The sequence below is a fragment of the Pelodiscus sinensis genome, chromosome 6 (assembly GCF_049634645.1).
Source record: "Pelodiscus sinensis isolate JC-2024 chromosome 6, ASM4963464v1, whole genome shotgun sequence".
Taxonomy (NCBI): Eukaryota; Metazoa; Chordata; order Testudines; family Trionychidae; genus Pelodiscus; species Pelodiscus sinensis.
The window spans coordinates 72,937,483-73,009,571 of record NC_134716.1 but is presented as its reverse complement, the minus strand read 5'-3'; the positions used below and the strand labels follow the sequence as shown (position 1 = coordinate 73,009,571).

At 39.8% G+C, this 72,089-nt stretch overlaps 1 long non-coding RNA gene across 1 annotated transcript; it reads right to left on the bottom strand.

The window, feature by feature from the left end:
- Window positions 1–36,697: 36,697 nt before the first annotated feature.
- LOC142829905 (uncharacterized) lies at window positions 36,698–57,112 on the bottom strand. Its single transcript, XR_012904813.1, has 3 exons — window positions 56,997–57,112; window positions 39,436–39,543; window positions 36,698–37,151 (listed from the first exon to the last, which is right to left on the bottom strand). It is a non-coding gene; the product is annotated as an uncharacterized LOC142829905 (long non-coding RNA).
- Between the last annotated feature and the right edge of the window lie 14,977 nt (window positions 57,113–72,089).

Below are 72,089 nucleotides of genomic sequence, written 5' to 3'. Positions count from 1 at the left end.
ATTTTAGTAGCCTTTTTTTTTTTTTTTTAAAGAGTCCACAATGCCCTAATGGAAGAAAACACCCCACTTAAAATTCTTCCAGCAAATGTTAATTTAAAGGTATGAATCAGCCATGAGTGTGAAGACAAATAAATATAAACCTTCTGTGGGATAGTGACTTCATTTAAAAGGCACTTGTATGCCAATCTCTGTGTGAATTTTTAAAATATCTAAAAATTAAATGTTGAGCATACCCTGAATTGGGCACGTTGTTGATTTGTATGTAGTGCTCGCTGCACTATATATGAAGTACAGGATTTTTTACTATTATTTCTAAATTGATAAGGTTTTGGTTAATAGGCAATATAAATATACAAAAATGTCAGATGTAGATGTCGGTATTCAAACAATTGTTTTTGGAGACTTCTTAAATGTAACTACTATTAGATCAATGAACTAGATAGCAAACAATAATGCTGCTGAACCTTGAAAATCTTTTATTTTATCACTTTTAATCCATCCTTTAATATTTAACATTAATCTTATTATAGATTGAAATTGTGAGATGAATGTGCTGTTTCCACATGGTTTTAAAGTTCAATGCACAGTCACAATTCTGAAAGGAGATTTCACACATTTATGGAAAATAAGGCATTTTTGCAGTAAAGTTGCAAAGTGTGAAAGAATTCTTGTTTTATCTGCCTTACTTATCATGTTTATGAGTTATTTTGCCTGGAAGTAAATTGACAAGTTGTCAATGAACAATAGACAGTGCTTCAGCTAGGCTTTTCACAGGTTTGGATGCCTTTGGGCAAAAGGGCTAAATCTGTAGTTTGCAATCTAGCATATGGAGTACTGAAAAAAGTGGCAATGGGGTGAGAGACATTTTACTGAGAAATTCATGTGTCTGCTGATCTCTAACCAATCCATTTGGTGTGGAGTTTATGAATTCATGTATAAGTGCTCTACACTAACAGTCAGGAACAAGTTTTCAGTTTACACATAATGACCCAGTTCCATTTATTCCTGAAACACTGCTGGCCTACTGTGTCATATTAAATAACTTTTATTTTTCACCACAAGCAATGTCACATACATCTTTAATAATGAAGTACTATTTTAAAAACAGTATACAGCCACTGTACATTTTTGCTCCAATAACTATACTGCAATCACCCTAATTAACACACCTCTTTATATCTCTATTCTTGCCCTCATTACTAGTACACCCTCCTGAGATATAGCATGGTGTATGTTTTACAATGAGATAAAGGTGATTTCACATTCACAGGCTGTAATAAGAGAGACCATTCTTTACTACTTTGCGTGATATCTTATTTGTCAAGAGACCCTAATGCAGAAGGGTGAAAAGTGTGATACCAAAAGCTTTCTCAGTTTCTGAATACTCTTAAAAATGTTTCTTACAATAAAATGTAAGCACAAATTTAGAAAGATACAAAAAGTGAAAAGGCCAAGAAAACTATTCAAGTTGAGAGAGAATTCAGGGGTAGTTCAGTTTTTTTCTTTCAGCAAAAAATAATCTCATCTTAACTGTCTACATACTTTACTCTTTCCATTCACTCAGAGCTGTTAAAGCCCAGAAACCATATTAAAATCTGCATTATGTTTTCATGGCCAAGGACAAATTCACCCTACATTAGATTATTCTTCTTATCCAAGTGCTGCACAGAGTGTGTTTTGCTGTGGAACACTTGTAATGAGCTACTGAAAATTCTGAACTTCTTACCCAGGAAATATTTGTACAGTTATGTAGCTTAGGAGCAGTAGAGTGAGCAATTAGCATAAGAACGAATATAAGGAGCAGTAAGAGCAATGATAAATGACTGATGAAAGGGCACTAAATTAGACTAGTTACTGCACTTAATTATGAGACAACTGTGCTATTTGCTTGATGTTAGTATCTTACATCTGACAGGAAGGGTAAGTAACCTATTTTAGTTATTATTGTCATGGAGAATGGAAATATAAGTAAAGTAAGAGAGGCCACAGATTATAAATATATCCGGTTATGTAATGCTGTAGTCAACCTGAGGAAAAAATGAACACATTATATTTTAATGTCTTACAAGCTCTTCAATTATTAATGATCAGGCAGACTAATTTGATTACCTTACTGGAATTTTTTTTAGACTTTAATTATGTGTATGCAGCAAAGAAGCATTTTTCTGTACTTTGCATGTCAGGTTGGCAGGTAGACTGACAAAAGGCCAGTGATCTACTCTCACTTTTAACTGAATTGCAAAGAGCATCACTTAAATGATACAAAAAGCGCCCAACTTTTTAAACTCACTGCGTTCCTGCCAGCTACCAAATCTGGATCCCTTAAAGTAAAACAAAAATTATAAGACAATCTGAATTGCGATACAATTCTGCATATTCACTATGCTTTTGAGACGCTTATATGGTTCATAAAGCTGAGTTTAGCCTGATCATAAACCTGATAAATCTATTTCTTTCAAAGATCACTCTCAGTAAAAAGAGTGGAGTGGAAATTTTTAAGGGACCCATCAACTTAAAATCACGTAATTTTTCACTAGGGAATTTAAAGTAGTTTTCGGTGCTATACTTGCCCATAAATATAGCTTCCAACTTTTATGGTTTTTACAATTAAATTTTCCTATTTCAAAAAATATTTCTTTCTCCTACAGTAGGCAAGATGTTCTCAAAATAGGGGAAATGAATGGTTTGATTATACAAAGAAAACTTTGGAATTTACTCTTTACAAGGGTGAAATTTATGCTTAATGCAGAGGGCCAGTGCATGGTCCTCCACACTTAGAACCCAGACTGATGGTGTGTCAGCAATCTCAGCAACCCATAAAAGGCAGATGGGTCGGTGATTGGGTGCAAGCCAGGAGTAAAGTATGTATGAGGATCCATTGCCTTAGCCATCCAGTGCAGTGGGGCTACAGGTGTCATTTCAGTCTGATGGCAGTTGTACGGTAGCTCTGCATGCTGTCATTGGGAAACAAATTTCATTTACTCAGTGTGCCCATATTCTGCCAACAAAGAGCTTTTGGCTGGAATTAATTTCCCTCAAAGTGCTGTCAATTACACCAAATAAATAAACTAGGAAAGAGGGAAGGAGAAAAACAGACAATGATATTTTGCCTCTAATTACTCTTGTTCATTTATGGTAATCTTACATGTAATCTGGTACAAATGGTAAACTGAAAAAATGTCCTGGTAAAGTTGTAGTTCCTTTTAGTGTGTTTCCAGACAGTACTTTAAAAAGCTATTGCACCTGTTTCAGCTTTATAAATCAAAATAGACATCTATAGACTCCCTATATTCTCCCTGCAATAGTATAGCTTGTAAAAAATGCTGAAATAATTACTTCCCTTACCTAGACAGTGTGTGTGGACCTACAGTAAGGAAAAAATAAGATTAGAAAAGCAATAATAATATCTTTACAATGGATTCCTGCAGATAAAACTGGAAATAGACATAATTATGCTATATTGTGTTATGGCATTGCAGTGGATTTTTTTCCCCCTGTGCATCTGTTGACAACTTCTCAAATCTAACAGAAAGGCCCGCCTTGTTACAGTTGTTTTTTTATGCCTTGGCTAAGTTTTCCTTAATTATTTCTCCAATTCTGTCAGCAGTGTTATTGCCCCACTAGTTTAAAGGTTAAACAAAGCACCAAATCTGTCAAAGTGAGTGAAACCAACTGGTGAAGAGCTATCAGAAAGTAATCAGTGCTAATAGGTACATAATGGCTAACAGTGGGCTGTTTGCACTCAGATACATCATAGCAGACAGAACACAGGCTTCACTGAAGTCACAGTTAAAGAAAACCTGGAGTACTTCAGCCAGTTTGTGGTTCAAAACAAACTGAGAAACATATTTTTGCAGAGGAGAAAGAAACTACACACACTTCTCAAATAATAGCTACTGCTCAGGGACACCATTTCAGATTCTGGTGGGGGTAGGGACAGCTTAAATGAAGATTCCTTTCCAGCTACAGCACCCCACCTCAGCCCCAGCTCTGACCCCAGCTCCTGCTGCCACCATGCAGCCTCAGCCCCTTCCACTGTCATGTGGACCCAGATCCGGCCACCCCCACACAGCTCTTGCTCCGGTCCTAGCTCCTGACACTGCCACGTGGCCCCAGCTCCAGCCCCAGCCACAAGGCCTTAATTCTGTCCACTGCCACAACTCCTGCCTCTGCTCTGGCTGCCAGAGTCAGGAGATAGTATCCTTCTACAGAAGGAAATTGAGCGGGCGAGTTTCAGCTCCACCACCCTCTGCCCCAACTCTCCCAAATGGCACCCATGCTACTGCTATGGCTTCCAAAGCTAAACCTAACTTTTGAATTCATCAAAGTGATCTTTTCTGTTGTATTAACTCTCATGAAGGGGGTATATTGGTAAGAATTTTATGGGGGAAAATGGTAAATGGAACTTGGGGCATATAAAGGCTAAAACTTCTGACTCTTTCTAAAATAGTCTAAGGAAAGCTTCCAAAAATATTTCATAAAGCATTTAATTTCTTCAAGATCAGTTGTGTGGCTCATTAGCAGTTCCCTAGATGCTTATGCAAAATATATCTGCTGGCTGTGATTTTATTTGACTCGATAATGTTGTGGTTAATACCTGCAAAGCTTAGTTTTAAGCATTTAGGGACTAATCCTGCCAGATGCTTTTATGACTCCTGCTGGATGTTGTTGAGTGGCTCAAATTCCTACTGTAGTCAGTCGGAACTCAGGCAGCTCTGCCTCTTGCACAAAAGAATCTGTATTAATTTCTCTTTGAATTCTTCCAGGACCGTGTAGGACAAGAGGTAAATATTAGAATGTACTGGCATGAGGAATGGTTTGCTCACCATTTAATCTGTTAGGCTTAAATAGAGCATAAGCTTTGAGCTGGCCTTCTCTGCAGGGTGATTTTCACACTTGTTGACAGGAAGTCAGGAACGGAGTTTCAAGAGGCTTTATTCTGCCATTACAAGACTGCTTGTATTATGAATTTTCGTATTATTTGTAGAAAGGTGTGTCACTACCTAGAGCTCTAATTTAATAAATGTCTCCTACTTAGTTCTTGATTTATTTTTCATTTCAGGAAACTTGTCTAGCATCTTAGATGAGAGGTAGGTGAACACTTCCAATAAGAAGCAAAGAAATAGAAAGTAGGAAAGAACATCTTTCCCAAGATTAGTAAATTTCGCAAGTTCCCCTCTGAATTTTTTTTAATTAAGCATTTCTTAGGCAGCTTCAACCTGCACTACCAAGTACTCAGCACCATAACCAAGTTTTGGCTAACTTCTGGGGCTTATATTTTCATATGGATTAACTGTTCTTGAATAAACTCTCCAATATGTTTTCTTTTCACATAAGAGATGTATTCTTTCCCTCGGCAGTGTGCCTTTGAAGTTGAGATTTGATTTTTAAAAATGTGGGTGATTATCAATGTTCTCTCTAATCTTTTCCATCCATGTGCAGATTTTCTCCCTCCATGTGCGGAATAATTTTATGTGCACTGAGATGTGTGAATGTGCATCATCAGAACAAACAAAAAACCTGTGGTGTGGGTGCTCTGAAATCATCTGTGTAGCATTTGAATCTCTCCTGAGTAGCCACATAAGCACACAGTTTACAGGGAACACTAATGATTATCCCTATTTTGAGTCTACAAAAGTAAGCTGGAAATGTCATGAAACCTGATTTCTTCAATGAAATATCCAACACTTCTGCTTCTGGGCATGGCTAGGAATATTCCAAAGAATCTGGTCCTGCAGGACATTTTTAACACTTCCTAAAATGTGTTTTCCTCTTTACTAGAACAATTATATTAAGCAACCCATGTGTGGATTTTCCCTCCAAAATGATGATTAAAACATATTCTCTGTAAAAATTGTGATGGTTTATTGTGTTCCCCTGTTCAGTCTTCAGTTGTTTTGTCTTCACTGTAGTCTACCCCATGTGAGGAAACCAAATTGAATAATATGAACAAACTGTACATTTGTTTAAAAAACATTGTTTAAAACTAGTGGAAACAATGTCTCAAGACATAAGAATCACCATATTGGATCAGACCAGAGGTCCATTTAGTTCAGTATCTCTGACAGTAAAAGCCTGTATCTGAGACTTAAGGAAGGTTTAAAAACCTTGCAGAAGTCCTATATGGGCTATTGTCACCCTTACATTAGGTCTCAACCTGCTTTGATAGTTAAACATTAACTATCATTATTTAAGTCCTGAAGCATGAGGACTTCATATCCCTTCCATGTGTTATTGCTAAAGTCTGATAAATATATATTATTATTAATTCTAATAACTTTGGATAATCTTGAAATTCATGTAGATATACAATCCCTTTTTGAATTTTGAGTTCTTTGCCACAGAAAGTCATCAAGGCCATGAATTCCACAGTATAATCCCATATTATATGGTGGGGAAAAGGTCTTATATGTGTCTGAATTTTCCGACCTTTTAATTTAATTAAATGTCTCCTTTTATTGTGTTATGAGACAGGGAATGCTCCTAATTTACTTTCTTTTGACAATTCATTATTATATGTACTTATATCACATCACCTTAAATTTGTCTTCTTTCTAAGGTTAATAATCCCTGTTTTCAATCTCCCTGTTTATCAGAGTTTCCCAAGCCTTTGATCACTCTCATTGCTCTTCTCTGAATACCTTCTATTTCTGCAGTATCTTTTTAGAGATGAGCAGTACTGCACACAGTATTCCACATAAGGCCCCATCCCTGATATTTGCATTATAATATTCTTTGTGGTGTTTTTCCCATCCTTCATGCATTTTATCCCAAATTATATCTTGGTTATATATACATACATGTATAGTGTATGAGAGAGAAAGTGTGAGTGAGCTCCCTGACTGGGTCTTTTGAAGCCAAATATAAGCCCGAAGCACATTCTAATGACTGAGTTATAAACCCTTGTAAATGGAAAGTGTTTAAAATGGAAATACCAAGACTCTAAATTGTAGTGGCACTGGCACACAAAGTAATGTCACCACTCATCCACAAAGGATATGCAAGCAGCCAAATATTCAAGGCTCAAGGGTTGACTGTAATATAGGTTTAAGAGGTCTAGTTTAGCAGATGCTCTCTACAAACATTGTGAGTCTGTCTGTGAAACCAGAAATTTGCAAGATTTGTAGCAAACACTGAAATATACCAGTTCAGGGTGATGTTGCAGAATGAGCTGTGGATCCACTGTTACCAAAGCAAGGTTGATTTCACAGGATACGTTGTAACAAATCAAATTAAAAACATCATTAAGGCCCAGATTTTTAAAGGTATTTAGGCATTAACAGTCAGTGAAATATAGACTCATTCAGTGCCTATATAACTTTTGAAATTTAGCTGTAGTCTCTTAAATCAGCTAGCTGTGATATTGAATGCAGCAATGCCTAACTGCCTTTAAAAATCTGGAGTTCAGTCTTTAAGCAGTATAAAGAAAATAGTTTGCTCCACTATTTTAAGCATTTTAAGTCTCACTTCAGCTCCATCAAATAATTAACTAAATATTAAGGTAACTGAAACAGAGAGATTAAATGCTTTGCTAATGCCACAAGGGAAATCAGTATTAGAGGATAAGAATTTAGCAATTTCTCATTCCTTGTCCTGTTCTCAGACCACTAGATCCCACTTTGTTAACGTGTTCTTATCCATTGTTTCAAGAAAAAAACAGAACTTTTTATCTCAAATCTTGGCAGACAAAAACGTCTTCGGTGTATCTTCAACATGTATGTATTTATACATTTTAGGGTCAGTTTCAGATGGATTGTGCTTCTTTTTTTAAGTATGTACAAATCAGGTAATGGGTCAATTTGCCCATTTTTGATTTTGCAAAAATCAAAATCCCAGATGAAAATGTAGCTATGAAGATGTGTATACATTGGATGGTATAGAATCTCAAATTGTATATATCTTTTTACATTGAATGCCTTTTATTTCACCTTTAACTTAATATTGTTTGGGGTTGTTCAGAACAAAAATGTTAAAACAAAAAAATTTTTAGGGGGGTTATTAAACCCTTTGAACCTCCTTCCTCATCTTGATGTTTCAGTGGGTTTGTGCCTCTAACACTGAATGTTTCTGCAGGAATTTTTTCTTAATCATGGAATGTGTCATTTGCCCTAGAGCACATTCCATGGTATCTAAAAATAGTACAAAGCATGTTCCATAGGTCATGTAGGATGGTCACCTTGTGACTGGTTATTATAAATAAGGGCTCTGGGGTCAAACCTGTCTTTTCTTTGAAGAGGTTGGAAGGTTTCACCCCGAAAGCAACACCAGCCTTGAGTCTAGAAAGCCAGTTCCCAAAAGGATTCTATGGGCAAGAGTCTTTAAATAGCTAAGAGTGAGAGAAATGGCACTGCAAATGTCAGCTTACATAAACCCATATGAGAAAACAGTGTCCTTTTTACAAGGGCAGCAATTTAACTTTTCTAGTGCTTTAAAAGAAAATAACTTTAACAAAATAAAACAAAGATACAACAAACATACCAAAAAACTGTCACACACACACACATACTACTTAGTGAAGTCTTTCAACTTGTCTTTTCAAATTAGGCTTGTTGAACACATTGGAAAGAACCAACCCATCTGTATTTTAAGTGCTTTACTGTAAATTCAACTTCTCTTTTTAATTTTCTCTGAATTGATGTTAAAGAATTGATTTGAGAGGCTTCTACTTTCATTTTCTCTGGTGCTATTCTGTTCTTTTCTGTCATTCAGCAACTGCAGCAGTGAGATGTCCAAGTCATTAATAACAAGAAAAAATGCAGAAATCTCTTGAGAAACTCATTTAAGGTGGCTTTGGATTAAATTTGACCTTTAAAGCCTATGGCTGAACCCAATGCCAAACAATTAAGGGCTTGCTCATTCCTGGTCAGAAGTCTCGGAACACCATTTTTTAAGAGCAGGTACTTAGAGTTCTGCAGATTGATGGGCTACTTGTCATTTGATGAAGCCAGAGGGAAGAAAAGTGTTTACTGTTTAATGTAAAAGGGCAGGGTGGCAGTTCAAATTTTACAGAAACTGAATTGGTGTACTAGCTGCTCAATTAATGATCAATCTGTTGTGAAAAGTGAGTATTTTTCCCAACCTGCATAACACTGCATAAATCCTATAATGACACTTCAAAAGGCACTTAAGCATAGTTGAGTTAATATAAATATTTTAATCTTTTTATATGCATTGTTGAGGCTCAGTCACACTTCAATCTACAGCACATCATTAGTTTGCCTTTTTGAAACATTGTTAAACACTGGTACTGTAGTTTGTTGGGGTTAAAGGTTACTATTTTCAAGATGAAAATTCAAAGCCTCTTGATATCTTTTTGATATTCATTTAGCCAACCTATATGGGTAAAAAAGCAATATAGAAATCCATCATATGGATTTTCATTATAACATTTTATAAATTACTAGGTTCTCTATTTTGGTATTTATTTACTTGTTTATTATACAATTTCTCCTGTATATATTAATGTGCAAGTTTCTGCTAGAGCTGCATCTGATGGTGGAGGACACATCCAGATCTAATGAACTGTAAAATGAAAACACAAAGATCTATATGTGATCTGTTGAGAGAGAGAGAGATAATTTTAAAAATGCAAGAGAGCTGAACTAGGCATAACTGAGGGCAGATGTATCTTCTAAAAGCTTCTGGACCAGACAGCTTAGCTTATTTTAAGGATTGTTTTCATGCCTAGCTTTTGGATATCTTGTATGGCAAAGATATCATATCATTTGGAAAGAAAAGCTATCCAAAGTCAGAATAACTCTGAGAGAGGCAGAAAACAGAATTCTTCAAGCTGGGTGAGGTCACAAGTCTCTTTGCAAACACCCTCTTCGTTTGGATTCAGATCAACACAATTCTAGTACCACTTCAGTCAGGACTGGCACTTTGGATCTCATGGGAGTCCTTATGGGAAAAAAAGAAACACCTAAATGTAAAATTAATTCTCTTTCCTTGAAGAAAGATTCAACTATGTCTTGAAGAAAATGAATAACACAAAATGCAATTCCACAAAGAATCTGCAAACAGCACAGTAAACTCACAGCACGTGTAATTAGTAAATTGTAGAAAGACAAAAATGCACACAACTCTCTACATCTCTCTTCCTTTGCCTATATATGTAAAATATTGGTGCTAACTCCCCAAAGCTTGGAGGGTATGCAAACATCCCTGTAAGAACAACCATAACAACATTCTCAGCAGGAATTTGATGGAAAAAATGAGATTACTAAAAGCATAGAGCAAAATTTTGTGTCTTAATTTTTTGGGTATCCAGTTTAACATTCCTGTTTTTCAGAAGTAGTGTGTGTTGAAACTAGTAAGAGCTACGGGTGTTCTGTGCCTCTGAAAATTAAGAATCTCATGTCAGTCTCTGTGCGGCAATGCACTTGGGCAGTGCAATAGTACCCCTTCTGCCCAAGTATGGTGTAGCATCTGGGCTCAAAGTGCTACCAGACCATTTGTTGTTATGTATAGACTAACTTATCTACCCCCTGGAGCTAGCAAAGCTGTTAGTCTATTCCTAGCACCCAGCAGTCTGAAACCCCTTTCTTCACTCTCAAGTCCATCAGGGGCTTAGTAGGGGGAACCCAGGACTGCCCACTCCATAGGGTACCAGCTCAGAGTCTTCAAGGTAAGTGAGCAAGATAAGAGTTCTTCAACTCTCACAATGCTCTGAGCTTCTTTCTACCCTTCCCTGGGGTCTCTGTATGCTTTCCAGCCTGTCAATCAATCTGTTCCCTTCTGGTCTGTTCTCTCTATGTGGATCTTTAGTAACTTGCTACCAGGATTACCTTTCTCCAGCCGGCTCCCTTCTCTTTATGCTTTCCAGTGCTTTTTATCCTCCTGGCTGTTGTGAGACTATTGGTCATTAGTGGCCAGCTGTGCTTGTGATCACTGTTTGGTTGCTAGGCTTGTGTGAGGTACTTATATCCTATGAAAATCCACAGTTTTACAGAGTACTTGGCAGTGAAACACTGGGAGGAAACACAAAGAGGTGGGTGCAGCACACCAGGGAGCCTGTCTAATCCCTACTGAGCAAGTAGGGCAATCAGCTAGTTATCTTAAGTGGCAGTACATGAACACTTTAGAAGCCTGGGAAACAAACAGGAAGAATTGGACGTCCTGACTGACACAGTTAAGGAACTATGATGTGATTGGAATGACAGAGTTGATGGGGTAACTTGTATGAGTGAAACACTTCTATGGATAGATATAAACTGCTCAGGAAGGACAGGACAGGGAGAAAAGGTGAAGAAGTATGTAAGGGTACGTCTACACTAGCTCGTTAGTTCGAGCTAGATAGGGTAATTAGGGTGCAAGCAGAGTTGCAAATGAAGCCCAGGATTTAAATATCCCAGGCTTTATTTGCATGTTCCCAGGCGCCAACATTTTTAAATCCCTCTTAGTCTGAACTCCTAATTCGAAGATCCTAATTCAAACTGCCTACTCCGTGCCACGTGTAGCTGCGGGCACAGAGTTCGGACTAAAGGGGATTTAAAAATAGCAGCGCCAGGGAACATGCAAATGAAGCCTGGGATATTTAAATCCCGGGCTTCATTTGCAACTCTGCTTGCCCTAATTACCCTACCTAGTTCGAGCTAACTAGCTAGTATAGACGTAGCCTAAGAGAGCAGTTTGATTGCTCAGAGCTTCAGTATGAAATAGGAGAAAAGACTGTTGAGAGTCTTTGGGTTAAGATTACAGGTGAGAGCCACAAAGGAGATTTTGTGATAGACCTCTGGTGTAGCCACTAGACCAGGGGGATGAGGTAGATGAGGCTTTCTTCAGACAACAAAAGATTTCAGATCACAGGACCTGGTTCTCCTGGGGGACTTTGACTCTGACATCTGCTGGGAGAGCAATACAGCAGCACACAGACAATCCAGGAAGTTTTTTTTAGAGTGTTGGGGAGAATTTCCTGGTGTAAGTGCTGGAGGACCAACTAGGGGTCATGCTTCTCTTGATTTGCTGGTCACAAACAGGGAAATCAAGAAAAGAAAATAAACCTAGATGGCAACCTGGGCAGCAGTGACCATGACATGGTTGAGTTCAGGATCCTGAGAAAAGGATAGCAGCAGAATATGGATTCTGGACTAGAGTAAAACAGACTTTGTCTTCCTCAGGGAACTTATGGGCAGGATCTCCAGAGAAGTTAACATGCAGGGGAAAGGAGTCCAGGAGAGCTGGCTGTATTTTAAAGAAGCCTTATTGAGGGCACAGGAACAAACCATCCCAATTTGCAGAAAGAATAGCAAATATGGCAGGCAACCAGCTTGGCTTTAAGCTCAGCAGAGATTTCTCTTTTAACACAAAAAGGAAGCTCACAAGAAGTGGAAACTTGAATAGATGTGTAAGGAGAAGTGTAAAAGATATTGCTTGAGCATGCAGGAGTGTAATGGGAATGCCAAAACACAATTTGAGTTGCAGCTAGCAAGTGATGTAAGGGATAACAAAAAGGGTTTCTGCAAGTATATTAGCAAAAAGAAGGTCAGGGAAACTGTGGGATACCTACTGAATGGGGATGGCAACTTAATGACAAATTATGTAGAAAAAGTTGAAGGTCGTGGTCACCTCCCAAACTGCTGCACTGGACAGCACAGTACAGAAAGAGCTGAGCAGCCCTCGGTGGATATGCATAAGGCCAAGTGGCCATATCTGAGAGTGCTGAAAGAGTTGGCTGATATGGTTTCAGAGCCATTGGCCATTGTGTTTGAAAACCCATAGTGATTGGGATTGTCCTAAAGCAGGGGTGGGCAAAAGCCTCTCAACAGGCCGGATTCAGGCCACCTTGGGCTTTGATCTGCCCTGCAAGGCAATTATAGGCCCTGCTCCCTAATTACAGGACCTGCGGGGGAGGAGCGAAGGAGCACTGGGGCTGAGGCTTCTCAACAGGGCCCCCCCCCAGAACTACAATGGCAAGCAGCCTGGGGCTGGCCCAGGAGGCGCCACTTCAATGGCCATGCAGTCTGGGGCTGGCCCAGGAGGTTGGAGGCACCACTGCCACAGCACCGCGGTGCTCTGGGGCAGACCAAAACTGCAGCAGTGGCACCTCTGGGGCTGGCCCCAGGCAGTGTGGCTGCAGCAATAGTGGTGCCTCCAGGGCCAGCCCCGGGCCACAGCGCCACTGTAGCAGACAGGAGCCGCGTTGCTGCGATGCCTTCAGAGCAGCTCCAAACCATGGCAGCAGTACCTCTGGGGCCATCCCCAGGCCGTGGTACCTCCAGAGCAGCCCATAGCCATGGCAGTAGGACCTCCGGGGCAGGCCTGGGCCATGACGCCTCGGGGTGCTTCCGGGGCAGTTTGTGGCCACAGTGTCTCAGGGCCAGCCCTGGATTCTATGGCTGCAGCAACAGTGTCTCTAGCCTCTGTGACTTTATGACCACAGAAGCTGGGCCTCCTTCTGGGATGGCTAGGACAGTGTAGCTGCAGCCAATGCTGCAAGGGAGCACAAAGCCAGGTAAGGTTTCCCCTCATGCCCAGACCGCCGCAACCACACCCCAATCCCATCACTTCCTACCCCCCACCCCCCAAGACCCAGCACTTCCAGCTTGCTCTGACACCCTCCGTTGTTCTTGTACGCTCTCTCCTGGCCACACACTGCACACCCCCTTGTTCCTGCTCCCTCCACCTAGCCAGACAACCCTACTCCCAGCCTGATTCTGCACCCCAGCTACCTCCCAGATTCTGCATTCCATCCCTATCCTATTTGCTGGGAGCCCTGTCTCATGCACTATATCCCTCATTTTTTTCCCTACTCCACACCCTAAGGAGGTCCATAAAATCCACTAACTCCAGAAGCCCAGAAAAGTCAATCTGGTCTATGGGAAGCCCTAAATCTCAGTTTCTCCCTTCCCGTCCCATCACCCCATGAGGTTGTGGCACTACAGGAGTTGGGGCCACATCAATGAGTGTTGGGGAGTTTTTGAGGATTTTTTTTTGCTTCTCACTTGTGTGGTCCCTAACTGATTTTTTTTATAGGTCAGTGACCCCAGACCCCAAAAGGGTTCCCCACCTTTACCATAAATAAAGAAAACATTGAAATTTTGGTTGGACATAATATTTCACTTTATTTAAAATGAAGTTTGATAAATTAAGATGAGAGTTAAAACACTTAATCTGTTTCATAATTTAAATTCAACCATTCTTACTAGCTGCAGCTGGTTCAGAAAATGTCACCATACCCAGCAGGGTAGTTCTTAACCCTGCCCCTTATACCCAAGGCCCCACCCCTTTTGACAGCCCACAGCCACTTCCGACATTTGTGAAGTGGCCCCCCTTCCAAAATTATTGCCCACCCCAGATGTAGATGATTGGAAAAAGGCAAATGTAGTGTCCATCTTTAAAAAAGGGAAGGAGAATCCGGGGAACAATGGGCTGGTAAACTTCACCTAAGTCCTTGGAAGAAATAACAGAGCAGGTCCTCAAACTTATTTTGAAAAACTTGAAGAGGAAGGTAATCAGCAGGGCTCGAAAAATAATGCAATCTACTTGCCTGTGGCAAGTAGATTGCAACCAAGAAGAGCTGGGTTTGGGTGATCTGCGCATGCCCGGCTGGCAAGCCCTGGTAATCAGGTATAGTCAATATGGATTTATCAAGGCCAAGTCATGCCTGATTGTCTTCTATGACGAGATAATTGACTCTGTGGATCTGAGGAAAGCAAGGGTATGTCTACACTACCACCCTAGTTCGAACTAGGGTGGTTAATGTAGGCAACCGAAGTTGCAAATGAAGCCCGGGATTTAAATATCCCAGGCTTCATTTGCATCTTGCCGGGCACTGCCATTTTTAAAGCCCCGGTAGTTCGGACTCCGTGCCCGCGGCTACATGCGGCACAGAGTAGGTAGTTCAGATTAGGCTCTCGTTACACAAGGAGTACCAGTAGTTCGGATTAGAGAGCCTAATCCGAACTACCTACTCCGTGCCGCGTGTAGCCGCGGGCACGGAGTCCGAACTACCGGGGCTTTAAAAATGGCGGTGCCCGGCAAGATGCAAATGAAGCCTGGGATATTTAAATCCCGGGCTTCATTTGCAACTTCGGTTGCCTACATTAACCACCCTAGTTCGAACTAGGGTGGTAGTGTAGACATACCCCAATAGATGTAATATACCTTGACTTTAACAAAGCTTTTGAAATAGTCCATTCATCCAAATTATACTTCTTTAATTTGCTGACAAGAATACTGAGAGACTATCAGGGGGATAGAAAGCTGGCTAGATCTTCAGGCTCAACAAGCAGTGATCAATGGCTTGTTGTCTAGTCAAGTGGAGTGGCTTAGGGGCCAGTCCCAGGGACAATTTTGTTCCAAATCTTCATTAATGATCTGAGTGCCGGAAGGATTGCACCTCAGCAAGTTCTCAGATGACACTAACCTAGGGGGAGAAAGTAGATATGCTGGAGGGTAGGGATAGGATTCATAGTAATATACACAAATTGAAGGATTGAGCCAAAAGAAATCTGTTGAGCTTCAACAAGAACAAGTGCAGAATTTAGTTACCTACTACTTCAGATTAGTTTTATTAGACTTTATTTATATTTAGAGGATAGTGTGGTCTTCTGACAAAATCCCGAACACAATATTTAGAATTCATCCTTCCAACAGACCGACAGGGCTTCACTTGTAACAAAATGTGCTGTAAAACCGACCTCTGCTCTCAGAATTGTGCTCCAGAATCTCAGCTCTCATTTTTTTAACTGTATGTTAAAACTATTTTTGAACAATAAGTAAGGCTAAAACTAATCTAGCAGCACTTTTGTTTTTTAGAAATGCCTGTATAGTATGTCAAGGAGCTCCTAGTGTACAGCTATAGCAGCAAAGCAGCACTTGGGAGTAGTATAAGTAAAATCACTCCCCCCGCCCCTCTCTGTATGACACAAGCTATCCTGGTAAAAGCTCTGTTTTGACAGTATAATGGCATTTACAGAAGTGGCTTTTTCTGGGACAGCTCTATTTGTCAAGGATCATGCCTCCTCACACTACTGCCTGGCATAGCTCTGCTGGCAAAAGTCTGAAGTATACATATAGCACTTGTATAAACCGATGCAATAGTGTCCTCCTAGGTACATAGTCAGATGGAAACAAGAGCTGTAGAAGAAAGATGAATGGAACTCCAACAAGGAAGGAATGGAAAAATGCCGTATTATTGTCATGCAGCGGGACAGGGAACACGTCTCCCAAACACAGCCCAGTGCACTCAGACATCTCAAGGCAGAGACAATCCAGCGTCCCTGGAACATTTTGAGCCTCTATAATGTATTTTATCTGACAATTTGTGAAATTTACTGCTTGGAATGTTGCAAAAACAGTTACGATACTTGAAGTGACATGGGAGTCAAACTATCCTACAGAATAATCAAATGACATTCAGTGAGTCAGTCCCATGTGACAGGGTGTGTGTCCATCTGCTGATTCATACCACACTGATGACAAGCATAGATGGGAAAGGAAGAATGTACCCTTCCCACAAGTCAATAGCCAGCAAAAAATGGTAAATTTAAATTAAAGTAATGGTATAAATATAGCTTCTCTTTTTTTCCAGCCACTAAACCTGCAGTTTAATAACAATTAACAAATACCCCAAATAGTAATGGGCATTGTCTATTATTGGTAGATAACCCAGTTAATAGGTGGTCTCTCTTTCCTGATAGATTAGACTGGAAATGAAAGTCATCTTCATTGTAATCTTATCTTGACAAACAATGTCAGACTTTTATTCTCGGTATATCAATGTCATTCACTCAGCAATAACACTGCTACTAGCCACTGCTGGATTTAGCCTTCAAAAGCTCCTCATCGTTTGACAAGTTAGGAAAAGGCAAGGTGGTGATAGTACTAGTAATTGGAGAGCGACGACTCCATCCCTAGAGGTGATCTTGTCCTCAGACTAAGCCCTTGCCAACCCCAGGTACGACACCTTAATTGGCACTGAAGTTGTTATTGCTGCTGCTACAGCTCCTCCACAGACACTTATTCCAGGAAAGACACGGATGAGAAGGAAATTAGAACAATGTGGCTCAGAGATGAAAAACTTACTTCCTCTGATGCTGGCATGTTTTGTGCATGTGTCACTGCTATTAGGTTTACCTGTTTTGTTTTTGTTTCTTTCTTCCTATTTATTTGTTTTATTTTTTTTTTTTCTTTTTAATCCTGCCACAGTATTTAGGCTTATTGGAAAAGGCAGGTCTTCCCCTGTCTTTTCATTGCTTTGTCTTTGATTCAAGCAGAGGCCTAGGGAGGAGGGTTGCTTTTCATGAGTATCACTCCCAGGCTCCCCAAGACCACAGAGCTGACAGGTGGTTGTGCTCTGGTTCACCAGAAACACAGAGCTGGTAAAGGCAGCGAGGAGTCCTGTGGCACTTTATAGACTAACTGAAGTGTTGGAGCATAAGCTTTCGTGGGCAAAGACCCACTTCGTCAGATGCATGTGACATGGTGACATGCATCTGATGAAGTGGGTCTTTGCCCACGAAAGCTTATGCTCCAACACTTCAGTTAGTCTATAAGGTGCCACAGGACTCCTTGCCATTTTTGCAGATTCAGACTAACATGGCTACCCCTCTGATACTTGACACAGAGCTGGTAGGTAACAACACTTTCCCAAAATACATTATGTAACCCCTAATTATTTCCCATCTTCCTTACATTCACTCTAAGGTGTGCATCTGGTCAGCTGCTCATGAGAAAATGAAGAGTTGCCCACCTAATTAGTAGCTCACAGATGTGGCACCACTAAGTAGGTGCCTGCATCTTCACATGAAAAATGAGATTGTGGCCTTGGAGAGGGGTAGGTGTTAGGAGGTAGGTGAAGAGGCAGTGGGATGAAAAGAGAGGATTGAGAGAATTTTGGGTATGTAGGGTAGTGGTGGGCAGAGAAAGAGGTGACTTTCTCCAGCTTTAGGTCTGCAGCTAGCTGGGTAGAGATGGCCCTCCTTCCCAACTGTCGGTAACCAGGTTTGGTTCTTTAAAGGATTTGAAACCACAAACAGAGGAATACTTCTTTTTAGGGTCAAAGATTTTTTTATTTTTTCTATTTACTCTATAATTAATTTTCCATTTAAATCAATTCACTATTTTTTATTCTTTTAAGACAATATAATATACAAAGAAAAACGGTACAGTTAAAAACTGTACAGTTGGAAAAATGGTACAGTTTAAAAAAACAAGAAATAACAACTTCTCCTACAAATATACCCTCCTGATTTACCTTTAAACAATTTATGGAGTTAACAAATATATAATACTCACATTAAGAAAGATAGAAGCATTGCTTAGATTCAGAAGATATTCTTTTCTTTGTTTTTCCTTTTTTTTTTTTTTTTTATATTTTTCATTGCAACTTATGACCGGTGTTGTTCCTCTTTCGGAGCTTACATGCGGCAGCAAGATTCAGTGCCGGGGAGGGAGCTCTGGTTGATCAGACCTAGCATTTTGGATTTGCAACCCGTCCACTCCTGGTCTGTTCCATCCAACTTTATATACCCTGTTTCAGTATGTTGGTACTCCTTCACTCGCCTGACATTTGCTGATGTTAGATTTTTGTTGTCTCATTCTTCCCTTACAAAAACTTTCATCTGCTCTATTTGGGGTAATCAGCACTTTGTTGCATACTGCTGTCTGAGTTACTTACTTCCCTAAAAGCGGGGTTATTGTTGGTCATCCAATCAAATTTTATTTTTATTTTACATCTCCTGTATCTCACAATGCTGCCTTTCCTTTACACTTACAATTAAACTGGTGTTCATTTGACATATTCTGGGTAGGCCTCAATACCTTCCTTTTACACCAACCTCAGCTCTGCAGCTGCTATGTCAGGGGAAAGTCCCCAACTGATATTAAAATATGAGTTGTGCGCTTTTATTTGTAGAACTAAAAATGTTATTTATTAAGGTTTTTTTATATAGTGTTTTCATCCAGAGCACTTTGCAGTTGTTAGCTAACTGTACAAACAACATTTGGAGAGATCATTAAGAGGACTACTGAGACCCTCAGCAATTTTCAAGTGGTTTGTGAGGAAAGATTTTTTGAGAGCTGAACTAACTTCTGTGGCCTTGTAATTGTGTAAGCCAGCGGTTCTCAGACTTTTTGGGTTCCAGAGCCCTTTACATGCGTAAATATTTATGCGGCACCCTAGCGGTCCGCTAATTGTATGTGTTGTACTTATTGATGTTTCCAGTTTGTCAACCTCGCGGAGCCCCTGGAGATGTCTCGCGGAGCCCTGGGGCTCCGCGGAGCACAGTTTGAGAAACACTGGTGTAAGCAATAAGTCAGTTAGTTACAATGAATGTATGTTATAGCAAAAGGTTTGGATTAAACTTAAACACAAGATGTAGGCCTCAGACAGGTCAAGCAGCTTTTTTAACTTAGCTCCAGCTCTGTTTGATGTTAGCATGTTCTGATGTTAAGTGAAGGGATGAAATATTGTAATGCATAGTGATGTTCATATTAGGTAAGGCCTTGTAATAGACAGAAAGAAATGTAATGTTGAAAGACTTTGTAACTTTGTTAAATGACTAAAAGAACCCTTTTGTTCCATGCTGTAATTGTGTAAATGTATTGTTTCTGTGAATGAGAGAATGTTTTAGGAGAGATGAGTGGGAAGGCGACTGCATGCCCAAATGGTCAGAGGAGGGGCCAGAGACTCAGAAGTGAATAATTATCAACTAAGTGAAAGCACACTGAAGATGCAGACTACCAGGGCAGAATGACAAACCCTGAAGTTAGTGGCAAGCACCCCTTGATAGGGAACTGATAACAAGTTTCACCAGAAGACAACTCCTAGGAGGGGTCATCAGCACACTGATATCAGGTGACTGTGAAAGCAACCGCCAGATTAACATATGTTGCAGAAAAACTGATTGTGATGCTGAATGACTGATTAAGGCCTGACAAGGCAAAATGAATAGACTTGCATGGAAGGAAAATGCTATAAAAGATGGGGTGTCTTGTATGGTTCTTTGGGTTCTTGACCTGCTAAGACTATGGAGCATGGCGTCTTCCTCGCACCCGACCTATCTGGCCAATAGATTGGGTCAAGCAAAAGACTGGTAGCTATTCCATCAGCTCTGTGTGTGTGTGTGCATAAATGCATATGCTACTTTGTTATATTATCAATAAATGCAACATGTAGCCTTATCCCCCTGAAAAAGTTCCCATGTGCTTCTTTTATGCATACCATTTCTTTCATAACACAAGCCACAAAACATTCCCCAACTAATTCCTAGAAAACACACAGTGTAATGCAGAATCCACTGAAACCCCTCATAAATTGTTCCAGTACTTAGTTACATTGAATCATAGAACTGTAAGGAACCTTGAGAGCAGTAATTGGGGAAGCTATCTTTGTAATGGGTAAGGTAATTAGCATCTTTGTTGAGGACCAGTTGTAAAGTGTCAAATGTAAGCATGAATGACAGTTCAGAGGTTTCTCTTTGAAGTCTTGTGTTAAAATGTCTTTGAAGCAGGATGCAGGTAGTCTAGTCGTTGAGACAATGCCCTTCCTGGTTGAAATGGCAAGAAACTGTTTTTTCTTTGTGAAACTGTCTGATATGTTTTGTGTGCATTGATTCTTTGGCGAAGTGTCTGAGACATTTGTCCAATGTACATAGCAGACGGACACTGTTGGCACATGATGGCATAAATTATATTTCTGGATGAGCAGGAATATGTGTTCTTGATCTTATAACTGAATTGGTTAGGTTCAATAATGGTGTCAGCAGAGTAAATATGTGGACAAAGCTGGCAACGGGGTTTGTTGCAAGGGAAAGTTCCAGGGTTGGTATTAGTGTGGTATGTCCTATGCTTGTTGGTAAGAATCATCCTGAGGTTAGGTGGTTGTCTATAGGAGACTATGGGTCTGTCTCCCAGAGCCTCTCAGAGTGTAGTATCCTGTTCCAGTATAGGCTGTAGTTTATTGATAATGTGTTGGACGGGTTTAAGTTGGGGGCTATAGGTGATGACAAGTGGTGTTCCATTGTTGGTTTTCTTGGGACTGTCTTGAAGTAGATGGTTTCTGGGTATTCGTCTGGCTCTTTCAATTTTTTTTTTATTTCTCCGTGTGGGTAATTACATCATCTTGAGAGCAGTGTTCCCTCAAAGCTGCGCTGCAGCACAGCTTCACAGGTGATTAATCAACTCTGCCTCTGACTGGGTGAGGCAGATTGATTACCTGTGAAGCTATGCTACCATGCATCTTAGAGAGAACACTGCTCAAGAGGTCATCAAGTTCAGGCCCCTGCACTCAGAGCAGAACACCCCATCTAGATCATCCCTGATACGTGTTTGTCTAACTAGCTCTTAAATATCTCCGATGATTTAGATTCCACTCCATCCCTAGGCAATTTTTCTTCCAATCCTTAGAAAGATTTTCCTAATGTTCAACTAAAACCTCCCTTGCTGCAATTTAAGCCCATTGTTTCTTATCTTATTGGAAATTAAGGAGAATAATTTTTCTCCCTCCTCCCTTGTAAGAACCTTGTAGGTATTTGAAAGCTGTTATCTTGTCCCCTCTCAGTCTTCTCTTTTCTAAACAAACCCAATTCTTTCAATTTTCCCTCATAGGTCATGTTTTCTAGACTTTTAATAGTGTTTGTTGTCCTTCTCTGCACCTTCAGTTTCTCTAATTCTTTCCTGAAATGTGGTGTAGTACTCCAGCTGAGGCCTAATCAGCACAGACTAGAGCAGAAAAATTACTACTTGTGGCTTGTTTATACTACTCTTGTTATTACATCCTAGAATGATGCTTGCTTCAGTTAATGTATATAAAATGGACTTTATTCTTCTTTTGCTTACACTGGTTTGACAACTTCATAGTCTACTGACTTCAATAAAGTATGTATTTGTTCTGATTTACACTGAGGTAAATGAGAATAGAACTGGTGTGACAGACTGCTGGCTAAGCCAGAGCTCTGCCACTATAGCCTGGCTGAAAAGGCCAACTGAAGACAGCTGAACAAGCCCAGGCCTGAAGGGCTAATGGAAGTAGCTGTGGGCCTCATTAGCCAGAGGGCTAGATAAGGCAGCCAGAAGGGAAGTAAGAAGAGCAGACAGGAGCCAGGGTGTGCTACCCAAGTCAGAAGGAGTGGTTTTCTGCAATCTTCAACTCTCTGGCTGTGTCTAGACTGGCCACTTTTTCCGGAAAAGCAGCTGTCTATACTGGCCGCTTGAATTTCCGCAAAAGCACTGACGATCTCATGTAAGATTGTCATTGCTTTTGCAGAAATACTATGCTGCTCCTGTTCGCGCAAAAGTCTTTTTCCGAAAAACTTTTGCGCAAAAGGGCCAGTGTAGACAGCAGAGATTTATTTTCTGCAAAAAAGCCCTGATCGCAAAAATGGCGATCAGGGCTTTTTTGCGGAAAAGCGCGTCTAGATTGGCCACGGACGCTTTTCTGCAAAAAGTGCTTTTGCGGAAAAGTGTCCTGCCAATGTAGACGCACTTTTATGAAAATGCTTTTAACGGAAAACTTTTCCATTAAAAGCATTTCCGGAAAATCATGTCAGTGTAGATGTAGCCTCTCTGTAAATAGAAGGTGGTGGGAAGCTGACAATAAAAGGCATGGGTGACTGCACCAGAAAGGGTCTCTGGCTGATTTGTGGACCAGAAGGTGTCCCTGGGCATGGGGCATGAGCAAGGATCTTGCTACACTGACCACAATAAATTATTTAATTATAGCCCGTAAACAATACATACACACAAGTGCCCAAAATCCCTTTAAGGCAGCTGTGAATTAAGCTGACCTATTCAGAGGAAATTCAGAATTCTAAACAAAGGGATACAAACCAACCTCACCTGCCTGGAAGGTAAGAAGTGATCAATGTATCTAAATAAGTTCCATTTCTCCCAAGCACATGTGCTACCTATTTTAAGTTTTGTTTCTCGCATTCCTACTCCCCAGGAAGCAATAGTTACTACAGCATATTCGGTGCTCCTCCTTACACATTTGACCACTGTATAACTTCATACCTCAGTGGATGGCCATAAGCAACTGTAAACTTTTTACCTTTTATGTATCTCAAGTCTCCCATTTTAATTGGAAGTTGCCACTGTGCACATAAAGGACAAGAAGCTCAAAACACTTTTCTGAAGAGCTGAAAAGAGCCCATAATGGCTAAACAACATAACAGGTTTTGCAGTGAAAACCCCTAGGCTATGTCTACCCTGGCCAGTTATTGCGCAAGAACGTCCGTTCTTCCGCAGAGCGTCCACGCTGCCCACCTGCTCTTGTGCAAGAAGAGTTACAGTAAAGCATGGTAAGAGAGGGTTTATTGCGCAAGAGCTACGCTCTTTTCTAACAGGTGTAAACTCTCTTGTGCAACAGCTCTTGCACAAGAACGCCCTATAGCTAAAATGGCCATCAGAAGTTTCTTATGCAAGAGAGCATCCACACTGCCAGGGGCACTCTTGCACAAAAGCATATCTTGCACATGGCAGTGTGGATGTGCTCTTGCACAAAACTTCTAGCACAAGAACCCTTGCACAAGATATTCTTGTGCAAGAAGCCACCAGTGTAGACATAGCCCTACTTTCTACCATATGATGTTCAGAAAGCTTTCTATTAATCTTTATTTAACAGTCCCATCAAAGAGGTTGCAAGCAGAATTTTGCACGGATGATTTAAGGTATGTTTTATTGAACATTTGAATTTATTAAAGACATTAAATAAAGACAAAAGTGTAATTCTAAAATCAGTGTAGAGTTAAAAATAAATAATTTAACTCCAGCTGGGTATTTACATTTCTAACTACCTTATCAATTCAGTAGTCTCAACCAGGCTTTGCTGTTAACAGTTCAGTGAGTTAAAAGGGGGTGTTTACTGCTCCTGTTGTTTGACAAGGGACAATTTTCTATTTAAGGCTGCCTTCGCCTTCATTATATAATCACTGTTGCTTGGTATGCATCATGACCAAGTTTATAGATGATACTGTGATCTTGGGTAGCTTTCTAAGGGTGCCTCAAGAGCTACTTATGCCTGTTTTGGTTCTTACTATTACAATAGCTGCAAAAACCTGACATTGCTATAGTTGAAAGACTTGGAATTTTGAAGGTCTCTGACCAGGAAACAGACACACCAGCAGCCAACATGTTTTATGTTGTTGTTGTTCGAATTCTTGATAGGCAAGAACTTCCAATTAGGCAGGTACTAAAGGAGCAACCAATTATAGATTTTTAAGCGATCGAGGAAAATAATAGATCCATAATTTTTCAGAGTCCATAATTTTCTCCTGATTCTGTCTGTTGCCTACCTATACGAAGACATTTGGATGGTTCTATTCTGGGCTTCTGCATAAAGATCCAGATTCTGCTCCAGTGAGACCAATTAACAAGCTTTGATTGCCTTCATGTGGCAGAGGATTGGGTCTAGATCTTTATGAAACTCAAGTCTCTGTACTTACATTTAGGATAATTAAGGAGGAGTGGAAATAGATTTTTAAAGATCAATTGTTGGGGTCCATAGAAGCTAAATAGAGCTTTGGATATACATTTAGAAGAGCTACCAAGATATAAGCGTAAAGTACATTATTCTGTCAATGTGCGCAAAGGTGTCGACTTCCCCCTCCTACTGGAGGGCACTCGACCTCTCAGCCCATCCTACCTCCATCCCTTGCCCCAAGACCCTGTCTCTTCCCTTCCCAGCTCTGCCCTCACCTCATCCACATTCCACCCTTTCCCTTCCAAACTCCCACCCCACCTCTTCCTCACCTCGTCCCCCACATGTTCCTTGACTCTACTCCTCCCGCACCATTCCAAAGCTTCTTGAATGTCACAAAACAGCAGTCCACAGCATTCCAGAAGCACTGGAAAGGCAGGGGAGGAGTAGATCAGCAGGGCCACCAATCGACAAGAGGTGTGAGGATGGGAGGGAGGCATATGAATATGCATATTTAACTCCTATTTATGATACTAAGTTGGAGTCTAGCAGTTTTCTTCATATACAATCTACATTGAAGGAAGACTATATACTATATAATAAACACTATTTCCAACTCTGTAATCAAGTTTTCTGTCACTAAGGCTAGGCAAAATGGTTCAGATGAATAACTCTCTCTTTAACTCTATACTAAGCCCAAATCAAACTTTCCTTTAAGGTTTTAAACTTCTTCTTTAACTTCTATGTTTATTTTTCATTCTGCTTCCAGAGTCCACCCAGAAACACAAGAGAAAGTGTTGAAATACTTTAGAAGAGGCTGTTCTCTTCGTATTCCAGACTCTACTAGAAATCTCACCAGAACGCCTTATGTGGTGACATTTCCAGCCTAGTTTGATGCCTAAGAAGTTTAGATAAGATTTAGGGAATCATCTAAATGTGTGAGTGCTTACCTGAACTGCACTTCCAAAAGTGGTTAATTCATTGACAGTTGCTGTGTAAGCATCTTGAAAAAATTTCAAGGTGTAGATTTTGCTAACAGTTTGGCTAGCCAATATGTTCCAGTCAAGGAACACACTTTTCTCATATCTTGGGAAAAAATAATAAGAGTCTATGAGGCTTACATAGTATAGTTAGCCAGTGTAGCATACTCCTAAATGGTTAGAGAATATTTATAAAGGTTAGCGGCGTGTTGTGTGTACTATTTTGCCAAAACGAAGTAAAATGATGTGCAAAACTTGCTGAGTTTCTACCCAAAGCCATTAACAGACCCAGGTTTACTCAAAATATAGCACAGACTTTCCTAAAAGAAATAAAATAGATGATCTAAGGTCCCTTCTAGCCTTAAAATCTTCAAATCCAACCCAAGTTCATATAGATTCATAGAGCTTTGGGATATACATTAAGGCTACATCTACACTGGCATGATTTTACACAAATACTTTTAACACAAGAGTTTTTGCGTTAAAGTTTTTGTGCAAGAGAGCGTCTACACTGACATGTGCCTTTGCGCAAAAGACGTGCTTTTGCGCAAAAGCATCCATGCCAATGTAGACACTCTCTTGCACAAGAAAGCTCTGATGGCCATTTTAGCCATCAGTCTTTCTTGCGCAAGAAATTAACATTGCCTGTCTATACTGGCCTCTTGCGTAAGAACTGTTGCACAAGAGGGCTTATCCCTGAGTATACAAGCATGGAGTGTATTATTCTGCCAATGTGCACAAAGGGGCCAAATTCCCCTCCTGCCAGAGTGTGCTCGACCCTTTCACTCCGCCCTGGTGCCGCCTATAATTTTACAAGAATCTCAGCAAAATCTTGGTAAAGCTGGCTGTTAGCCAGTGGCCGGGGCAGTGTGTGGTCTGTGAGCCCTATTAAACACCCGAGTCTTCAACTGCTATGACAGGATTCCTTCGCAGTGGGCAGCCAGGAAGGCTGACGGGTGCCCCAAGAGTTTGCCCCGTGGAGGCAGCACAACCCAACACTCAGCTCTTACTGTGTTTACCCCTGACCAGGTGATCCTTTTAATTGTGTCTGGTTCTGTTACAGCAACAGGAGGAGTCAGGTTAAAGCTTAAACAGTTACTATTTTATTGTTCCAAGGCAAGCTTAGCTGTTAAATGTTACTGCTGTGTTACAGATAACACAGCCACTACAAAAGGACAAGACAGAAATTACAATAAAAGTCACTTACAGGTATCATGAAACCCTTTTGGTTCTCTGAGCTCTTGTTAAATATGCGCAAAAACAGACACCTAGCACGTATATTCTCACCCCTGCAATCTTTACTCCGGCAAAGCCAGCGTTTCTCTCAATCCCAATGGGAAGCAGTCAGTACGAGATGAAGGCATCCCTAAAGTCTCGGGGGTCCAAGACCGCCTGACCAGCAGGTATATGGGTGGATCTCCAATTAGAGAGGGGCCCAGGGCCCCACTTCATACCCCTGTGGTCACGTAGATGCTTCTCTTGTCATTAAAATGCCAATTAAGTTGGAACGTCTTTGTGACGCCCATTCCTACAGGGGGTCCAAAGCATAATTAGCACCTGTGAGGTGGAGGTAACTAAATCATTAGGGCCAGACATCCTTTTTCTGATGGGGCGGCAGATTCCTCTTCTGGGACGGAGTGTGTAGGCGTATCAATACTGGTACCAGCCAAAGGTAGCCCAAGGCCCCGATCACCTGCTGGCCCAATTGCCATTGTTATCTGGTTCCTGTCTAGCAATCAGGGCCATTGTTATTCCAGCATCTCTGGAGGCCCTGGAGCCTTTGAAGACAGAGTTTCGCTCTCAAGGATTCTTTCTCCCAAAGATGTCAGAGGGAGGAGAGGGAGAGAGAGGGGGGAGTGTTTCTGTCTGGCTACACTGGCCCAAGTTTTAGTTTAGTAGCACACCTAATCAAACTGGGCTTAATTTGGAAAGTTTTTTTCAGAACCTAGTTCTACCGATGAGCTCTTAGCTGTACACATGTTTGTTGGTGATTTTTACAGAATCATAGTCACCTTTTGCAGTGCAATTCAACCCATTGAGAGGCATGCCATTGCCTGTCAAGTAACCCTGAGTTCCTTAGATACTCTGCTGCTATGACTCCCAGCCGTGACACCAACAGCCTACAAACAATTGTGCAGGTCCCTAAAGGTACGTCTAGACTACAAGCCTCTTTTGAAAGAGGCTTTTTCAAAAGATACTTTCAAAAAAGCCTCTTTCGAAAAACAGCGTCTAGACTACAAGCAGATTTTTCAAAAGAGAGTCTAGACACTGTCTTTTGAAAAAGCACAGTTTGCATTCAATAGCACTTTTTTTCAAAAGAGTACTTTAAAAAAAAGCGTTATTCCTCATAAAAATTAGGTTTTCTGCGATCGAAAATACTGCTGCATTCTTTCAATTTACTTTCAAAAGAACACGGCTGCAGTCTAGACGCAAGTGAAGTTTTTTTGAAAAAAGGCTACTTTTTTCGAAAAAAACCTGTAGTCTAGGCACACCCTAAGTGTCTGTGTTCAGTGCAGTGCTGGATCAGCATACTGACCCCAGCAGTGTACATGCAAAATAGGCCCATACTACTCTCCACCAGCCTGGGTTATTACTTGCGGGTGGACCACAACATACCTCCAGTCCTATATTTTCCCAAACTTATCCACCCTGAAGCGTCCAGTCCTTTCCTGGAACGGTTAGTGGAGCAATAAATTATGTTGCTTCTCTAAAGAGACCAAAGCACAGCAGCTTCCTGCTATAACTTGAGTTACTAATCACTTCAAGTCAAACACAGTACTGATTGATTTAATTTAATCAAAAAGAGAGGATTTATGTAAGTTCAAGTACAAAAATAAAGTAAGAAATGGTTATAAATAAATCAGTGAACCACTTTCTAGTGACTAAAAGCTTCATAAACTATAGTATTAATACAAGGGAGATTTCTTATCAATCTTTCTTTTTCAGCAATGGCTGACTTTCTCTCAGGCCTAGTCTATGCTATGCCCTCATTGATCTAAGCCACGCAATTTCAGCTACACAAATAGTGTAGCTAAACTCAATGTACTTGCTACAGGGTATCTATGCAGTAAGGTCAGTTGGATCTGCTCTCCTGTCAATTATGGCTACTCTTCTTGTCCTGGTGGAGTACTGGTGTTGACAGAAAGCGCTTGAATGTCAATTCATCATGTCTAAGCAGACACGATAAATGGACTGCTGGTGGCTCGATCGCTGCAGCTATACAGAAGACAAGCCCTTAATCAGGACCTTACAGCTAAGTATAAACCTCTTCTTTCCTAACATGAAAAATCGTTGTCTAAGTAGGTTTCTCACCTATATTCAATTCCCAGAGTCTTCAAATCCCTCTCAGTTGAGGATCCCATGTTTCCCAGCTTTCATGAGCTTTGTCACCTCACTGCCTGCTCTGATCACTAGGGTAGACCACTCTCATCCTGGTCAACTGACAGAATTGCTCAGCCAGAAATCATAAGGTGTGACAAAAGCAGTGTGTTCAGCAGCTGCCTCAGTTTACAAATCTGTGCATTTTTATGAACAGTATGATGGGTAAATCTGTTACCATATCTGTGCATTTTCCATTTTCTGTTCACTTAAGTTCATAAAACATTTTCCATATAATTGTAAGAATTACTATGATCTTTTAATGCCCAATATTAATAATATCTGTTTACTGGTTTAATAAACTGAGGGTGGTGTTTATTTCTTCTTTGCTATTATTACAGCTAAAAAAAAAAGCCTACAGTTGGCATATTCCAAGGACCAGCAGCAGTGCATATGGAAATTGAATATGTAGGTCTTGCAACTGTAATAAGTAGTTTTTGAAAGAAAGAGGTCATTTAAATTCTTATTGCAAGCAACCGTTTCATACAGTATAAAAATTGCATTTGCATTAGAACTACACAAATATGACTAATTACAGTAATAATAAGATAACAATAGCTTTTCTCTGCTGCTGAAATAAACACAAAACAAAGTAAAATAGAGCAAATTCAGAATATAGAACTTCTGAGTTTGGAAAGACCTGAAAATTAAAAAGACATTGACAATGTGCAATACCGTCTGTGTAAAAGAATGATCTAAACATTGTTAGAAGCACTATATAGGTGTGTCTAAACTACAGGGTTTTGTCGACAAAAGTGGACTTCTGTCGACAAAACTATACCTGCGTCTACACTTGTTACTGTAATCTTTGAATAGATGGAGAAGTGTCCTGTAGACTAGCTACTCCAGATGGATACTTTGTAACCGTACCCTGGTCTCATCCGCTAGGGATGGTATCTTAGGTGCAACTCTCACTCTGTATCTAATCACCGGAGAGTATATAATTTCTCAGGGATGTTAGGCGCGTATAAAATGAAAACTTAAGACTGAATTTTCAGTGAAAACCACAAGACTATATTATTTAACAAATTTAACAAACATTGCCTTGAAGGAACAGGTGAGGGGGCAGTCCCCTTTTTACACTAAATGGACCAGGAGGGGAAGTCCCTCCAGGCCCCTATACCTACACAGAGTCTACGGCGACGGAGACGATTGATGAGTTGCTAGCGACCTACAACCCTCGGGCTAATTGAAAGCCTTTAGGGAGGACAGCTAGGCGTCCCTCGTCGGCTGATCTCGACGCTAGGCGACCTACAATCCGTTGGCTAATTAAAGCCGCGGGAGAGGAACAGCCCAGGAGATCCCTCGAAGCACGGATGGAGGACGAAGACGGTCGGTTCACCTTCCGTGAAGCCCTCTGGTCCTCGCTGCCTCTTCTCTGTGCTTTGGTGCAGCTGAATCAGGCGATTGATGACTCTGTTCTATCTATTCTAATCCTATCCTAAAAATAAAACCTTAAACTAATCCCGACGCGCCCGACGAACAGACACGATGACGGCCGATATGCGTGGACCGACGCAGCCTGACGTACAGACTCGATGACGGGAACTAATCTAACTAAAATACTAAACTAACTAACCTAACTAATCTATTTGAGGAGGTCTGACCTTCCGCCAGCCTGACTCAAGAAAATACTATCTTATATAAAATAGAGATAGCATAGCCTTCCGCTAGCTTCTCTAGAAGAATATCTTTACAGGACCTTTTTCATACACCTAGGACAAGGATGACTCACTCTCTCTCTAACCTAGCCTAGAACCTATCCCGACGAAACAAGAACCCGACGCAACAGCAACTGCTGCGCGGCAGAGACTTAAATAGTCTGGGTTCATGCATATTCATGAGTGTTCTAAGTTTGAAATGATTGGTTAACAGAGATGCTCTTATAGCGTGGTTTGAATTTAATTGGTTGTTGTAGGATGCTAATGAATATTCATGGCTCATTCAAATTACAACAGGTAGGTGAATTGGTATTTTTAAACTCTAACTGCTACCTGTGGACGTGATAGAATTCAAACCTCAAATGGATGCCCAAAGAAAGTTCTGTTGTTTTCAAAATGGAGTTTCAGACTCCATTTTGAGATATTGCAGAATTTTCCATATTCAAGTTTACATGCATTGTGAATGGGTGAATTGACATATACAGACTTAGAATAACATCAGTCCTGTATCTTATATACATTATACATGGTGATACATTGGATGTTGCATCTGCTTTCATTGGGTTACAATACTTAGCAGTTGGATTGTTACATATTTATTACACAATTGTGGAGTTGTTACATTGTTTTGCTATTCTGCTTTACACACTTCTGCTGAGTTCTGTCGACATAACATTGACAGAACTCAGCAGTTTTGTTGATAGCTGTAAACCTCATTCTACGAGGAATAACACTTTTTGTCGACAGGGTTCTGTCAATAGAAAGTGTTATTGTATCTACACTGTCCTTTGCGTCTACACTGTCATGTTGACAAAGTGGCTTGCTTTGTCAACAGAACTGGATGTAGTCTAGACGCTCTTTGTTGACAGAAGCTTTGTTAACAGTATCTGTCAACAAAACTTCTGTTGACAAAAGCCTGTAATCTAGACGTACTCTATATGTCCCTGAAATCCTCTCCCAATTTTGGTAGGTTTATAATCACTTTATGTATTTGTCTTTCCTCTTTTTAGCATTGAGAAAGAACCTTGCAAACAGTATAATTAACAAAATTGCTTACTATTGGGAAGGGGCAAAATGTACAAATATTTTGTGGGAGGAAGGTGAAACATCCACTAAGTGGAGAAAGTAAACAAAATAAAGAAAACAAAACTAATGTAACTGACAGGTTAGAAAAATATTTTTATTTCTTGTAAAAACAATGTTTAAAAATATTCAAATGTGATAATTTTAAGTTGAATCTTCCTTAAAGTTTCAGTAAATCTGTTGCAAATAAACTGGAATTATATAATTATATTTCCACTATATTTAGAGAATTTGAATGGATTAGAAACCAAAAGATAAAAATATTTAGGTATAAAATTGCAAATATGTTTTAAAATCTATTCTAAATTGTTAAAAAGTGAATGTGTGTTATTTGATCTTGTATCTACAGACAATGGAGAAACTTTTGCTTATTGTGATCAATTGAAAATTATTGAAAATTATTTTCTCTCGAAATAACCGCGTCTTAACAGCATCTGTTATTTTGAAATAGCGCTATTTCAAAATAGCACCATAACATGAATATGCACATGAAGTACAGGATATTTAAATCTCGGCTTCATTTTCAATTTTGAATGTCTCCATTTGCATCCTTCTTTCGAAATAGGGTGCAAAGTGTAGACATACCCTGAAATAAGACTGGTAATTTGTGCTGGTTGTGGTGTATCCAATAAATTCTAGAATGACACTTTTCATAGAGGCCACCAACCACTGTTTATCAGAGAGTAACAACTTTCAGTAATTACTGGCCTCAACTGGATATTAACGAGCTATAAGGAACCCATACCTGTGCTATAAACTAAAGACATACATACTAAATAAATCATGTCCCCAGACAGCAAGAACCTTGGGTTTTTAGTTCTACCTTGGGGTTTTAGTTCTCCCTCAAACCTCCCCATGCTGAAACAAAAACAAAACAAAAAACACTGTCTCTTGAGAGGACATAGATTTTAGCTGGAAGTAGCAACAGGTTCCAACCCTCTCTATACGCCAGTCATTGGGGAGTCAGCATCACATATATGCAAAGTCAGTACATTCAAGAATGACTCAGAACTTAAAACTCTTATTTCCAATTTCTAATTATTTAATTGTAGAGTATTAATACATCCTCTGGGCCAGATTTTTTCTCTCTCTTATAATGATGTAACTACAGAGATAACTTGCATGCAGTGAATTTGGTTTACACCAATATAATCAGGATCAAAATCTGCGTCACTGTGTGTAATGTAAAAAGGCAAACCACAATATAGTACGGTATAGAAACCTTACAGAAATACGGAAAGAAAATGCCTGGCCATTTAAACATTATGGCAGACAGGTTCTCTGCCACAAATAGAATGTCTCATTTTATTGTTTTCCAGGACAATCTAGTTAAGACCTTGCAAGCCAGACAAATTTGACATAGGAGGGTGGATAATATGCTGGGTTCAGTCAGCCCTCAGCATATTCAGCTTTATCCCTTGTGGCTTAATTTACTTCCTTCTCATAAGACTATAATAAAATCTACCTGCCAGTTGTGATCTACTTTGCCTTGAATAGATATTAATGTGGCTTCTTGGTACTGCCACCTTGGAAAACATGATGGTGCACAGGAACCAATTAAAACATTCTGAAGAATATCATGCTATGTGTGATTTTCCTCTTCTTACTTACCCAAGAGGGGGATCATACAAGACCTCTGAAGTTAACTGGTTATCTCAAAAGAAATTCCTTCCACTCTAGTCTGCTGTGTTTGCATGGTAATACAGAACCAGAATTAACATATGCCAACAGTAACTGAATGTAAGTAACATGGATAACTAAACATAAAGTGGTGAAAAACAAAATAAGATTCACAAATAACTAATTGGAAGAACCAAATTATATAATAAATATTATAATTCTGAGTTAGTCTTACAGCTTTCAAAGACATGAACATCTCCTGTCAGAATATGTATTAGCCACACACAGAAATAAAGAATTATTTTACAGCCCAAATATATTTTTAGTTTCAAATTCATGTATACATTCAACTCTTAGACTTGTGCTTTATTTTATTTTATTTTATTTTATTTTATTTTATTTTATTTTATTTTATTTTATTTTATTTTCTGTCACTTCCTCCACTACAGCAGTTCATCCATTATCCACCTCAATTTCTTCATTTAGGTCTTCTAACCCAACCCCCTTCAGTTAGTCTTGTAATCCCAGTTTATTTCAATGTACATTTCTTCTTTCACTAGAGAGGTGATTTTTTTCTCCCCCACATGACTTTGTCATATTATTTCCTTACAGTTGGCTCTTTCAATTTGTCCATGTCATAGGTTCTCAGCACATTTTTCCTTGCTCTTATCATTGGTGTCAACGCTAACTTACAATTAAATGGGCCCAAGTTGAGCAGAGAGCTAAAACAAAGAATAGACAGAAGTAATTGGAAAAGTGAATAATGTAAAGATGCGGGAGAATAAATGAAGCAAAATTGATGCAGGGCTTATATCACAAGATATGAGAACTAAGCGGAACTTACAAGTTGAAGATGTTCCTGGATACAAACATGCACAAACAAATGAAGATGAACAAGCAGAGACTAAGGAATAGAAAGAAAGTTATGAAGGCCTCTATAATGTGCAGACACTCCTGAAGAAGTTCTCCAGTACAAACAAGGGAGAGCAAATGCTGGAATTCTTAAAAGAAGTAATATCTTGATAAGAAGTTTGAAAAAGGAACCAAGAAGTGACAACATAATTGCAGAGCTTCTGCAAGCAAGCAAGAACACAGGGTAAAAGCAAAGCACAGGCTATTCAAAAAGATTTATAGACAAGAACAAGTGTGAACAAATAGGGGAAAGCAATAATAGTACCAATTTATAAATAAAAGAGAGAAGATTGAGTGCGAGAGCTGCAGATGAACCAGCTTACTGATGTGCTGGAAAAGCATTCACCAAGTTGTTGCAGAGGAGAATGAAGTGCTTTGAGGAAGGAACACTTGCAAAAGGAACAGGCTAGATTCAGACCAGAACAAGGTACAATAGGTCAGCTATTTGTGATAATTATCATGGATACATCGATCACAATAGAACCTGCTACAACTTTATAAACTTCAAACAGGCTTTTGATAGTTTTTGAGAGAAAGGGTTATGGCAAGTCTTGAGAATATATGGCATTCCCAAGAAATTGGTCAAGCTTATAGAAAACATCTATAGCAAGTTGATGAGTACATTAAGAGGGAATAAAAAGCTGACCGTTTGGTTCAGGATAACCCTAAAAGGCATGCAAGGATGCACAATACTTTCTGATTTCTTCGAATTGGCATAGGAAACAGTAATAACTGTGGCACTGAGTCATGAAATAGAAGAAGTCCTGTTATATGAAGGACAGTGAATAACCTTAGATTTGCAGATAATACTGTTAAATAGTTTAACTGAGTCACCAGTCCACCCAATTTAAACTGGTCAATTTTCACTTTTATTAATTTTCAAACATAGTTAACGTCATTTACAGTTTCTGACCGTATTTGTGCCAGACAATAAAATATAAGATAGAACAGTTAAGAGCCCAAGTAACTAAGTTTTGGGATGCAAGGAAGCTCTCCTGCATTTCATGATGGTATTTCAATGTCTCGACTCTGATCTGGTCCTTCAATTTCCAGCATAGTCTTTCTCTGCAATGACACCTGTTCACATGATTTCTTACACGTTTTCACATTACATATTCATTAGCTTTTCTCCGGTGAAGTTAAGCATTGTGTTTTACATGACCCATGCAATACATATGCACATATTTCCATATCTTCATGTCACCTTTTTCCTGTTTTTCCTAATGGGGGCTTTTACAAAGTTTTGTATATTTTATAGTACTAATTATCTTCCTCCTTATCTCAGTCTTCCAATACCATAACAAAACATCATCTTTGTCCTATCAGCTGTAAGTATTATCTAAACAAGTCAATGTAAAAGATAGAGATTGACAAGACAATGCTTATGCCAAGCATAAGCCAGGCTAAGGCTCTACGTAAATATAACCCTATCCAAACTCACTCATCCATAAATTATAAACTATTAAAATAATAATGCCTGTCTTTTTACCATTCATTTTTTTCATCTTTATATTTTTTTATTTGACAGAGGGGTTGGTTGTAGGAACAGAGTGACCTTTAGGGTACGTCTAGACTACATGGCTCCGTCGACAGAGCCATGTAAACTAGTTTACCCGGCATAATCAATGAAGCAGGGATTTAAATAATCCCCGCTTCATTAAAATAAAAATGGCCACTGCGTTGTGCTGACAATCAGCTGATCCGGCACACCATGGCAGTCTAGACACGGCACGGTCGATGAGGGAAGCCTTTGTCAACCGCTCCGGTATGCCTCGTGAAACGAGATTTAACAGAGTTGTTGACAAAGGCTTCCTTTGTAGACCGCACCCCGTCTAGACTGCCGCACTGTGCCGGATCAGCTGATTGTCGGCACAGCGCAGCAGCCATGTTTATTTTAAAGAAGCGGAGATTATTTAAATCCCCGCTTCTTTGCCTATGCCGGGTAAACTAGTTTACATGGCTCCGTCGACGGAGCCATGTAGTCTAGACGTACCCTTAATGTCAATATTTCCTTATCTCCTCCACAAATGGATTTTCAGGTGGCCTTTTGTTCAAAGTCCTAGCATGACACTTGTAAATTACTAAAAAGTGTTACCAGAAATTTTGCTTGTTGCATTTTTTAGGTGAAAGAAGTTATAAATCCAGGATAATCATAAATATGAAATAAAGTGAGCATCTGCATGTTTCTATTTTAAGTGTAATTCAGTAAAAGTACATAAGCAATATTAAAGGATTTTTTTCCCTCCAGCTTTATTATCTGGTATGTAATATATAGATGTTGACAAATGTATTTGTAACCTATACACCTAGTATGGTTCATTGTCCCATGTTATGGCACTTAGAACACTTAGGGTACATCTACACTGCACACTTATTTTGAAATAAACTATTCCAGAATAGTTATTCCAAAATAGCTTATTTTGAAATAGTACATCTACACTGCAGGGAAGCCTCAAAATTAGTCCAAGACAGGCTTCCTAATGTAGACGTGCTATCTCAATTTAGAGCTCCAGGTGTTGGCACTAGGGAGGAATAACTTAGAATGGCCCTGGTGAGGGGCTAATTCAAAATAGCAGCGGTGGAACGTCTACACATGCCTTATTTTGAAATGGCTATTTTCAGAATAGATGTTACTGATCATAGAATGAGGTTTACAGATTTCAGAATAAGCCATCCATTATTTTGAAATTGTGTAGGTCTGTGTAGGTGCTCGCATTGTTATCTTGAAATAACAATGCAGTGTAGATGCACCCTCATGGTGAGAGACAAGAACAAGGGAGCTCTACAACCTAAGCTGGCTTGATAGCTCAAGGTGTAGAAGCTTCTCTAATAAGCTCCAGAGGTCCCAGGTTCAACTTTGCTCAGGGTAGTTAGCTGAGTAATGGAGAAATGAAATTTAGGCCATATCTCTCCACAATGTCAGCATATTTTGTGTCACTCAGGTGGTATGAATCACTTAAGTTATACTGACATATGTGCTTATGTGTGCAGTATTATTTTGGCAGAAGAGGTTCTGTTGCTCACAGAGGTGGTTTTATTATATCAACAAGAGAGCTCTCGCCTACCGGCATAAAGTGTCTTTGCCAGATGCTCCATTCCTTCCTGTAGGATTTAACATGGCCACAGTCATTGTACTGCAAGACTTAATTAACTGCCCTGAAAGAAAAATTTAATTTATGTTTTTTATTTTATTTTTTTATCAGACTGAAATATTTTTGAACTTCAAACAAAATTTTTAAAACCCCTACAGTTTGTAACTTGTCTAAGTCAAAGGGAGACAAACTGTACTATTTATTTACTCAGCGGATAATAGACTAGTACTTCATCAAAAGAATACCTTAAGTATAAATGTATTTGGAAAATTCATATATGAACAACTCTGAAGCTCTCTCTTGGTTCACGTAACTCTTTGTTTACAAGATGCCAACCCACAACACGTGATTCTTTTGTGGCCCAAAGATTATTAGGCATTCACCACAGAATTACAGAAATGAAAAATGGGAAGAAATGTGGGCTCAGCTAGTGCATTGGCCTGCCTGAGCAGGATGGTCCCTTACAACAGTGTTTCTCAACCTTTTTTATAAAGTACATCTTTAAAAAAAATTATAAGTACCTACAGTTTCAGACAAACAATTTTTTTTCTACCATTGAAACACATTTGTTTAAACTATTTAATTGTAGGTGGGTGGGCAATTACATTTTTGTTTGTAAAAAGTACAAAAATAATAAAGTGCTGTAAAACTTAAAACAAATTTAGTTTTCTACAAATTTCAGTTGTGTTCATGTACCCCCCAGTCTTCTCTCAAGTATCTCTAAGGGTACTTGAACCCTTGGTTGAGAAACACTGCCTTGCAATACACCAGCAATTGGTTTCCCTTTACCTAGTTCTCAATGCTCAAAGCTATAGGACTTCCACCATTATGTATTCCCTTTTCTTGGGTTGTGTCATAAAATGCATATTTGAAGGTCTCTCCTTTACTGTTCCCCCTCCCATTCCTCTCACTTTGTTGTTTTTTTTAGCAGAAAACATTTGGAAATGAATGCACAATGGTAATAACAGTAAAGATAACGTAATGAATATAAAGGTTTCACAGAGGTGTTGCTGAAGAAGACTGTTAAGTGGAAGTGTGAATGAATGTGGAGGAGGAATAATTCTGTTTTATAAGATGTTTCAAGCATTATCTCACTAATTTGCTGAGGTACAAGCTATAGTATACTTACAAAGTAATTAGAAATCATTAGTAATTGGTTTTTTAATTAACAATGAACCTTGAAAAAAATGCTTTCCATTCTTCCATCTCTTCTGGATTAATTTAGTTTGATATGGGAAAGGTGCTTTTGTACAAGAGATTTTTTTTCAGTTCCAAACTGGAGGGTGAAGAGGAACAAGGTGAACCCATGCCTATCCCTTCAAGATCTGGAGCAGGTCCTCACTTAAATATTTTCAATATTCTTTGAAAAGCTACACTTCTGATTATGTGCAATAGTACCTTATTTTGGACTTTTGTTTTATTAGTGACCTGGTATGGTGTCCTATTTGAAATTACTTTGAGCCACTAAGGTACAAAAAAACAGGTGGGATCTTTCAGAGACACACTAAGCAAAAATATTGGACATCAGCAGATATGTCACAGCTACTAACACTGAGGGTGTGTCTACAAAGCAGCACTAGCTCAAAATAAGCTACAGAAATTGAGCTACGCAAATTGCTTAGCTTATTTCAAGCTTATTTTGAGATAGACTATCTACACAGCACCAAATTTTGAATAGACTGCTATTCTGATAAGTCCCTTAATCTTCATGGAATGAGGTCTACCAGGACATCAGAATAGCAAACCTGTTATTTTGATTGCATTTTGAAATAATGGGTATGCTGTTAAGATGTGGAAAATGCTATTTCAGGATACCAGACGTATACCGAAATAGCGCCACTGTCTAGATGTACCCTGAGATAATTGATATGGATCGCCTGTATAAAATAATAGCTTTATTACAATTATAACAATATGATCCTGTAGATTGTAAACGGCATGGTTGTGGTGGTTTTCATCTGAAAAAAGACCAGAGGTGAACTAGGCTCTCTGTCCCTACACAAATCCTCTGTGTACTGTGACACATGCTCCACCCAAATGCTCTCCATCACTTCCCTCTGCTATTGTAATCTTGATAAGAGACTGTCAGCCGACGGTCAGGGCTCCCTATATCTGTCCCTCAAGACCGTCTGAAGTTCTTTTAAATTGTGCTTGGTTCTGTTACAGCAACTGAAGGAGTCAGGTTAAAACTTAAACAGTTACAGGTTTATTGAGGAAGCTTATAAATCATATGGTTACAATGGCTATTGCTCTATTTCTTAACTACTAGCAAAATATAGATCTTAAAAATGGTTACAAAGAAGATAAAGATAGAAAAATAGAAACAATGGTACCAACTAACAGCTTACTCTTTCTATGTGTACACTTAAGACAGAGGACCACATCCAGGTACAATTTTTACCCCCTTCTGTGCCTCTCGACTCCAGCATGTCAGGCCAGGGCCGGTCCCTCAATTCCTAGGAAAGATGAAAATACGAGGTGGGCGTCCCCATAAAACCTCGGGAGGTCAAACACCTAACCCGACCAGCAGGTAGAGGGTAGAATGACGCTCAAAGTGAGTGTGTGCTGGACCTATCTTTTATACTCATGGGGTCACGTATTTCTCTTTCTTGTCTGTCATGCCAGATGGGGCTGGTCTGTCTTTTGTGAGACCAGTTCTTACAAGGGAGTTGTGAACTTAATTTACACTTGTAAGAGAGATAACTAAATTGGAACTACTGGGGATTCTTTTCTCAATGGGAAATTCTTCTCCCAGGGACTGTGTGTGTGTTCGAATCAACATAGGTGCCAGCCGGTGGCAGTTCTCGCAGCCTCGAGGCTAGCTTATTGACTTAATCGCTCTCTCTCCACATATCTGTTTTCAGCTTCTCAGGATCAGATGAGCCAGGATAGACTATGCTGATATTATTGCTTCTTCTCTGCCCTGTATGCTTCATAGAGGCAAATAAAATGGATGTGATGGGGGCGGGCTGTCTGGCTACAGAGACATACCAGCAATCTACCACCCTTTGTATTTTTGGAGTGTGAGTCCTAATGATTTTTCTAGTCTTACTGGGCAGGTAAAAGAGGGTCCTTTAAAGGGCTACTGTCCTTGCCCAAGTCTAGGCTAGTTTTTGAGGAAAATAAGTGACCCATGGGACCTTGAAAGTGGCTACTAAAGAAAGTCCAAGTCTTCATCTCCTACGTTTTGTTCTGCATATCTCAAAGTGCAGAAGCCCCAGCGATTAGATTCGTCGTCACAGGGAGCAGACACAGCCAATAATAGACCTAGAATGAATATCATGTGACTTCAGCTTTTCAACTTCTGGCACATTACCAATCACAGCCCTGAAACTCAATTGGAAATGCAAAAATCTGCCTCAACATTTTCAGACAGTCACAAAGTGCAAAATGTTATAGACTGATTTGGATGCAAATGTTGATGATTCAAAGAAATTCATTAGGGGCAATGGAGTGAACTGAGGCATGGCAGATCTCAAATATTTTCAACATCATATCAAATATTTTGCCCCGTTCTAACAAAAATTGCTTGCGGAGTCCTTCAAATCCTTGAATCATAAAACTGAAGTCACCACAGGCCTTGCTTGTGCAAAAGTATTTATTTCACTTCATTCAGTATTTTCTGTGCTCCTAATTTTTAAAGTGTCTCTCACTGTCTGATCATTTGCTTCTTATGTGTAGAGTTGGTGTCCCACATTGCAACTTCAGTTACATTAAGAGGTGTGTGGCTTAGAGAATTTTGTCTCTTTTATGTTAATAAAAGATAAGCATGTGAAAACATGTTAGCACAGCAGGCCAAAGGATGTGTAATGTAATGCCAGCTCTAAAGTTAAATTAGTATTGTGATGGGAGCCTATATGAAAAATCTTGTGGTGAAGCTGATTGAAAATGAAAATATAGTTGTCTCTTCAAGAATAAGCACTATCCATCCAACAGTATGCTTAGTAAAACAGCTAAAATATGATCAGGGTTGACACATTCTCTGGAATTAAGAACATGTTTCCACTAACAGCAAGCAATTGTATTTAAAAGAGGACAAAAACAAAATTGCAGCATGTTTTCTGCAGGTATTGTTCAGTATCATCTCTCACATGGGAGGGAAAAAACGTAAGCAACAAATAGTTCTGCAGCACCTTAGAGACTTACAAAAATGTAGATGGTATCAGGGAAAGAGGGAGTTTGTTTCTGTGCAAAGTGAGAAAATTGCTAATTCTCTGTACCTACCTTTTCAATACCACATTTTCAGAAAGATTAGGATAAAGTTACATGAATTTGAAGATTCAGCATTCCATTTAGAGTTTGCCATTGATTTCCATGAGAGAGGTGGCAGGGCATATAAGACGTAATAACACAAGCTTTTTGTCTACCTTCGTATAGCAGATGAAGTATCTCTACTATCCATAGCAATATACAATGTTTATGTTCATTAGTTCTTGGTCATGCTCCAAAGATAGAAAGAGAGTAGCTCAGAATTTATTTGACTTCTTTGTAAGAGGCACAGAGAAGCACAGAGTAATAAGCCACAAATCACTGGTTAGGAGTCACATGAAGTCTTCAAGCTACATAGGGACGATAGTTGCTTTACGGCTTTTTATGAATTCAGACTAAGAACCTATGTGACCCATACTCCTTTTTACTACTAACCTTCTTCATATGAACTAGACTTCATATCAAATGTGAAATTAAGATCATTCCAAGCCTTTGTAGGTGCACTTTGACACATGGGTGAAATTCACATGAAGTAGTTGATGTCCTCCTTCAGATATCAGAATGATGCTGCTAATACGGAACTGGCATATCACAGACATCAAAATTATAGCTCTATATTTAGCACTGGGATGTTTACCACTGGTATACCATGTCCAGTTCCGGTACCCACAATTTAAGAAGGCTGTTGAAAAAGTGGAGAGGGTTCAGAGAAAAGTTACAAGAATTATTAAAGGTTAAAAAACTGTTGCACAGTGAAAGATGCTGGGAGCTCCATTTAGTTAGCTTAACAAAAAGAAAGCTAAAGGGTGATTTGCTTATACTCTTAGGGTATGTCTAGACTACAAGCTTTTGTCAACGGAAGTTTTGTCGGCAGATACTGTCGACAAAGCTTCTGTCGACAAAGAGCATCTAGACTACATCCGGGTCTGTCGATAAAGCAAGCCACTTTGTTGACATGACAGTGTAGACGCAAAAGACAGTATAGATGCAATAACACCTTCTGTCGACAAAAGGCATTATTCGTCGTGGAATGAGGTTTACAGCCGTCGACAAAACTGCTGAGTTCTGTCAACGTTATGTCGACAGAACTCAGTGGCAGTGTTGACGCAGGTATAGTTTTGTCGACAAAAGTCCACTTTTGTCAACAAAACCCTGTAGTCTAGACACACCCTTAAAGTGCCTGAATGGGGAACACTGGGTAAAGACACTGACGATGCCAGAGCCTCTAGATCAGTGGTCTCCAACCTTTTTACACCCAAGATCACTTTTTAAATGACAGAACAAGCCAAGATCTAATGCCCCTCCCCTTCCTTGAAGCCTCACACCTTCCTTGAAGCCCCGCCCTCTCTATTCTCCTCCTCTCCATCACTTGCTATTCCCCACCCTTATACTGCTGCTTTTTTTTTTTCAATTCTTCTGTAGGAAGAATTTTTTCCAACATTTGGCCTATTTAGACTGGACCAAATGTAAGAAAAACCCTTTCTTTTGGAAGCCCCCTTATTCCTCATGGAAAGAGGAATATAGGGGTGACCAAAAGAGAATGTTTGCTCTTCCACTAAAAAAAAGTGGAAGAACAAATGCATCCCTGGATGCAGAAGAGTTTTTCTGGGATATCTCCGGAATCCTGAAAAACTCCTGCAGTCTAGCTGTACCCTCGCTGCCTCGTTGGGTTGAGACAGGATGTGTAAGCTCTGGGGTGGGAATGAGGGATTTGGGTGTGGGAAGGGGTGAGAGGTGCAAGCTCTGGGAGGAAATCTGGATGCAGGAGGAGGTGGAGAAGGGGATTCTGGCTCAGGAAGGGGGCTATAGGCCGGGCAGTATTGGGGTCAGATGTAGGGTTGGGGTACTAAGCAAGCCACAGGCTTGTGGCTGTGAGGGTTCAGGAATTTGGGTTGGGGTATGTGAGGGGCTGAAGGCAGGGGGTTCCAGTGTATGATAGGCTCAGATCGAGGGTCTGGGGGAAAGGGGGAGTGCAGGAGTGTTATGATGCTATGGCCAGATGGGGGATTGTCCCCAATTGGGGGTTTGTTGACCAGGCTTCATTTTTAAATAAAATACTGTGTCAAACACAAAAAGTTTCTGCATTGTCTTTATTTATGAGAAGGGTGGGGAGCTGTTTTGAGTCAGGGGCCACTGACCCAAAGAAAAGTCAATTGGGGCCACACAAGCGAGATGCAAAAAAATAAAACTCCTCCAATGCGTTCCCCCCCCCCCCCCTCGACCCCTCAAGCTTCACTAATATGGTCCCAACTGTGCTGGTGGGAGTAGGGGACATGGTACTGAGGAAGGGTGCTAGTGGGTGCTGGGGCAAGGCACAGGGTGCCAGTGGGGGCAGGGTTCTGCAGCTGGGGGTAGGGGAGAGGGAACAGGGTGCCGGGAGGGCAGGGGCCAAGTTTCTGCAGCAGGGGACAGGGTGCCAGTGGGGACAGAGTTCTGTGGCAGGGGAAAGGGAACACGGTGCTGGGAGGGCAGGGGACAGGGTTCTGTGGCAGGGGGCCAGTAATTAAAAATTGATCATAAGTTTCAGTGTTTCATGCTATATCCAAATCTTCCTTTTGGGGTACCTGAAAGATCCCAGTTATTCATTTAATAGTCAGAATCTTTGTTTTTATAACTAAAAAAAGTTTATTCAATGCATATTACTGTTCCAAATAGAATTTGCTACAGATGGTTCAGTGAAATGGGTATTAAGTGTAATCAATAGTCATTGGAGAGCACAGTGAAATATTGATACAATCAAAGCTGTTGTTGTATTCTGCTGAGCAGAAAATGGAAATCCCTTCCTGTGAAGTGTGTGTGTGAATTTATCCACAGGATTAATTTTAAAGAAAAATTCTGTGTTGGAAACAGGAATTTAGCCACAGGTGGGTCCTCATTGTCCACTCACCCACTTTGCAACCAGACCCATTCCCTCGGGGCTTACCCTGCTCCGTTCCAGCCAGGGTTTGGGGCTGGGGCTTATCCCCTCTTCCCTTCTGTCCTGCTCCTCCCCATTCTTGCCCACCCACACCACTGGGTAATTTTTCAGCTTCACCTCTGCCAGGCTGGAAGGGACTTGTTAATTTCACGTGACGCTAACAAGATACTTGCAGCTCTAGTGCTAAAGAGGGAAAGAGCTGTTGCTCCCAAGGTGGGAACTGTAACATAATGGGTCTCACTGCCTGCTGCTCCTGCTGTTCCCTAGGAAATAAATTTTTCCACTCTGGAGTGCCCCCTTTTGGCTGGTGTCTTGTTCCCCCCAGCAGACCCGCGTCCTCCACTGGTCTTCCTGGTCTGCTGGGGGGGAGGGGCGCTAGCTCCGCGTCTCCCTGGTCTGCTGGGGGGAAGCGCCCCCTGCAGCGCCGGAGACGGCAACAGTGGGGGAGGCACCCCGCACTAGCTGCCCCCCTCCCCCATTTGTAACGAGGGATCCGACGTAAGTCGGATTGATGTAACCCGGGGACTGTCTGTATTGTTTTCAGTTCTGGGCACCGCATTTCAAGAAAAATGTGGAGAAATTGGAGATGGTCCAGAGAAGAGCAACGAGAATGATTAAAGGTCTAGAGAACATGACCTATGAGGGAAGGCTGAAGGAATTGGTTTTTTTTAGTTTAGAAAAGAGAAGATTGAGGGGGGGGATGATAGCAGTTTTCAGATATCTAAAAGAGTGTCATAAGGAGGGGGAGAAAACTTGTTCATCTTGGCCTCTGGGGATAGAACAAGAAGCAATGGGCTTGAACTGCAGCAAGGGAGGTTTAGGTTGGACATTAGGAGAAAGTTCCTAACTGTCAGGGTGGTCAAACACTGGAATAAATTGCCCAGGGAGGTTGTGGAATCTCCATCTGTGGAGATATTTAAGAGTAGGTTAGATAAATGTCTATCAGGGATGGTCTGGACAGTATTTGGTCCTGCCATGAGGGCAGGGTACTGGACTCGATGACCTCTCAAGGTCCCTTCCAGTCCTATTATTCTATGATTTCATATCTGTCCACAGTGGCTCAGGGCCGCCATCCCTCACCATCATTGGGGAGCTCACTTTGGTGCTCCAGCCCCATACCTCCCCCCAATTGCCTCACCGTAGGGCTGGAGCACACAAAATCTACTGGCTGGGTCCCCTTATGCTCTGGTATGTGAGAGGAATGTAGGGAAATGTCTTTTCCCTTCTCTGTTGACCCCGCATAACTAACCCAATACATGTTGCAGGTCATACACTCGATCTGGGCTTTTGGTCTAAGATAGAGTTCTTGGGATAAGGGATGTGGCTACACTCCCTTTGTCATGAACTGATCACTACCTGGTCACTGCTGATCACTACTATCAAGTTTAGACTACCTGCTGACCTTCGCCTCCACAGAGGCGGGGGACCTATTAAGATGATCCACCCTCGGAGGCTGATGGATTCCTGAGGTCCCTGAGGGATTGTTCAGCTGTTATGGCAAATGGTTCTGTAGATGCCCTAGTCGATACATGGAACATCGAGGTAGCCCAGGCAGTTGACATGATTGCTCCTAAGTGCCCTCTTTGGACTAGTCAAGCCAAGTTTTCTCCCTGGTTTTCTGGGGAGTTGATGGCGGCAAAACGGTCTGTGCAACAGCTAGAATGCCTCTGGAGGAGAACTAGAGCTGAGTCCGATCGATTGTGAATTAGAGGTGAATTGCGAGCTTACTCTGTGGCAGTGCTGACAGCGAAGAAAAGCTACTTTTCTACCTGTATTGCATCTGCACGATGCTGTCTAGCGGAACTGTTTCGAGTAGTGCGAGGCCTGTTACAGTCTGGCACTCATGATGAAATGGAGGAGCTCTTGGCCCCCCGTTGTGATCTGTTTGCGAAGCACTTTGCAGATAAGATCGCTTGCATTTGGTCGGATTTGGACTCTGGCTGCTATGTAAGTAAGGCACAGAATGTGTCGAGCGTACTGCTCAGTCATTTTTCTCTGGATCAATTTCAGCTATTGAAGACTAAGGATGTGGACAAGGTGCTTGGAGGAAAGTGACTGACCATATGCTCACTTGACCCCTGCCCTTCAAGGCTTATTAAATCTAGCCAGGAAGGGATGACTGGCTGGGTCCAGGGGATTATTAATGCATCTTTTAGATCCAGTGTGGTTCCTGCTGCCTTGAAAGAGGCAGTGATAAAACCGTTACTTAAGAAGCCTTCCCTTGACCCACATGATTTAAATAACTATCGCCCAATTGCTACTATTCCCTTCTTGGGCAAGGTACTTGAGTGGGCGGTGGCATTGCAACTTCAAGCTTTCTTGAAAGAAACAGATTATTTACATCCATTTCAGTCTGGCTTTAGGCCTGTTTTTGGAACTGAAACCATCTTGGTCGCCATGGTAGATGACTTATGCCGGGAGATAGACAGGCATAAGAATCATCCCTGTTGATTCTCTTAGACCTATCAACGGCTTTTGATACCATCGACCATGGTATCCTTCTGGAATGCCTGGTAGAGTTGGGTATCGGAGGCACTGTTTTGCAGTGGTTCTGGTCCTACCTGTCAGGATGCTTTCAGAAGGTGGAGCTAGGGGGCTGATATTCAACCCTGTGGTGATTGTGCTATGGGGTTCCTCTAGGTTCCACCTTGTCCCCTATGCTGTTTAATATCTACATGGGAGAGGTCATAAGGGGTATATCTATACTACATGCCTCTGTATGTAGTCAGTGAAGCAGAGATTTAAATATCCCTGGCTTCATTAAAATAAAAATGGCTGCTGCGCTGCGCCAGCTCAGCTGATTGTCGGCACAGCGCAGCAATCAAGACGTGGATCAGTCGACAGGGGAAGCCTTTGTTGACCGCTCCCTTATGTCTCGTGAAACAAGGTTTACAGGAGCGGTCGACAAAGGCTTCCCCTATCAACCGATCTGCGTCTTGACTGCTGCGCTGTGCCGACAATCAGCTGAGCCGGCACAGCACGGCAGCCATTTTTATTTTAATGAAGCCGGGGATATTTAAATCCCCGCTTCATTGACTATGTCAGGTAGCCTATTTTACATGCCTCTATCGGCAGAGGCATATAGTCTAGACATACCCAAGGAGTTTTGGAGGACAGTGCCATCAATATGCAGATGACACCCAACTCTATTTCCCTGTGATATCAGAACCAGGTATGGCAGTGACTGATCTAAACCGGTGTCTGGAGGCGGTGATGATTTGGATGAAGTCAAACAAGCTGAAGTTGAAATAAGACTGAGGTCCTGTGGATCAGAAGGCCATCTGTTCAGGAATGTGGCATGGCACCTGTTCTAGACGGGGTTACTTTCCCCCTGAAAGAACAGGTATGCAGCTTGGGAGTCCTCCTGGACCCTTTTTTAACATTTGAAAACCAGATTTCTTTGGTAGCCAGGAATGCTTTTGGGCAGCTTTGTCTGATCCGCCAGCTGCGACTCTTCTTGAACAAGCATGACTTGGCTACAGTGATCCATGCTCTCGTTACATCTAAACTAGATTATTGTAATGCACTTTATGTGGGTCTGCCTCTGAGCCTTCAGAAACTTCAACTGGTCCAGAATGCGGCTGCTCGAGTTTTGACTAATACCCGTTATACGGAGCATATTATGCCAGTGCTTTGGCAGCTGCACTGGCTTCTGATATATTTCCGGGCACAATTTAAAGTTTTAGTTATGACCTATAAAGCCTTAAATGGATTGGGTCCGGGGTATCTGAAGGACCGTCTTCTCCCATATGAACCTGCCTGGGGATTGAGGTCAGCTGGGGAGGCTTTGCTTTGTGTTCCCCCTCTTGTGGAGATAAGATTAACATCTTTGCGGAACAGGGCCTTCTCTGCCTTTGCTCCCAAGCTGCGGAATCCTCTTCCTCAGGATATTCGCATGGTGCCAACACTAGCATTGTTTCGGCATCAGGCTAAAACCACCCTTTTTACTTGTGCTTTTATTAATGTTTGAGTCTGTATGTGTATGTTCCTCTTCTCAATATGTTTTTAGTAGGTTTTATATCCCTTTGTGGTCTCGTATTTTAAATTTTTATATATATTTGTACTGTGTTTAAAATGTTTGTAAGCCGCCGTGAATATTTTAAATAGAGAGGTTGGGTATAAATAAATAAATAAATAAATAAATATTGAGGGCCACATCAGTCTGATTTTATTTTTTTATTTTTTGCTTCTCACTTTTGTCTGAGGCCCCCCAAAAGATTTTTCTGTGTCAATGCCCCCAACCCAAAAAAGGTTCCCCACCCACACCCTAAAGAATATAGGTGTTAGAGGAGGTAGATGTAATTTGCTGGTATTATAAAGGCTTTAATCAATGAAAGTATACTAGAGGGAGTGGGGGGAAGATTAAAGAGATTAAAATGTCTCAATGACATTCTCAGTTAGTTTACTATGACCATGTGTTTCAGAACTGCAAAACTATTGAGGAAAAAAAATGTGAAGCATGTATATTGTACTGGATTGGCAAAATTCATAAATTCAAACCATTGATATTAGCCAATAGAAGTGGTCTTGCCTTAACAAGAGAATTGCTTTCCTAACAAAACAACCCCAGAAATGACAGGATATGGATAAATGACTACCCTACAACATCATGGACATCAACTAGGTTGGCTGTACTTAAGAATTTTGCCAGGAATAGTGTTATAGGTTTCAAAAGCAAGAGAAATGAATGCTTTCAGCATTTTGAAAAGCAAGAAAGGAGTGTCAGATCTCTCAGAGGGCAGATCATTCAGTTCTATTCATGATAAAATTACTTTATTTTTGCAATATAATTATTACATATCTTTGTGGGTATGATCCTCTTGGTCCATTTCAAAATGGAATTTGAAATATTCCTTTTGGCTTGCCCACTAAACTACCATCAGATTCTATATACATCCTGATTCTAGGCATACTTCCACTGTTTGTTTTAATAGAGATATGAACCAACACTCAGGCTTGTTTGAATTATTTATACAGAAAGTCATAAGTTTTATTTTTCTTCCTTTCTTATAACCTTGAGTTATGATGTCATAAAATGAAAGGCATTAATAATTACACTTTTTGAAAACAGACAGAACTTAATAAGAAAAAATCCTAGTCTCTGTTGTTTTTATTAATTTCAATGAGTGCATATGCACAGAAAAGGTGAAGGTGACTTAATTGATGATGGTGTTGGTCAATTCCTTGTAAGCCAATTGAAATAATGGGCATTATTATGCAGTAAATTTTTTTGTAAAAAGTTAATATACTTTTAAGTTCACTTCCAGTATCTTTTTTTCTTGTGTTTTTCAAATAAATAATTTAATATATTTTCTATGAGAGAGTTACATGGTGAAAGGGACAAACAAGCATTCACACTCCACAGGAGATTTAAAAGCGCTCAGTGAAATTCAAAATCTTGTCTCTTTCACCTGCAGAAGTTGGCCTAATCGATATTACCTCACCCAACTTGTGTCTCTCTTATCCTGGAACCAACATGGCTTCAACAACCCTGCAAATAACAATGGAATAAATGTTCTATGCTGATTACTATAAGCTTTTTCTATTTCATTTTAAAGTCGCTAGTTGATGGAGGAAAAAAATATGGATAGATATGTTATGTATATTCTTTCTTTTTTGTGTGTGATTACTGAAATGACCAACATAAACAGCTTTCTTTTAATCTCAATCACAATGTTGGTGGTGGTTATTATTATTATTATTACCAGAGTTCAAAATGTGACCATTCAGAATTGAGCACTATTCATCTTAATACTATTTAGAGATTATAGATAAACATGGATTTGGGATTTCAGACAAAACTGTAAAATGTTCAAAATAGGTGGGTACATTGAATACAGTACCTAAGGCCATAATGTTCTATTATTGTTTCTGAAAATATTGTCTCTAAAAATAGAATTGCTAGTAGTTAACAGCACGGTATCATGAAATTGTCCCAAGTAGTGATATCTTCCCTGGAGTGAGCACGTGCACATGTGCAGACTACGATTCATTTTAGTGGGCACCTTCATTTCTGGAAGCAACTGAAATTTCCTAAATCTGAAGTCCATCTCTAGCTCTGATATTCATTTAATAAAAATACTAACAACAGAAGGCAAGATTTCCTATTTACAAATGTTTACAATTCAAGCTCTGTTCTTAATCATGAGGTAATAACTGGAGAAACTTGAAAGGCTTAATATTTTATATACAGATAGCCTTCTGTTCAAAGGCCAACACTCATGCTCTGTAAATAAGTTACAAGCACAAATATACCAAATGTCTGTTAGGTAAACAGAAGTATTCACCCATTCATGAGCTTAATATGCATTTAAAGTCCCTTCTGGCTTTAATCATCAGTTTCATTTTGAATTCCCAATTTCTGAATTAATTGCAGGTGTCTGCTTCCAACAAGAGTGTAGTCTTTAAATTATACATGTCAGTGCATCACTTACACTGTGTCACATCCTGTTATTTTCTTCTCCTTGTAAGTCTGTATAACACAATGTGACATGAAAGAAGTGCACAGACATTCTGCAGTACCTCAAATATAAATAGTACATTTTAGGATATTGTATACTACTCATATTTTGAGTTACCTTGGATGACTAAGATAATGATAACATTTCACTCTGAAAGGAAGAGGAGAAAATGAACTTAAGCCCCAGTACTCTTGAAGATAGCACAAAACTATCTTGGGTGTCCATGTATTGTGAAATAAATTATAAAGGAAAATACATTTTTTTAATTATCAAACATCATCTTATGTACATGATACATACTAGAGTATATTGGAATGTGACAGGTAGATCAGAAAGACATATAAAGTGATGGCTGAATTCAGCCTGAATAATTAAATTAATAGAGCATCAGGTTTGGGGTATCAAGATCCATGTTCAAGTCCTATTTAGGAAGCTTAATGTTCTGGACAGTGTGACTATACTTTCTACTGAGAAAGATCAGAACTGCTTGACTAAATCACCTACTGCTAAAACTTAAGTGAGCTTCTCTTACAGCTTCAATAATGGTGATAAATGCTTTGGGAGCCAGAGGATCTGAGTGCTACCCTGGCTTTTGCTGTGAAGTTTCAAATGGTTATTTTCTATAGTGTAGGAACCATTGTGAGATTCCCAGGAGAATGGGTTAGATAAATAATCCTCAGTCATCTAGGAATTGTGCTAGTTGGAAATACCAAATTTTCTGCTATACTTAGTACAGGCAGTTCCCAGGTTACATGGATCCGACTTACATCGGATCCCTACTTACAAGCGGGGTGTGGCAACCCTGCACTAGCTGCTTCCCCCCAGCAGACCAGGGAGATGTGAAGCTAGCGCCCCCCCACCCCCCCAGCAGACCAGGGAGACACAGAGCAGCTTTCCTCAGCAGACACCTCAGCTTGAGAATAAAGGACTGAGGGAAGTGAGGTGTGGGAGAATAAAACTGAGCTCTGGAGAAATGTTTGTCTAGAGTTTCCCTTACAATATGTACCAGTTCCGACTTACATACAAATTCAACTTAAGAACAAACCTACAGTCCCTATCTTGTACGTAACCCGGGGACTGCCAGTATAAGATATAATTGTTAGCAGATGAGTTTCTTAGTGGTGTACAGTGTAGTACACACTTCAAACTTAATACCAAGCTGCGGAGAAGTGAGATTTGAAGTATTAATCGGACACCCAAGTTTTGGGGTCTTTTCCTCTGTTGTGTCTTGAACTGAAGCCCTTTTGAATGTTGAATTGTAAATTGTAAAATTTAGCTTTCCCATTTGAGCTAGAAGAGCATTGCTACAGACTGAACCTCCATACTGCAGCACTCTCTAGTCTGGCAACATCCATGATTTTAGTTAGCCACTCCTCATGGGTGTGGCCAAGTTTTCCACAGTCCCATAAAGTATGTTTACAGCCAACAGTCCTGGCTCTCAGTGTTCTGTACTATTATTTAGCTCTAATGGAGGTTTATTCTAGGAAAATTATTGTACAATTCTCTATACTATTCTGGCAAAAGATGAGTCTGTTTGCATTAAAATGAAACATTCTGTGCTGGAACCTATAGTTTATGTAGGCTGCTCCCAGATACAAAAAATGAGAATTACTTAAGATGCATTTGGGTTTTGGCTTGTGAGTTTCACTTCAGCTAGCCAATGTTTCTATGACTCGAGCATACATTTCCTTTGTTTCTTCTCTGTGCTTAAGTCAGACCTTCAATTATCTTAAGTTGGATGGGAGCTGAAGGTTATAGTTTATAGTCCTTTTATGTTCAGCTACAGGTGTTGATAATCGCCAGGGCAGGCAAAATTGCAACCCAAACATGATTTATTTGGTCAAGAAAATATGCATACATGACTTTTTAAACATTGTGAGTAATGATTTCCAGCTTTAATCAGGGAAATGGAATTCAGAATAAATTCATGCCAGTTAGTACTGGATCACGCACATAGCCTTGTGGGTGTACTTTTAAAACTACAGCATTACTTTTGGCAACCTCACAAACCTATTTACCTGTTGATTTTAAGGTCAGGGTGATTTTGGGGGAGGGGCAATATAATTGTTAGCCCTCTACCTATTTGTGCATGTGGCTGTATCTTTTGGACATAATTATTTCATCTCTTTTTTGTGTCTATTCCAACTATTTTGGTTTCATGGACAGTCAATTTCAATTTTTTTTCTGGCCATTGTTAAAGAGATTTTGCTTCACATTTCATATAAGCACACAATACCAGCCAAAAGAGAAACAGGATAGTCCATGGCTACTCCATCAATTTAGCTAGTAAAATTTGTTTTCATGACCAACTCTCTCTCTTATTCACAGGCTTGAATTTGAACAAAGAGAAAAGGGAGTTCAACTGAACTGACCTCAAGTCTCCCACTTCTATAGCCTTTGCTAGGCCGAGGTGCCACTTCTGTTTACACTTTTTGCCTCTCTGCACACCTGAGATCTGAGACAGCCACCTGTGTGAATAGGGAGTGCCCTCTCTTTTACACTAGTGCTGCTGGCAGTTGAGTAAATCTTCTTCAGCAGCAGGCCTTTCTCTTATCAGCCCAGATAGTCAACCGATCCTCATTCCAGGACCCCAAATAAACTGATATTATATTTTCCTGAACTAGTACTGTGCTTCCCCAGTTTTCACTCCCTACCAACTAATACACTGCCTCCCCACTTTCCCAAACAATCAATACTTTTCCCTCCCACTCCCTAGACCCAGCCAATTGAAACTGTAGCTAGACAGTGCCTTCCTCACTGAAAGGGCTATTACCATCTCTCCAGAGGGGAGCTGAGCTGTGGCAGATTTGGAACTTCTTAGAGAGAGCCTGTGTGCAGTGTTCTGTGTAAGCTCGAAAGCATGACTCTCTTGCCAAACTCACCCACCTTTTCTCTCAGAGACAGACTGACATTTTGGTAGGCAGCTGAATTCCTTTCCAGCAACCAGCCAAAACAATTTGAGGCTGAAACTAAAGACAGGACCCATACTGATGAGCAAGAGAAAGAAAGGTAGATGCCTCTCCAACACTGAGGGAAACAGGGAAGGAGGGGCTCCTAGAGCCTGGCCTAGGTGAGAAGTCTCTGACTTGAGAATAGGGGAGCTCTAAGTAGAATCAAAGCTGAGGAAGGAGCCCTGAACTCTAGAACTTTAATAATTAATCTGTTAGAAAGAATTTGATGTCCAGGTGTGACTGCTTGAGAGAGATGCTTAGGACATGTGGGTATTCAGGGTCCTCAGGAACAAAAGGTTTCATTGCTAATGACTGTTTTGGATCTACTCATTGCGCTTGTCTGACTTCCATTTAATTCAGTTTATTGTACCCCTTACTGAACTCATTTTTCATGTTTCTAACCAGGCAGGGAGTAAAGATCCTCATTTACTTTGTGACACATTTGTGTCACTCCAAGGCAAACCCACTGAGAGTTTGATATCAATGTAGCTTTAATAGTTAAACCACTTACCCCAGGGATTGTGATTTGGTTGTTGTGATTACCAGTGATAATCAGTTTTTGTGCACCACTGCTCATATGGGATCAGGGCTGCAGGGAACAAGAAGGGGTTGGTTCCAATACTGAGCCTCCAATGGCAAATTGTTAGCATATCTCCTATTTAACTTCTTGCTGAGTTACCCCAGCCTCACCAAACTGATATTGTGTGCCTCATCCTTTATTCTTTACAGTTTGTGAGCAGCTTCTCCCTTTCCCTCTTCTGCATACCTTGGATGGCTTTGAGGTGAAGGCAGAAATTCTAGGTGAGAGGCTCCCATGAATTCAGGCTGGGTCAGTAAAATGTTATCCTACTCCCCCTGCAGGTTCTCTGATGCTCCCACAAGGAAGCACTTAATATTCACTGTCTCCCATCTTGAAGGGGATGGCAGGCAGCCAATCAGGTTGTTAACAGCAGCAACAGGCCATAGATTAGTTGTTCAGACCACTCCTTGTTCACACAGGTGGCTGCCTCAGAAAGAGTTTGAAGTCTGCATGGAAGGCAGTAAAGAGGAAACAGAGAGATGGTGCCTTTACATAAAAGACTTGACAAAGGCTGAAGGAGTGGGAGTCTTGAGGTCAGTCCAAACCAAGAACTTATGCATGACAGCACAATTCACTTCCCATGTTTCACCAAGACAGCATTTGCAAAACATTCACCACAGATGTTGTACTGTAATCAGAGGCTCAGATTTCTAATGAGAAGTAAGTAAAATATTTTGTTGAGCCAGTTTACAAATATTGGTCTCTCTTTGAATTACTAAAGCAAAAATTTAATAAGAGTTTGACTAAAATGTTTACTACTTAAATACCAAAGTGATAGGTACCTTATAAATAAAGCAGATAAAGAAACTAGAAGTGAGAAAATAAGAAACTGCAATCTATTTAGCCATTTTAAAAACTGCCTGTATTTCTTTAGCAAATTAGACTTGCACAGTTTACAAGTCATCTCACCCTTTGTTGAACTCATCTTTGAAGTTTCAGTATTGAAAGTAGCTCAGAATCATGCAAATAATGTCTTTTTGTTCTTGGATCTGCTGTTCTCACAAATATGCTGTAGGCTGTCCATTATGTGCTGGAAAGACTAATTTACTGTAGAAGTTACCAAGTCCATTCAGTTGCAAACTATGAAATAATTCAAGTATAACAGGGGTGCCCACTAGGGCTGCTCTGGTTCAGGTTGAGTCAGCATTTCCATATACTTCCCTATTTGTTAGGAGTTTAAATTCAGCAAGATGCATTTTTATCCCTGTACTGAAACAAGACACACAAGATTTTAACCCAGTTGTTTTACCTGTGCCTCTCTGGTATACCCCAAATCAATTCAGACTTGTTAACATCATTGCAAAAAAGAATTTTGAAGTTTAAATATCATTTGTATGTTAATGTAACTCCACCCAGCTATATTCAGTTTAAAAATCATGTTTTGCTACAGTAATAATCAGTTATTCACTTCTGTTATTTTTCCAAAATTAAATACCACAACAGAGCTGCTCTTTGAAAATGATTAGTTTGACACTCACAATGTACATTACTCTTATTTAAATATTGAGAATGCATATTTCAAATTTCTGGATATGTATTTATAATAACGTGATTATACATTTTAAACAGATTAAAAATCTATTTTTACATTAGTTCACTCAAGAATATGGATAAGTTAAAATCTTGGGGAAAAAACTCATGTTTATTTCCCCACATGCAAGATCCTTTTCAAACATTCAATTTGTATTTTAGAAATTTATGTGAATACTTTATTAATTAGACCATATCAGTTTTCAAGTCCTTTGTACTACACTGCCTTGTAACAGTCTTACATTGTAATTCACTTAACTTCAATAAAGTAACTTTTAATTTTAAATTAATCTGAAAATAGAATTAGGTCAGATTTTTTTAATATATATATATGGAAAGAATAGTTTTATAGTATTGGCAAAAATTAAAGATGAGCCAAAAACCTATGTCCAGAAAATCCCAAGTTTTGAGAAACCACAGCTTTCTACTGAAATCATAACTTTGCAACTCCGGCCAAATCCTATAATTGGCTCCACCAATAATTCAAAATCTGAGCACCCCATACTTTGGAGAAATTTCATATTTGGATCCAATTCTAGATGTCAGAGTTAAGGCTAACAATTCATTTTAATTTTCCTTTGTTCTAATATGATTCTTTAAACAGCTCAATAAATTACATACTGTAAGTAGAACTGAGTGATTAATTGATTTTGCTGTTCACTGGCAGTGTCAACCAAATTTTTTTAATTAGTTTCAAGCCAGAATTATTTTTAATTTTCAGTTACACAAAAAATTCAGGGTGAGGTAATTGTGTGGGGTGGAACAAAGTATTTCTTTTGAGCCAAAATAAAAGGGATTTTTTTAATTGAGATTTTTTTTAAACGTTTTCTTATTTTGAATAGCATTTCAAAATTGTCTTCTATAAAAAGTTGTTTTGAAGTGAAAAACTGAAAAGTTATAATTTTTAAACATCAAAACAAAAGTTTCCTTTTTTTTCCCTGAAAATTTTAAGGCTTTCCAGACCAAACAATCCAGTGAAATAGAGACAAAATGCTAGATTCACAAAATGACTTAGCCATTTAACTTGCCACTTTGGATGCTTAAATGCTAGAATTAGATCCCAATGGGATTCACAAAGCCCCTGCTCAGCTACCTCTGAACATTTAGGTGCCTAAAATTCCTCAGTGCCAACATTTTTGCAGTAAAAGTTCCTAGGTACCTAGACAGACTTCTGCCTTTGTACCCCTACGCTAGGCACCAAGCTTTCAAGCCCAGAGCAATGCATAACCAAATTAAGTTAGGTGTTCCTCTGCTAACTCACCTGCAGAGCCTGATCCAGTGAGTTCTGTGCTCACCTAGTGGTGTAAGCATTGTAGGCAGGAATACACAAAATGGGTGGGAGTGCAGGAGGAAGACCTCTCTCACAACTCTTAGCCTCGTGGTTGAGATACTCATCTGGGATATGGGAGATCCCCAATTCTTGTCCTCAAAGGGAAAAGGAATTCAGAATTTGAATCTACTACCTCCCAAATGAGTGCCCTAACTACTGGTCTGACTGGTATCTTGACATGGGGCTCCTTTAGGCTCTCCTGTTAAAGCTATTACACTATGGATAATAAATTATAAAAATGTCAGTGAAATGGTAGATCTGATTCCTGGGTCTCCATGTGAGTGCTGTAACCAATAGCTCTCTCTCTCTCTTTCTTTTCCTCCTCCTCCCTCCCAAGAATTTCGCAGTACAGTATGTACTCCAGTAAATGGAACTTGTGAGGTTTTTTTTTCTTGAAGATGAATCTTTGATCAAGAATGTCTTTCCTTAGAAAAACAGATTTTTGGGGGTAGCCATGCTTAACTCAGTGTAAACATACTGACTATTAGAAAGCCCTTCATACAACTTACCATATTACTTGTTGGGTCTTAGATGTCCAGGGATGGGAGCACAGGGTCAGCACTGACACAATGAATGCCGGAGCTGACAGAATAAGGAAGTCATACTGAAGTATGGAATAAAAAGAGAAGGAAAGCAAGGTTTGAATGATTCTCACTCATCTATATACAGAACAAATTACTTTAATGTTGTTAGGGAAAGAAAGACAGAGGAAAAAAAGAATGAAGGAAAAAAAGAACTGTTCTTCATATAATTTTGTGAGATTAAAAACAACCCTATTGCAAAACAAATTGGTACTTTGTATTCCTCCTACTATTTTCATTTAAAAGGGAGTTGCTGTGCAAAATAATGTCCTTGTCTGTCCCTTCCTCACACAAACCTCCAATCAAATTTAATAAAGCTAGTTTGATGCAATGCCAGCCTACACTTGGTTTACCCTTGGTCGACTTTAATAGGGTCAAAAATATTTTCGCATTGGCAGTGTACGCATTAATCATTTTTCCAGAGGATTTAGAAAATTGGAAGAGACAAGGCCAAGCAAAACTTTAAATTAATTGGGCCTACCCCAGCATTCAAGGGTCACCTTGTGTCAGTTGTCCCACATTTTCCAGGTCATAGAGCTACAGTATATCCTACAGCTGCCATGAGAAAAGATCCATGCTGTGGGCATGGTGAAAGAATTTCTCTCAGAAAGTGTGAATTTTCCTATGGGCAACCACAATTGCAGCTTCCAGATTGTCGCCAGACACCAACCACTTAAATAATGCATGCTCGGCTGATGCCTCGACTTGGTGCATTTTCTAATCGAGTAGTCAGGCGAATTTGCAAACATTCTGTCATTTACCATAAATCCGCTGCCTGCTTACAACTACAGAGTAATTAATTTTAGTGCTGCTCAGAATTATCAGTTTCAGCTGGGAAATCTGTCACTACAACTGTAGCTGTTTAAACTCTCCCCTACCCCCCCCCCTTTTTTTTTGTTTGCTTATTTCTTAATATTCTACCTAGGGGTTGGAACATCAAAGCACTATTCTACAAGGGGAAGACTGTTTGTGGCAATGCTAATGTGCTATACCAGTGTGACACAAATCACTGCTTCAACATTTCTGATCGTAATCTGCAATAATGCTCTCTCAGTATCTGGCTAGTAGGCCAGATGAAACTGGCAATGCAAAATAAAGGAGGTGAGTGATAGCCTTCCTTTGCAGATGTTATTAATTTATTAGTTCCTAAAAGTGTTTACTGTGTCATAAACAGTGTGAAAATCTTTCTATTCTTGCTCTTATTCAGAGGAGCAGTGTCACAACCTAAGTGTTGGGGAAAAAAATAGAGACAAGAAACTTATAAGGAGTAATTTATCATGTATCTAAATATTTGTAGCATATAACACTCTGGGCTATTTGTTGAGAATAAAATGTTGAGTTTATTCACAGAACTCGAGGTTATGAACACTACAGAGAAAAATTACTTTTTTAATATCCACCATTTTGTAAATACAGAACATATTGCTAATTGAAATAGTTCATTATTAAAGAAAGTGCCACCTCCAGTTTCTCATCTAATTAGTACATGAACTAAACTATATGTTTAATCTTGAATTTTAGACTAGTGCAAAGTACAATTTGCAATGTTGAGCTCTGGTGTTATAGCATTCAGTACTCAAGCAACAGTCCAATTTAGTTGCCGTCCAAGTTGTGTCCGTGTCTGCTATATGGGAGAACTGGTGACGCTGGGATTGCTACTGGAAGCTCCAGTTCCCATCAATATTGTGAAGAAACCAGTATTTGTCTTGTAACTGCATTTCTATATGGCTATGGTCAAACAAATGTTAATTTCCTACAGAGGGGAATGGAGGAGAGCAAGCTAACTTTTTTTTTTTTTTAAAGTAAGCATGATTCACTGAGAGATCAGACATTGTAAAGTATTTCAGGATGTTTGTGGTCATCTTGGTCTAAACAATCCTAATAGTTCTAGCTGGCTTGTCCTGCTTCCAACTACTCTCTTTAGGGCAGTCTAAAACTGCTTATTTTATGAAGAACTGTAACCCTTTAATTCCATGTACATTACTCCCTGACTATTAGATTAGTCTAACTATTAGACTATGGAATAACTCCATAGCTCATGATTTAAAAGCTGGATGGTGAAATTTGACATAGCATAGTTGTACATTTAGCATGCTGATTTACTAGTAAAATGTGTGATTATAGACACTTGACAAGGAATATGACAGAAATCATAAATTAGACAAATGTAAAAAATGAGGACCATGTACTGGAAGAGCGTGTACATGAAGAGAAAAATCATGTAAAGAAAGTGCCATCTCCACTTTCTCATCTAATTAGTACATGAACTAAACTACATGTTTAATCCTGAATTTAAGACTAGTGCAAAGTACATTTAGAATATAATGAAAGTCCAGTTCTGTGACCTTTCAATATAGTACCCAAGTTTTCCTTTTCCAAATTATGCATGAATACATTATAATCAGTATGAATTTTTAAGAAACATCCAAAAATGTGACCATTTTTATCAAAAAAATTACCGGTAGCATTTATGTGGGGGTATTTTAGAGAAAAAGAATGATAGAAAAATATCTGTGTGTGTGTGTGTGTGTGTACACACACACACACACACATATAGTAGATTATTTCAAGACTTTTAACTAAGGGTGTTAAAAAGGAGTCATAGATCTGGGATTTTCTCTTTGATAGTGTGCTTAATTTTTGCACCACTCTAGAAGATCAATTTTTATGGGGGCGGAACTAAGTTGTGAGAAATAATGTAAACATTCTGACACTATTCCAACACCAGGACAACATTCAACCCCATTAATTAATCATTACAAAATACTGCGATACAGCATAACATAAGCAGTGTTTCTGGTGCCATAAAGTATTAGGGAATTAGGTCCTGTATATAGATGAGATATTGTATTTTAAATATATGCAGCACGGTTCTTAATATCTGGAATTAATCATTACTGAGCCATCCTATTAGTGATGTTACTTCCATTACTTCTCTTATTAATCAAAAACATTTTACATTTAATTTAATTTGGGCTATTTTGTTTAAAAGCAACACTGTGCTGCTCGTCACTGTATTTTGACAGCAAACTGAATTCTTGTTCACAAGTACAGGATTTGTTTAGCTCCAGGCATCTGTGTTTGGATTACGAGAATGCTGATTGGTTCACTGCCAGGGGCACATAAAGGTCAAGCTGTCCTTTTTTTAAGGCTTTTTTTTTTCCCTAAGAGTTTGACTCATTAATCAGAGTTAAAAGAAAGGGGAAAAGGCAGTGACTTGAAATCATTTGATTCTTTTTTTGAAGGGGTATTTTAAAAAGCAGAACTCAATGTTAGTGTTAGAGGTTGAGTAGATGTTTGTATGGATCATACTGACATACTTCTGACAGGTGACCTGAAACCTTTCAAACTGACATCTGTCACAAAGACAGACAGAGGTTTTTTAGCCTGAGAGCCTGTTTTCATGACATTTCATTTTTCATCAGATTTGAGAGAAGGGAAAAAAGAAGATGAACTTGAAAAAATCTTGCCAGGGGCAGAAAATGAGATCAGGTTTTCTGCAGCTGTCTAACTCACCTTTAAAGGTTAGAGGTCCAAGTAAAGTGGAGAAAAGGATCTCATTTTGATATTATTAGCTGAAAGGATAGATTACTTCTTTATGTGTATTTCTACCAGTTACATAACCAATAGGGGATATTGTAGTGGTGGGGATGGTGAAGGGTGAGTTGGTTTGGCCATTACAAATACTGATTTTTGTGGTTTACTAAAATTCAGATGTTTCATGTTTCCTCAAACTGCAACTTGGGCACAAGTTATGCTGATACAGCATCTGAGCCCAAATATACAACCATTTTTCACATGAGGTATATTATGTGACAAAATACGTAAGTTAAACCCATTGTCAGTTACGTTTCTTTTTTCACACTGTTCTTTGGAAAATAATGGCCTCTGTTTAAACATTAGTCTAGCCCCAGAAGAAATGTGATACAGACATAATAATATAGTGACATGCAAAAGCTACAACTTTATTTTAAACTTTTCCCAACTTGGGGTAGCTACCCTCAAGATACCCACCAAGATTGTTTGAGTGCAGATCTCAAGTAGCACCAATAGCATCAACGAGATGCTACCTAGCAGCTGAGCATAGGTGTGAAGGCCATGCCTCTTCTATACCTCAGGCCTGCCAAAAGACCCTGACTAGAAACCAGAACCCCAGACCCCTCCCCCTCCTGACGCACACACTTTCTCTATATCAGACATACAAGAGCCAAGATGAGGGGAACCAGGATATGTGTGAGGCACAGAAACACCCTTTTACAATGTGTTGTTGTGTCCAGGACCAATGCTCACTTGGCTATATAGCCACTACCAGACACTTCTTAATGCCCAGCCGCAGTGGAACCTCTCAAAGTTGCAATAATTGTAACTCAAATTCCAAAACCAAACCTGCTGGAAGGTGTAAAAAGGCACACACACAGAGCAAAAACTGTATCAACCCCTTCATGTGCCACCACCTCCAAATGGGAACCAACCAGCCAGCCCCAGGAGCAGTAGGCAGGACAGACCCTGGGGTTCAGGTTCCAGAATCATAGAACACTAGAACTGGAAGGGACCACAAGAGATCATCAAGTCCAGTCCCCTGCCCTCACGGCACCAAGTGATCCTCTCTTCCTTTCCTCCTGCTCCAAACATAAGAAATGGGGAAGACAGATGCAGAAGCCCCTGTATGTTGAATACAAATCGAGAGGAGGGGAGGGAGAGAAAAATGGAGAACATGTGAACACTGCCTCAGTGTGTCTCAGAAAACTTTTACCCCAATCAGCCCCAGAAGATCTCTCTCCTGCTTCTGGCCCCATCAAAGTCACACCTTGGCTAAGCATTCTGTTGCCATTAATCCTTATTACAACAGCATAGATTTTTGCAATGGACCCTGAAGGCATACAAAGCTCAAAAGTTCACTGAGGTTTCATTACAAATTTGAAACACAAATCAAAACTTATCAATATTCACTCGGGTTCCTTGTCTCTTAAACCTGAAGCAAACTAGGCCTACTTTATGCAAGAAGTGGGGTTTGGGGGGTATTGGACCTGTCTCAGGGTCCTGGCCACTGGCTTTGCTATTACCACCTGGGATCCTGGCAGCATCTGCTGTCCCTAAGGTCCTGGCCACAGCCACCCCTAGTGGTAAGGGGGAATGCAGCTCAGTACCCCAACATTAAAAACTGTTCCAATGCAACTGATTTATGGTTTTCCATTGTGATAATGAAAATTACATTCTATGTGGTTTCAATATGAAACCAACCAAACACAGGGTATGTCTAGACTACATGCCTCTGGCGACAGAGGCATGTAGATTAGACTACCCGGCATAGGAAAATGAAGCGGTGATTTAAATAATCGCTGCTTCATTTAAATTTAAATGGCTGCTGCGCTGAGTCTATCAGCTGTTTGTCAGCTCAGTGCGGTAGTCTGGATGCTCCGCGGTTGACATCAGAGGCATTTGTCGACCACCCAGGTATGCCTCATCCAGGACAAATGCCTCTGATGTCAACCACGGAGCATCCAAACTACCACGCTGAGCCGACAAACAGCTGATCGGCTCAGCGCGGCAGCCACTTACATTTAAATGAAGCAGCAATTATTTAAATCGCTGCTTCATTTTCCTATGCCGGTAGTCTAATCTACATGCCTCTGTCGCCAGAGGCATGTAGTCTAAACATACCCACAGTTTCAGTTGAATTTCAGTTACAGAATTTTTTTTAGTTTTAATCCAAAGCTCAAAGTGAACCAAATTATATGTGTACTTCTACTGAAGTCAGTGGAACTACTCAAATGATTAAGAGATTGCAATCTGGGAATCAGAAATTAGGAACCCATATGAGTCAAAAGTGAAGACAAAATTTTCATTCAACTCTACATCAGAAAATTCATAAGTTCTTACAGAGAACTTGACCATTTATTATTTTGAAAACCCAAAGAAGATTTAGGGTACATCTACATTGCACCCTTATCTCGAAATAAGCTACGCAATTTGTGCTATGCATATTGCATAATTTATTTTGATGTAATTTCAAGGTAATTTTGAAATAGCTTATTTTGAAATTTGGCGCTATCTACACTGAAATACCAAAAATCAGAAGTACAAGTTTTGTACTGGGCTGAATTTCATTGTCAACAATAATTAGTCAGATTTCTTTTATCAAGTCATAATTTTTTTTCTTAAAGGAAAAACTTTATTGTTGTATTTAAAAAAATGAGGATAATGAAAAGATGGGCATTTTGTCTCAGTAGTTTTAACATGATATTCTCTGCCCATGACATACCAAACCATTCACGAAGATGACTAGCATTAGACTCGTGTTGATCTAAAACTTGGGTCTTTCTTTACTGGTTGGCTTCCTCTGATCAAGTAGAGAACCTAATTATTATCGATACAATACACAAATTCCAACAGTATGCTAGCCTATGTCCCAGGGGGTATCCATCTCGAGCATATTGTGGGACAGGAGATAATGTTACGGCAGGGCTATATAGTTAATCCCCAACTAAAACTCTTTGTATAAACAAAGTCATCTGAAATTTTAGTTTGTGCTGATTTTGCTAATGTTTTTTATGTAGCTTGTAAAACTGAACAGATATCTAGATGAGTTGATGCATCTCCTAGAAGGCATCTTTGTACCCCCAGGCATACATGTGCCTCTGCTTGAGAACCACTGTTCTAAGGGGTGTATGATTTTCAGAGGGTGTAAGCACTTTCAGTTCCTGAAGACAGTGGAAGTTCGGAGAGCTCAGCATCACTGAAAATCAGACCTTTGTTGTATTAGAAATGAAGTATAGACTAATGAGACTGGGGTCTTGACTTGTGCTGCTTTTCGCAAATCACTTCTCTCTTTCCTTCAGCTTCCCTATCTATGAATCATGAATGACACCACACCGATCTTTGCCCTCTGATTTGCTGATGTAATCGGCATTAATGAGAATTAAGTATAAAAGGGAATTGTTAGACAACTGATAACTTCCCTACACTCGCATACATTTGTTTATATAATAAATAATAATAAAAAATAAAATAGGACTTTACTGATGTTATGTGTATAATACTGACATTTTTAGGATTGTTACGTACTTAGGAGGAGCTTTCAAACTGGGACCTGAACAAATAAAATTGCAATTAATACTTTATTTGATATCTTTTTTAACAAACTGTTAACAAATTGTTCAAGAGCAGATTATGAAATTCTTGCCACGACATTGTTAAACTCTATTGGTGAACATTTTTAACCATTAATTCTTCGGGTTGAGAGCATTTATAAATAGTTTGTTGGAAAAAATTGCATTGTTCATTTTGTAAATCATATGTTTATTTCCATTCTACCACAGCAGTGTGAATTTTATAACTGAATATGCATTTGAAAAATACCCTTATTTGAGCTTAAAATTTCAATTTTTGATAATGTTCTCAATGAAGAAACTTGAGTCATATACATCAACATTAAAATAGTGAATATGGTTAAACCCAAAATTGCTTTTAAATTTGAATTATTTGGAAATATTTCCTTTTTTCATGCAGTTGTATTTAAAAATAAAAAGCAACACATTAATAATAAAAGCTCAGAGAATGTAAGCTCACTTGTAAGGATTATTTCTATACTAAGTCAGCTTTTGCCTGTCCCACTTTCTGCTGCCTGATGAAACAACGTATGACCATCAGATAGTAAGTGTGATTTATGCTAAGTCAGATCATTTCCCCATGTCACCTAATAAAAGACCACTATGTATACCATGGATTTTTTTTCAAGGTAAAAGATGGCATGCTTCCTTGGTTCTCTTGATTTTTTTTCCCTTACTTGATATCTCACCATCTCTGTTAATTTAATTTTCTCTGTGATCATCTGTTTAAGTTGGCTGAGGCAGATTGGTGCGTGATTTCTTAAAAACAATGTTTTGCTCCATCAACTGCAATATATTCAGTTTAAATAGAAGCAGTCACTATTCCACATGGAAAATAAGTTCCCCAAAATCTTAACATTATGATGGAAGACACTAAGCCAGTGGTCTCCAACCTTTTTGAGAGCAAGATCACTTTTTGAATTTAGGTATAATCCAAGATCAACCTCAAATATAAATACCCTTGTCCCGCCTCCTTCCTGCACCTTTTCAGAGCCTCGCCCCTGCTCACTCCGTCCTCCCTCTCTTGCCCATCCTCCCTCCCTCTAATCAGGCTGGGGCAGAGGGTTGGGGTGCAGGCTGTGGTCTTGGATTAAGGGATTTGGAGTGTGAGAGGGGCTCTGCACTGCTCTTGGGATGGGCAGTTGGGATATAGGAGGGGGTTCTAGATGCAGGTTCTGGGACGGTGTTTGGATGCAGGGGTGCTGGGGGCTAGGACAAGGGCTTGAGGTGGATGAGGGGGTTCATGACTAGGGTAGGAGCTTAGGATGTGGACTCCAGCTGGACACTGCTGGTGGCTCCTGGGTAGTGTTGCAGTGGGGCTAAGGCAGAGTCACCTCTGCCCTGGCCTTGGCCCACTCCCTAAAGCAGCCAGCAAACTCCATTCCAAACCCTCTGTGCTTGGTGGAGATAGGATACAGGATCGGAAAGGGGGCATGCTGACATCAGCATCTTCCTTTTACTCCCCTGTCCTGCACAGAAAGCAGGAGGCTCCCAGGGGGAGTGGCAACTCCCAAGAAAAAGGCAGGAGATGAGCAGCTGTGGGTGGGGGGAGAGGGGCAGCTGAAGTGCTGGCACTTGGTAGCCTCTTGGCCAAACTAGTAAGGATCACCTGTCAGAGGCTCCAAGATCTACCAGCAGATACCCATCTACTGGTTGGTGACCACTGCACTAAGCCTTCACTGGCTGGCACATCTTCAATTGCATTTCCTTTTTAATGCTATTTGCTAGGAAGATTCACCATGTATTTCGACATATATTAACAGATCTTCAATTGGCTGTTTTCTTGCAAACCAATTACAGGAGCCAAATACACAGGGAAGGACTGGAACTACAGCTCATTCGCAAGTTCAATTCTCACACCTCTGGATTAAACAAAGATACTGGATGGTTAGTCCATTACCTACCTATAAAACAATGAAGGCGACAGTGGTTCTTTGTCTTTGAAGAATCTCATGATACTATCTAAATGTTTCATCAGTCTTTAAGTGTTTCCTGACTCTTTGTTGTTTGCTAATTAATGGTTCTTATCTGCCACCTTTGACTATCTAGTCTTTAGGTGCTTATAGACTATTTGTTTTCCCTATTGCTTTCCAGCTCGGCTTTCCCTTGATATATTTTTCACCCACTGCCTTTTCCTGTTTCCCCGCCCCTTCTCCCCTCCTAATTTTCTCATCTGAGGAAGTGGGCTGTGCCCACGAAAACTCATGATACCATCTACATGTTTTGTTAGTCTGTACAGGTAAACTGAAAAAACAACAAATATTCTGGTAGCACTTTATAGATTAACTTGGCTACCCCCTAAAGCTTCTAAAGATTTATAGTTGGGTGTGAGAACCAAAGTTTAAACAGGGGAAACTGATCAGGTTTCTAGGTTGACTAGGTTTCTATCCACCTAATTCCTCAATAGTAAACCCATGTTTCTTAGTTTAAAAAAAAAAAAAGCAACTCCATGTCTTTTTACATGTTTTATTAAACACTTAAAACAAACTTAAACCAAGAAAACTTGCCACCAAATCAAGCCACTTAGCATCTATATTTGACTTGAAATACATGGTCAAATTAGCTAACTCATCAAATTAATACAAGAAATAATCCTTCTATGCATTCTAAGGAGACTTATTAAGTGGCAGCTCATTTGGTTATGAATCCCAACTAAAGTCAATCACATATAGTTTCAATGATTAAATATCAACACTGAAACTAAATTATCTAATGTCAGAATGAAAGATCCCATGATAAATCTCCTCCTTAGATTTGGATCCTTGTGTGGTGGTTCACCATTTCTAATCTTCATCCCCTAGCAAACATATGATCAAACAATCTTTAACAGATCACTCTTGAGAAGCAGAAGTTACCAGAAATTCCAAATGATAATCTCAAGTATCTCAGGCATTCTAAACATAGAATGCAGAATACACTGTAAGTAATTTTATAAGACTATAGTTGGGAATGTTTAAACTTGAGGATCCTTCCCATCAGACACCTTCCCCATGTGGTCACACATGCAGGCACATAGGCACACTTTTACATCTTGGCTGTGTCTACATTGGCATCCCTTTCCGGAAAAGGGATGCTAATGAGACACATTGCAATTGCAAATCCGCGGGGGATTTAAATATCCCCCGCGGCATTTGCCTTTACATGGCTGCTGCTTTTTTCCGGCTTGGGGATAAGCCGGAGAAAAGCGCCAGTCTAGACGTGATTCTCCGGAAAATAAGCCCTTTTCCGGAGGATCTCTTATTCCTACTTGAAAGGAGGAATAAGAGACCCTCCGGAAAAGGGCTTATTTTCCAGAGAATCACGTCTAGACTGGCGTTTTTCTCCGGCTTATCCCCAAGCCGGAAAAAAGCGGCAGCCATGTAAAGGCATATGCCGCGGAGGATATTTAAATCCCCCGCGGATTTGCAATTGCGATGTGTCTCATTAGCATCCCTTTTCCGGAAAGGGATGCCAATATAGACACAGCCCTTAAGAATAAGAGGAACTAGAATATCTCCCCATTAATAACAGAAAAAGGAAAAAGATCATCTTCTTGACTTGCATAGAAGAGGAACTAGAATGCTAGTTGGGAGTCAGACCATGGTGGTCTGATGGCACAAAGATTTTTGCTAACAAGTCTTTGGGTGTAGGCATCGTGTGACCCTAACAGCATAACATGACAAGAGTGTTAAGTTGCTTACTGGTATCTGGTAGTGTGTTTCAGCTGGCCTGACAAGTTCAGTGTACCCCAATTTACAATCTGTATCTATATGTCATGTAAGGTATCATTTGAAAACTAATAACACACTGATCATTAATATTCTTGCATGTGTGCTTCTTGTAAGCATAACAATTTTATATACAAGATCTTTTTTCAGGGAAAAAGCAATGTGCTACATTTATTGAGAACATAATACAGAAATCAGCATATGCATAAACACACACAAACATAAATACACACATACACCCCACTCAATGTTATAGTTACCAATTAGAGACTCAGACTAACTTTGTGGCCAGTTAGGTTGGGCGTGAGGAGGGAGTCAGATTCTATCAGTTACAATTCTGATGTTCTAAAGCTGTTGGCAGTACAAACCAAAGACTCATGGAAAGACACCCCATCTTTAATAGGAATTCCTTCTTTTACAAGTCTGAGTTTTGCTATATCATCTTGTAATCAACTATTTTGCTATACATATTTATCTGGAAATTGTTTTCATTGTTGTTTAAAATCAGTCTGCTTAAAATCAGTCTGCTGATAACTTTTCTGGGTGTTACCCCACATTGGCATCAATGGGATTTGTTATCTTCAAACATTGAGGCTACGTCTACACTGCAAGGTTTTTGCACAAAAGTGCATGTAGCGTCCACACCTCAAATGCACTTTTGCGCAAGTAAATCAACAGTTAAATGGCAGACCAGAGGGATTTTACTAGTGTAGGTAAACCTCCTTCTACGAAGCATAACTCCTTTTTGCTCTACAGCTATTGTGCAAAAAGGCAAGTGTGGACACTCTAGAGGGGTTTCTTGCACAAGAAATACCTATGGGAAAAAGCACAGGTACTCTGATGGCCATTCTGTAAATGGCCATAAGAGCTTTCTTGCGCAAGAGCGTCCATGCAGTGTGTGGATGCTCTTGTGCAAGAAGTTTTTGTGCAAAAAATCTTGCACAAAAGGCTTCTTGTGCAAAAAACATGTAGTGTAGACGTAGCCTAAGAGTGTTTGCTTCTAAAGTCGTCAATCTGCTCTCATCATGATGGGAGTGTTTGTGATTTCCAGTATCTCTGAGCTCTTGGCTCCCCCCTTTTTGATACATCTGAGCGTAAAAATGACCTTCAAACTTATCTAATTAACATATGCATTCTCTATTCATACCAAAACACTATCACAACAAAGTACAGTACTGTTTGTAATTACAAATCACAACATTTTTTAACATCTATTACTTACATCAACAAACCCTATAATACGTGGTGACCATAATCACTCGCTAAGACTGTTCTGGTTTGTTCCTAACTTGACACCAGTAATGGACATGGACAGCCTGCTTGGTGCATCTTTACTAATGGTAGCAGCCCATTCCTTCCTGCTATTCAGAAAGACTAGCTGGCAGGGCACACTAAGGGACATTACTTTGCATAGGCTTCTTATTATATTTTTATAAACACTGGAATGCTGCATTTTTGCTCCATGGCCAAACAATAAACATCCAAGTACTAATATGAAGGAAATGTGGAACTAGAATGTGTTCACCAGACAAGTCTGGGGAATGGGTAACTGGTTTCAGTATTTTAATTCTCCTTTAGCAATCCTGTTGTGGGTTTTTTGTAGTTTTTGTTCTGGGAGGTTTTGTTGTTTTTTTTGTTTGTTTGCTTGTTTGTTTTTGTTTCATCAGTGTGGTCTCGCCATATCCTAAGAATCAGTACAATTTTACTAAGATGAAGGATTATTTTGCTCCTTTGTCCCTTTGATCAAGATATATTTATCAAATTGGGACTATGCCTGCCAAACTGGATCAGACAATGATCCTGCACTCAGAAAGAATGCATAGTTTATGTGATTGTAAAACTCTCAGCATACCAAATAAAGGATGTTTTAAATTTGTTTACTAGCTATTTAAAGAGTGAAGAGTAGTATCGGAACTTTGTGTGAATTTTCATGAAAAGCATCAAGATTGCTGGCTTGTGATTAATTGAGGCAGCTTGAGAAAGTTACAGACCAGAGGTAACAAACATTTTCTATAGGAGGACCAAAATAGTATGTGAAATTATTTACTTTTTCTATTTCTGGCTTTTACCAAGATAATAAATTTTATTGTAATGCCCCACGCATTGATGTCACATCAAAGAAAAAATACAACCGTAGCTTTTGTGATCCCAATGTAAGTTTACAAAGCAGTTGTCAGGCTTGTACAATATATATTTCTCCTCTATCACTGTCCCACTATGCTGTGGTATTCCTTATGCCTCATTGTGGCATGTATCACTGAAACTTGTGATCTTTCTGTCTATAAATTCTTAAGTTCATAAGTAAGATGTTCCTGAAATGTCCGATTTCTACTACTACAAATGAATTCATTTTGCTCTCATTCTAAAAGAGAGGACACCTGCCAAGATGTTAGTCTTCCCTCTCTGTTTCACTAAATATTTATATTGATGCGAAGAGTATAACAGGATGTGTGAAAGACCTTGCCAGACTCCAGAGCCTGTCCAAAATCAGCATGGAGTTAGGATTCCATTCTGATTGTAAACATCAAAACGATCCCCCCATATGTTGGTAGTTTGCAAAACCCCAAAAGAGATGCAATTTGCATAACTTGGTCCCCATGTCTATAGATACCCCACACACACTTCCTTTCTTCCATGTGCCCCCAACATCACCAGTGTGGTTTCAGAATGTCCCCTTTGTTTGAGGTTTCATGTGGTTCTTGACTATTCATTTCCCCCACATTCCTTTAGATGTTGTTACTTCCCCTCCTCAATATTCTGCCCTGACATTCAGAGTATGTCAGAAAGTGTCTGACCACAGTCTCAGGCCTCGTCTACACTTAAAATATAGGTTGACATAGCTATTTCACTTACACTGTGGGAAGAATCCTTCCCGCTCCCTCATGTAGACACAGTCAATTTTCCCCCTCTCCCTCATGTAGACACAGCTAGGTTGACATAAGAATGGTTGCATTGACTGAGATACTGTGGGGAGATGATTTTACTGTACTCAGTCTTTAAACCTTCATTCATCAACGGCTGTGTCTGCCCTATGGAGTTATGCTGGTGTAGCTACAGTGTCATAGCAAAGCCATTTTAATCCCCCCCAGTGTAGACATACCTTTAGATGTACTTTTCCTTCAATAGCCATACTATTTTGATATTGTAATATCACCATCCTTTCTGACTTAGTGTCCTGATGTCTTGAGTGTGAAGTTTAAATGCTGTTTAACTTCTCTCTCTCTCTCACTCTCTCTCACACACACACACACACACACACACAGCTGTTATGTATTAGCTAGGCAGAGGGGTGAAAAGCCAAACTATCTGGGATTGACATAAACTCAGTAAATTGGATTCTGCTCTCATTCAAGCCAGTGCACCCTTTTTGACTTCAAAGTAGCTGGATCAATGTAACCAGCATGTGCATTATGTAAATTTTATGAGCATAATCATGATTGTTGATTGATGAGCCACCTTGCCCCCATATATGCATACAAGAATTTTATTTAGTAATGTGTTACTGACATGTAAAAGAATTGTTGACACTACAAATTATTTTTCACATAGTATTAAGGACTTGATCCAGTGCTCAATGAACTCAAAGCAGAGCTGGACTAGACTTTGCTGGTCCTTGTAGTGTGTGGG